Below are 65,951 nucleotides of genomic sequence, written 5' to 3'. Positions count from 1 at the left end.
CGCATTACCCTGCGCATGACGTGGCAGAATCAAATAGAAAGAATAAAAACAAAAGAGCAAAGAAACTAAAGCAGTCGTATGCTCCCGGGCCCAGGCAGGGCAGCCATAATCTCCTGCGTCGTGAATGTTCCCGTCGAATGAAACGCTGCAGCATCTAAACGTAGCTGTGAGGAAAACGCTCGGATGGCCACAATTATTTCAAACCGTCACCCACAAAGCCTCTGTTAATCTTTCATGCGCTTATCTCGGGTCTGCAGCCCCGCTCGTGCCATTAAAGCAGTTTCGTCAAGTACCAATCTTCTGCCGACCTTCCTCCTCTCCACACCTACCTCTACCCCTGAGTAAGCGGCTGATGCTGCAGACAGATCTCACACACAGCTTTAGGGTGTGAGATTGCCCACACCATGGGTCGTGACCAACTTTTATATTTTTCTCTCTCTGGCTATACATTTCGTTTATGTAGAATTCATTCTGTCATAAAACCAAAGTTATCTTGTGTTGCTAATCGCCGACAAAACTTGCTGAAAGAAGTGTAACAATGTCAGCTCTAGTTTTTATAAAGTATTATTTAGTCAGCTTGAATGAGTGTATTTTTGACATCCCATGGTTTCTCTGTTATGAATTAATTACTTCAGTAATGGGTTTACTGACAGCTTTGCATTCATTGTTTTGCTTCTTGAGATTGAATTCAGACATGGTATCTTTGCAATCTTGTTGGTCGTGCGTACATCTTTTCTGTGCAGAATGACCCTTTCCCACAGAGTATACATATCATTGTGGTACTCAATACTTCTTTTTAAGGCGTGACATCTGTGTTATGGTTTTTCATCTAATATCAGTGCCATAACACTCTTGTTTACTTCAGATATACTTCTATGAGATCAATTCTAGATACAATTATTCGAGCCTGAGGCAACATAAAATGTGCCTTCTTGTGCCCTACTAGCTCAACTTCACGCTCGGACTATACAATGACCTTTTTGTCTGTTCTGACTCGAAGCATTTAAAGAACTACGAACATACTGACGTCTGTAGCCTTTATCAGTTTAGAGCCGGCCACGAGCGCCGTTCATCGAATAACCTTCTTGTCCTGCTTATCCTTTGTATTCTATACTCCATCGACATCAGTGAACTGCGTACACCAAGACCTTGCGCACACTTGTCAACGTGTCTTGAAGTTCTCATCGCACGAAAACTAACTTTTCAGACGCAGCCTGATACTTGCGTCTCCGCGCGTGACCGTCTTGCCTTGGTCGGTGTCGAGATTTATCGCAGCATTTAACAGTTTTTTCTAATGCCACTGCCCACAAAGTTTGCATCTTGCGCTCACGAGATCACTCACTTGTTCAGGAGACAATGCATTGTGCTGTGCCATCACTCAACAAAACACACATCGCCATCTCCGGATCTGCGTCCTTACCTCTGAGGTTCCACGCCCTTCCTCCTCTGACCTTCGTTTGTGACTTGCATCACTCATCTGCGCCCCTTGGTTTCCCGGCTTGTGCTTCACGTTTCCCATGGCCAGTGCCACTTCAGTGGCGCTCCGCCTTACAGGAAACCCTCTGTGTGTTTTATCGCGTGTCAGCGTCTGTACGTAGGTACTGCCTCGCGCTCTGGGTAGTCTCCCACATGCCTGTCTCTGTACGAAGGATGAGTGCATTACGTAAATCATCTCCGACCCTGATACGGACCACCCTGAGAAACCCGAATGTGATTGGGATACACAAACTTACAGGGATCTTAGCGACAGGACATTATTTCCCGACGCAAAAAAATATTTTAACATGATTGCACGCTTAGCAGCCACGGGTTACTCCATTGACTTGCATGACAGCGTGTCTGACGTTGTTCATCTACACTACCATACTTTCGCAGATAATGACAAAATCTTTAGTATGGTGTTGGTGGCGCAGTGAGAGCGTGTGTCGTGGGTCGCTATCTCGCTCCGATGTACCTTCTCTCGGGGTAACACCTGTTACAGTGACTTTTCTTCATGCGTACTCCGGTTCCTTTCCATCACTCGCCTGTGGATGTTCGTGCTTTTCCATAATGTCTTAGAACTTTCATGGGCTTCTAAACTCAAGTAACACTTTGAAGCTCTCGACAGAGACCATAGAATTTATCTGAAACCAGCAGAGCTGAAATTATTTCTAGTAAAGGTCTCTAACTAGAACAATAGCTAAAGATAAGTTGAAGTACTTAACACTGCCAACTGGTAATATCTCTGCCATTGCAGTTATCAATGCTGTGACTACGATGATAAGTTTAGAAGATGTTCACTTCACTTTACCGCCTTGAGGGCTAGGCTCCTTTCGTTTTGTTCTTTTTGTTTTTATAACTTTACTGCGTTGGTTTCGTCGTGTTGGTGTCTGCTGAATACTTTTCATTGTGCTTTTAATTGCCTTCTTCCTGTTCTGTGGCTGTTTTTCTGGAATTCCGTGCCCATGCTTTCTTCGTGTCTAACTGTCTCAAAGCCACGTCTTGCGCCATTCGACCCCTCCGGTTTTCATTTGCTGTTAATTGTCCCTTCCCTGAGTGTCAACCCTTTCTGTACAGTCCATTTTTCCCAACATTTTCCCCCTGCTTAGTTCTGGATCGACATGATTCACCAGCGTGGACTTCACCCTTCTGATTATGTCTACATCCTGCTTCCTGTTTATTCCTTTTCTCACTGCCGTTGCTGTTGATTCCACCTCCATGCAGCGTCATTATGTGTGCTCGCAACTCTGGACAACCCAATAATTGTCTGCTGCACAACACACTCTTTCGTTACCACTGATACTACATCAAATACAATCATAGCCATTAAGACAAGACTGTCAAAAGACCAGAACAGTAAAGCTAGGAACGGATAGCCATGTTGTAGTACTGGCTGTGTGATGGCTCCGTGCTGATGGCACTTCATTTTCTGAACTATGATAACCACTCGTAGCACCAATAACTCTTCGATTTATTACTTTTTTCTTCCGTGGTTTAATACTTATTTTATGAATCGCTTTAGTTGCCTTTGACTGGTGGAAAAGCACTATATAAGCTACGTTATTTATTTTGTTTGTTTTATTATTGTTTTACCTATAGAGCAACGTGTTTTATATTTTTTTTTTTTTGGAGATTTGCGTACGACTCTTGAATCTACAACATTCATTCGTAGGTTTAAACATGTACTTTAACCTGTTATTCACAGATCACCCTCTGCTCCATTATGCCTCTGTAAACTGCATAGAATATCCAGCTCTTTGTCGGAAATCGATTCTTTGTCTTTACCTACAAGCTTAAAACCACTGGCTTGTGCCTTGGAAAGACTTTGCGCGCGGTTTTTGTTGTTAAACTTCTCTGCCTTTTAACGCTAGCTATAAGACTATATGATTAACAGCAGTAGGCATGCACATTCTTTAAACAGTCGATTAAGGCTATATTTATTACCCTGGACTTCAATCCGACTGACTTCTTTTATTTTTCCTTCGTATGCCACTTCGTGGCACTCTTCCGACTACTCTTAGACATTAGAATAAGTCCGGTCTCCTCATTACCTTTCTGCTAGTCTGTCACCAGCCATTCTTTTACTTTCTGTCCTTTTCCCCCTCTCCTGTATCCATACGAGATCACAAGACCATTAGATCTGAGTCGGTGTGTGTGCTGTTTCAGCTTATAAAACTTCTTGCTTTCGCACGTTGCCGACTCACACTGACTAATAGTGATTTCTCTGCAGGAGGCGACGGGCACAGCCGCTTTGCTGTCAGGAGACTAGACTTTACAAATCTTTGTCATAGACTGTCATTTCCTGGGTGACATGAAAACCTATGGTTTACCCGTGCCTGGTTCTACGACTACCAGCAGCGTACCGCAGATGCATCCGGTCTGTACCGCAAATATCCAGGCAGAAAGCAGGAGAAGGAACTGGAGGGCGCTGGTCAAATCGTCTCTCAGCTCTGCTGCCCTCGCATGTCCCAGACCCTCCCACAGTCCAAGTTGTTGACCTGCTATCACTATACAACATGCTCCTGCAATCTCTGCGAATCCTCCTGCATGTGCTCCGATGAGCCCCCCAATTTGGATGTCCATCATGTCTATTCTCTTGCTCCAATGTCTGAAGCGCTTCCCACATGGCTTTGCAAGTGGACCATCCCTGACGTGCTCGATCGCTGCATTAAGACTTTGGCTATATATTCAGTCCCTTTTATGAAGTAGAAATATTTGCCTACATTTTTTAACACTAACATCTGCTACTAAGGGTCAAGATGTATACTAACATAGGCCTAAACAGTATCCCAGCTAAGTCCCTCACTTATTTCACAAACCAAGCTAGCTTTTTCTTTTCATCCAGAGTAGACTGGAGACACTCTCAAGAAAAGAACTAAACAAGAAGAGGCAACCATCGATTGCTTTATATCCCTTTTTGTAGCCTCGAAGCATAGCAGATCAAGCTCTGTTGTCACTGTTGTGTGAAGTGGATGCCGAGTGGCAAGAAACCGGAGCCGCCGGATGCGCGGCACTAGCGGTCTCGATACCGTGTGCGCAGCGAACTTCCTTCAGCTGACCGCAGCCTTTTGGGGGTACTTTCCCTTATACTGACTCGGGTTTGATGGTACCTCTACCCTTACACTATCAAACTTCTAAGGCTTCATTAAAGCTTTTTTTTATAAAGAAACTACCTTGCCATTTAAAGTGTTTTAATATTTCTAATTATCACCAAATTTGTGTTTTCTGATAAGGTCAAGACTATAGCGTGTCTCCGTATTTAAATATGTCTCCTTAAAGTCATCGCTACCATGAACTGGAACAACTGATATGGTTAGAATGTTAAGAAAATCAGCACAGGTGCGCACGCGAAGAGCCAGCAAGAAGAGAAGGAAGATCGCACCCTCTCGAGAGCGTGTGCGCGACGAAGTGCATCTCTTAAGAACGTGCGCCATTCGTGACCCCCAGCCACTCGACCGCCCACTGCATTGACGAGGTATTACCTTTCATGTACTGTCTGCTTAGGGCAGATAGGCGTTGTCAGCGCAGTTAACAAATGGCTAGCATGCGACTGGAAACGTCTGAACATCCTAAAAGCTCCGCTTGCTGCGTGTATGACTCCTTGACTTCGTGAGGGATAATATCTCGTAAGCGTGTGTGACTTCATGCGTGTTTAGATCTTGAAGCTACAGAGATAGTAACTGCGTTGTTTGTTAATTGCTCGTGTTCTGTTAGTTTGGAATTTGTGTACGCGCTGCCCAATTGATATTCGACGAAAATATTGTCATATTCTGAGCGCACGCGCGCTGTCTTGTGCCAGGTCATCTTTCTGCTTTTTGTGTGTGTGATGAGAGGGGAGACCATAGAGAGTACAGATGAGGACAGAGGGAGAGACAGATCGCCCACGATTCGACGTAGAACTTGTGAGTAGAGTTCCGAGATATGGACTTAATGATCGATAGCGACCTCCTCTCTCTCGTTGCGAGTTAAAAACAAAGTATTCTTCTCTTCCGAGCTATAATGTTTTGCCTAATCTGGTTTTCTTTATTTTTCGTTCTCGATTCAAACTCCTACAACCTAAACAATTGTAGACTGCCTCTGATTCACTTGTGTCACGCGGACCATGACCCCAGCAAGGTAGCTGTGTCGGCTAGTCAGCTCAGCTGTTTGCTGTTTCCGTTGTGTTCCGGATCATCGCCTATCGAGCCGTCTTGGTATGCTGCTGATGGAGTTGCGACGTCTGATAGTGTGCTTTGTTTATCCCAATTTCTGAGATCAGCTTAGTTGCCTCTCTATGTCCTCTCTATAATCTCCGTATAATCTTATCATGTAATCGCCTCATGTGTCATACAGACCTATTGACGGACTGTGGAACTCCTACACCTGCTCCTTGTCCTGCCTCCCTGCTGATCTACACAGGTCATGCAAGTTTCGCTGATCACTTTCTTCGACGAAACTTGGCTGTCGCATTGCTTCTAGAACTGTAATCGGCAAGGGCCTGCTAGGGTTAAACCATTACTAGAAATAAGTATACTAACATCCCTCAGCCATCTCCTTCTGTACAGTCAGTCACTCACAAATCCTTGCTACTATTCTTTCACGTGTCAGATTCATAGCACTTTAACTTTTAACATTTAACCACGAAGTTATGATAAACAATTACCAAGATATAGGTGAATACAGCGTCCTATACTTTCTGTGTTCTGGTAAGATGTGACTGGCGGAAACTGGTCTATCTTCTATGCATGTGATGCTCGAAGTACGTGTGAATACGAAATATGAACGTGTTAAACGTGGCACTTGTGTGGTCTTAGTGGAATATGTATTGTTAGTAGATTTTATGTCACCGCAAATTAACTAATGTTTATTATTTTCTCAGCCATCACATGAATTAGAGCATTCCGCCGCTTGTCTTTTAGCCGCCTTTATATCGTCTCCTTCACTCAATTCACTGCATAGCGACTGCGCTTACGGAATTGTTTTCGTCGATTCTGACAGTATCTGCTGTGTAGTAATGAGTAACAACGCCAATTCTGAATATTAATCACAATTACATAGTTTTCATAGACTGTTTCGAAACATATTGTATGTAACTGTTAGGATCCATAGTTTATCATAGAGACTTTGTCGTTTAAAAACAGTGCATATCTGCCTTCTTCTGATAGTTTGCGAATTGTTAGATCACTCAGCAGAGAGGTCTTCTGACGTTGTTATTTATAGAGAGTTTGTATGTTCCGATACTTCATCGTCCACAAGACTTCTCCAACACGCTTGTAACATTTCTGCTGACCCATTAATTCTTCTTGCAAGAACTTGTATGTTCATCCAATTTCTTATTGAATATCACCTTCCCAAGTTAGCCTTAAAAGGATTGGACTAATTGGCTCTATTTTGTGTGAATAACCATTTTCATATATATTGTATCTTATGTACATTACCCAAGCCCTTAGTGATGTTCCGAGAACCTGATTCTTGGTGTCTGTTGATTGTATGCGGCTGTAAAACCCAAGGCCATCACGTTATCATTAGTATTAGTGTTTTTCCGCTTTTGATGCTCAGGGCAGTCTCGATTGACTGCGACATATCCGCCTGACAGCCTCACGGCATTTTTCTTCTCTGCATGGACGAGTTACTGGAGGTGTTCGTCCACTACCAGCCAGAAGTCGCAGGTAGTGAATACTCTGTTACTCTAGCTCCGCAACATTTCCATGCCGGATCCTTATCATTCTACAATAGTTCAAGCTGCGTGTGGTATAATTACTCTCATGCTGATTGAGAGATAGTTATTTTCGTGTATGGACACCAACATCCTCACTCGTAGCGGGCAGTCTGGTTGGAGCGTGCGGGGCTGTTCACCAAGAGATTGTGATCATCAAAGACTGTGACGTTTAAACATACCAGAGCAGATACGTCTTGTACCTAGGCCGAAGCAGAGGTGTGTGGTAGTGGTGGCGAATAATCCGATGGTGCAGCTTCATCACTAAGAGCATACACGAGTCCTTTACAGCAGATCCAGATAACCGGTGCTTGTAATCGTGGTACTTGAGATGAGACAAAGTGAGATTGCTAGAGGACGATCAGTAATTCGCCGTTAATAGAGTTGCCTGAAGATTAACTGTTGGAACATGTACCATGGAGACTTTAATCACACCTGCTTCCAATTTCTGTTGGAACCTTGGGTCGTGATCCCACAACATGATCAGTAAACGTCATGGAATAGAAGTCCGCGTTGTCTTTCCAATTGCGTGGCAGTACCATGACTTCCACCTTAGTGTGTTTGATGCTTTCCACAGAGCACGATAGGCAAATGCTATTGTCCTTATGCGGGTGACACACGCCTTGTTGGAAAAGTCTTGTCAGATGTAGAAATTAGTATGACATTGATTAGGTAAAGATTTCCTTAAACTCTTCCTGCAGACATCTGTCAGCTAGGCAAGCTGGTTGCCATTAGCCACACGTTATTCACACACAAACACATAGCAGCCCCCAATCAGCCACTGTCAGCCCACTCAAAACGACGCCCATAGCAGCTCCACTCAATCCATAGCAGCCCCACATCAGCCTACCACTGATGGCCATGGCACGGCTATAGGCTGAGAGCGCAGGTGTGCTCTTAAGGTACAACAAGAAGTAGGTGCCACGTTTTCTGTATTTTCTGGGTTTTTTCTGAAATCAAAATCCAAAGCTATTTAGCGAGAAGACATCGCTCAGTGTTGAGTGCTCCCACTTCACAGATGAGACGGGTAAGTCTAGACTTATAACGCAGTTCAGTTCGCCATTAAAATGACATCTTCACCACAAATAGCAGTTGTTGTTGCCACTAATAAGCGGGCACGTGCTAGGAGCAGGAGACAGCCATAAAGACATGTTGCTAGGGGCGATATTTGCCGCCAAAAGACTTCAACTCTTCACCCTCTCCACTGTTACTCCTTGCCCCCTTCACCTTCGCCCCAGGTCAGTCTGGGTGTTCATCTGACGTCAGAGCCTGACCACGAAAACAGTGCAAGGCTCGCTACTCCATCCGAGACCAGGGCCGCCGAGAGCCAGCCCGGGCCCCGGGACAGACGAACTCTCCGGGCCTCTTGTACTTGTAATCGTAAATTATTTTCCCAGTATATAATGTATGTTTACAATTCGAATCTCAATATGCTACACTTCATTCAGTAACGAAATATAGACTGCAAACATTAGGACAAGTGCACTAGTATCTACATCACTACTGAACTAAAGTTGTTTACATGCGGTGGTTAGTAAAATGAGGACAAATGATGTTAAAGGATCAGACTTGTAGCACCCCGCTCCACAGAACCCCCCCCCCCCTTTTTAGTAAAGACTGTTACGTCAGGCAGCGATATCAAAACCTCGGACAGATTAGAACAACGGGTAGACGGTATCACATCGCCTTTGTGTTCTAATAGTGCTGCGCTTTGTTACTAAGCTCACTGACGTGCAAGGACATGTTCTCTATGTAAGTGATTTATACTTCTACACTGTGTAAAGAGGAAGAACCGAAGAAGTAAATGCCTAAACAAGTCTTCATCGAGTGTCGTAATAACTCATTAAAAAAAGTGTTTGCTGCGACGAACAGCAGAGCACATCAGTTATCATTTTTAATCAACTTACATACAAACACGCAGCACCTATCGAAAGTCCCTTCCTATATTATTCCTTTAGCAAAACCGCACGCGCGCGCGCACACATACACACCACATACACCACAATAACTAAATCTCCACACACGCATGCTGTTACACGTAAACACATATCTGAAACTGAACTGTCGCCTTCAGACTCTTTAAAGGCAGAAATTTTGAATTCATCCACTTTTTACGAAGCATAAACTCGGTCGACTTCAAACCCATCAGTCACTAGCCGTTAAATACCTGCTCAAGTTTTAGAAGCACAAGCAACTGTTTTTAAAGACTAGTTAGCTTAGTAAGTGTTAATACTTTAATATTTAAGAGATTAGAAGGTTTTGTAAAAATCACAGAAAAAATAGAAATGTTTAGGCATATTTTAGCTGAATCGTAATAGTTCCTAGAACAAAGTTATACTGTACTAATATTTGTCATTTTACCTGCTGACTGACTAAAAACTTTATGAGCTTTTCTCACAAACTTCATTGATTGTCAGTCAATTTGGAGACGGCTAGTCACTCTCATTGACACTGATGTTCCTGCCTTGTCAAATGCTATTTGCTAAACTCGATTACTATACTGTATGGTAGTGTGCGACATCGCAGTTAGTGGGGATGGAACATAGCACGCACACAGGGAGGGTGGAGGCTGGCGATGTGGGGGTCGGGTGGTCGCTGGCCGCGGTGACAGCCACGTGACAGAGGGAAGGTGTTGAGGGGGTCGACTAGCGACAGGATGCAGGTGCGCGGATGTGGATGGATACGCCTAATCAACCATCCAAACAAAGTTATGCAGAGGGCAACCCAGAAATCACGAGGTCAGAAGAGTTGGAGGACTTACGGATCATGTATCACCATCTTCAGTTGTACCCTGCGCAGCAAACATTCTGTCTGCGATAGGCGAGCTCCCGTGACCACTTTGTACGTTGACCTCAGCTCTGTTCTGTAAGCCAGCAAATGTTGTTTAATCGAGATACATGCATACGAAAAAATAGAAAGACGAGACAAAAATGGCGTATCATACGACTACTTCTAAGATGTTAATCTTTTCCTATTCCTTTGGCTAAGGAGCATACACATATTTTAGTTACAGAAGTCTTACAAAACAAGTGCGAGCATGACAACTGTGAAATTATAGGTCACGAATCACATTCGCATACACAACGCATACACTCACATTCACACTTACCACCAGACCTTCTATATGCACAGGCCCTCACTCAGACCAGGCCCTCCTTTTCGTATATTGAAGGAACGAGTGTACCCTAAGCTTCTAATGCCAAAGCGAAGAAAGTGATGAATCAATTTTTTTTCTCAAAAGTTCTTGCACCAGGCCCTCCCTGTGCACCAGACTCCATCGACCTGGAACTTTTGTTAAAAAAAGTTCATTGCACCGGGCCCTCCCTTTGCACCACCTCCTCTCTGCACCAGACCCTCCCATCGACCTGGAACTTTTGTTAAAAAAAAGTTTTGCACCAGGCCCTCCCCCGGGCTTGTTTGCTTTTGTTTTGTTTTTTGTTTTGTTTTTTTTGAAAATGGTTAGGGTTAGAGTGTTCTGCAATTCACATTAATTCACTCAACTGGCTACGTTCTTCATCGACGTGCGAGTCGAGTGATCCCACCGCCTAAAGTTGTTTCATTTCTTTTCATCTGCTTTGCAACGATATTTGAAAGGTTTCAACAAATGCGAAATGAATGAAAAATTGTAAAGCTAGGGAACAGCACGCGAGAATTGTGCCTCTCTTTACACTTTCGCCGATGCCACCCTCGAGGCGAGAGTCCGGGGCGTTACTGAGAGCCTGACTCGGCAAAAGCTTTCCCTCCAGTTGATAGACTTTTTCAGACTCTCGACGCGGAGGCCAGCTACCCCTCACTAAACCGTTTCACTCGGTAGTAGTGACGAGGCGGTGTGTAGAAAGGGCACCGTGTAATACTGGGAATTCCTCGTTGATAAGAAGAATTTCAAGCCCCCATCCTATCACGAAGGACGTTCAAGGGGTTCGCACTGTTTTTCAAAGCATGGTCACATCCACCTTGATTCCTTCTAAAGGCAGCCAGACCTGTTATTGCTCAATCTCTTGTGGCTAAACGCCACTTCTCCTCTAAGAAGTTAGCACCGATGCGTGAAGAATCGGTGAACTATTTAACAGGCTAGAGACTCGCCCGTTATCGGAATTAATCAGACAAATCGCTCCTCCACCTATGAATGGCCATGCGCCACCACCCACCGAATCAAGAAAAAGATATCAATCTGTCAATCCTTACAGTGTGCGGATTAGGTGTGTTTTACCGTGTTGAATCAAATTAAGCCGCAGGCTCCACTCCTGGTGGTGACCTTCCGTCAATTCCTTTAAGTTTCAGCTTTGCCTCCCTCTTTTGTGTTTGTGTTTTTGTGACAATCCATAGTTTTGTTTTGTTTTGTTTTTGTAAATTTATGTGTTTTTTGTTTGTTTTTTTTTTTTTTTTTTTTGTTTGTTTTTGTTGTTTTTTTTGTTTGTTTATTTATGTTTTCTCAAGGTGCTAGAACAAATGTACAGTCTTGCTTACTGTTACTTCCTATTGGCAGCACGTCATCAACCATGTGTTTAACTGCTAAAACTGTGTTAAGCCTCAGGTGTCCTTTATCTGTTTTCATTTACATTTTTGGTGCAATTTTTTATCCATTCTGTCTTAATTTCGTGGCTTTACTGCCAACATTTGGCAGTCTCCACACACATTTCTTTAATAGTCTAGTTAGTCTTTCTTTTCACATTCTTTATCTGTCTTGCTTCCCTGTTAAAATATGTAAATACTTGTTTCATTATCAGCCATTTGTATAAATGCGCTTAGCTTGGGAGAAATAAGTTTTTGTGAGAAACAATATGGCTGCAGTTTTTGTGTGTCATTCAAATTTGATTTATGCTGGAACAAACTGCACATTTCTGGAAAGTGTTTTGCAGTCGGTGGTATGCAACCAATGAAGATGGAAGTTCTGTTAAAATATGTAAATACTTGTTTGATTATCAGCCATTTGTTAAATGCCGCTTTTTTTTTTTTTTTTTTTTTTTTTTTTTGTTTGTTTGTTTGTTTGTGAGATTGCATGGGGAAGATTTGCATTTCACTCAGGTTGGAAAATTTTTCCTCGTAGCATCTGTAGTCATAATGTCTGAAGGCAAAGTGTAAAAGACTTCTGCTTTGAGAGAGACTGTACTTTGTGCTGAACCAAATTACTTTGGCCTGTACAGTTTCACAAGTTTAGTATAACTGAACAATTTGCGTGATATTTCATGGTTTAAAAAAAAAAAAATAAATTTGCTGTTTTATATAGAAAAAATATTTTGATTCTTCATTGTTAGCTGATGTGAATAAAATGGTCTTGCTATTAATTGCTCTAAATAACAGTTTGTTGGCTGTTGCCTCGAGATTAAATAAATTTGTGAATTTCTATTATGCAAACATTCCTACATAGTGAGGGTGTAGGTACTGTCGTGCAATGACTAGATCGAACAATTGTTTTCAGCTTTTTTTTCTAAAAGCTTTTGATATACTGTATACATTTGCTGAACTTGTGAACCTTGTGATAGTTTGGGTTTTTTTTTTTTTTTTTTTTTTTTTTTTTTTTTTTGTACAAAGGAGAATAAGTTTTGTGAGAACAATATGGTTGCAGTTTTTTTGTGTCATTCAATTTTGATTTATGCTAGAACAAACTGCACATTTCTGGAAAGTGTTTTTAAATATGTGTGTGTGTGGAGGTATTAGGTCACATGATTGTTGGATGTAATTTCTTGTTACTGTCATGCTTTGCTTCAGGGCTTGAGAGAAGTGCTTAACTTACATTCATATGGGGTTGACAGGAGTGTGCGCATACTGTGTTGCATGACTTGTTTTTTGACTGTGCCTTGTGCGTTTGTGGTTGTTTTTTTTCCTACGATGTTAAATATTGTATATTTATTTGTATCTGTTTGGTGTATTTAAGTATTATGAAATAAAAAAAAAAAAAAAAAAAGATAAAAAAAAAAAAAAAAAAAAAAAAAGAAAAAAAAAAAAAAAAAAAAAAGTTATCAGCTTTGCAACCATACTTCCCCTGGAACCCGACAAGTTGGTTTCAGAGTCGATGAAGCGACACTTGCACAACGCTAGTTGGCATCGTTTATGGTCAGAACAATGACAGTAGTTAATCGTCTTCGAACCTCTGACTAGTTCTTGACTAATGAAAATATGCTTGGCAAATGCTTTTCGCAGTTGTTCGTCTTGCGAAGACGACCCTGCGAAGAGCCGCCACGCTCAGGCTTCGCGCAGTGACCGTCGCGAGACGGACCGCACGGCCATGCCTCAGATGCACTACGAGCTTTTTAAGCGCAACGACTTTAATATACGCTATTGGAGCTGAATTACCACTGCTGCTGGCACCAGACTTGCCTCCAATAGATCCTCGTTAAAGGGTTTAAAGTGTACTCATTCCAATTGCGGAGCTCAAAAGAGTTCCGTATTGCTATTTTTCGTCACTACCTCCCCTAGCCGGGAGTGGGTAAGTTGCGCGCCTGGTGCCTTCCTTGGATGTGTGGTAGCCGTTTCTCATGCTCCGTCTCCGGAATCACACCCTGATTCCCGGTTACCCGTTGTCAACATGGTAGGTCTATCACGTACCATCGACAGTTGATAAGGCAGACATTTTGAAAGATGCCTCGCCGGCTCGGGCCATGCGATCGGCACAAAGTTATCCAGAGTCATTTTAAAAGGGACGGGGCCGAGATTTTGAACTAATAAAAAGCGCTCTTTCCCGGCTTTGACGGGTCGGAGTTGGTTTGCATGTATTAGCTCTAGAATTGCCACAGTTATCCAAGTAGAAATGGATCATCTAAGGAACCTCGACTGATTTCATGAGCCATTCGCGGTTTCACCGTACGAGGCATGGCTTAATCTTTGAGAACAAGCATATGACTACTGGTAGGATCAACCAGAATGCTGTTGGGTGTACACGTAACCGACTCCCACGAAGCAGTCGCCGCTGGAGCGCGGGTCCTGCGTTCGCGGGTGCTTTTCGCTCTTGCAACCGAATCATCGGTTCAAATTTTCAACGTGCGGAGCGTTCACCCGATCGACACGGGCGCGCTCTTTCACTCGAGACACAGTCAAGCGTTATTCGATACGCCGACGCGGCTGGCCGAAAGGAGCACGACGAACCCCTCTCTCTGCTCAACCAGCCCACGCCTGAGCCGTGGGAAACGCGACAGCGAAAGCCGCGCGAATCGCCAGCGAGCCAACCCGTACCACACCTTCTTCGGTCCGCTTCGAAACCGGCTCGCAGCAGGACGGGACGCAGACAACGATCACTTTCGACCGAGGGCGTCGCACGCCGAGCGAGCGCTCAGTTGCCGATGCAAAATCGAAAACTGGGTGAGCACTACATGGCTAATAGTAACCTTTCTCTATTGCCATGTTCACTTTCTCGCGCCTTTCGGCACACCTGCTCCCCATATATATAGCGCCGATTTTGCCCTTCCCTGCCTTGTGCCACGCCTCCCCTTGCACCAGGCCCTCCGCACCAGACCCTCCGCACCAGACCCTCCGCACCAGACCCTCTGTTCGGTAAACTTGAAGAAACGAGGTTCCCCTAAGCTTCCAGTACCAAAATGAAGTTACTAATGACTAGAAGTGTGTTTTCAATGTGTTGCACCAGACCATCCGCTTTGCACCAGACCCTCCGCTCGAACGAACATTGTACAAGTTTGGCACCATGCCCTCCGCACCTGACCCTCCTCTCGAACGTACATTTTCCAAGTTTTGCACCAGACCCTCCTCACCAGACCCTCCCCTCGAACGAACATTTTACAAGTTTGGCACCAGGCCCTCCGCACCAGACCCTCCGCGAGACACAGTCACGCGTTATTCGATGCGCCGACGCGGCTGGCCGAAAGGAGCCACGACGAACCCTCTCTCGCTCAACCATCGCGCGCCTAAGCCGTGAGAAACGCGGCAGCGAAAGCCGCGAATCACCACCAAGCCCCCGTACCAGACCTTCTTCGGTCCGCTTCGAAACCGGCTCGCCAGATGACCGGGACGCAGACAACGATCGCTTTCGACCGAGGGCTTCGCACGCCGAGCGAGCGCTCATTTGCAGATGAAAATACAAAACTGGTGAGCATTTCATATATAGAAACCTTTATAGCCACGGTCCCTTTCGCGCACCTTTCAGGACGCCTGCTTCCCATGTATATAGCGCCGACCCTTAACCATACCTGCCTTGTGCCCGCCTCCCATTGCACCAGGCCCTCCGGGTACCTGACCTCCTTAGCATCAACCCTCCAGGCACCTGACCCTCCCTAGGCACAGACACTCCGGGCACCTGACCCTCCCTAGGCACCAGATCCTCCGGGCACCTGACCCTCGGTAGCACCAGGCCCTCCGGGCACCTGACCCTCCCTAGGCACCAGACACTCCGGGCACCTGACCCTCCTAGGCACCAGATCCTCCGGGCACCTGACCCTCGGTAGGCACCAGGCCATCCGGGCACCTGACCCTCCCTAGGCACCAGACCCTCCGACCCTCGCTAGGCACCACGGCCCAGGCGGGTTTGTTTGCTTTTGTCTTGTTTTGTTTTGTGTTTTGTTTTGAAAATGGTTAGGGTTAGAGTGTTCTGCAATTAACATTGATTCACGCAACTGGCTGCGTTCTTCATCGACCGTGCGAGTCGAGTGTCCCACCGCCTAAAGTTGTTTCATTTCTTTTTCATCTGCTTTGCAAACGATATTTGAAAGGTTTCAACAAAATGCGAAATGAATGAAAAATTGTAAGCTAGGGAACAGCCACGCGAGAATGTGCCTCTCTTTACACTTTCGCCGATGCCACCTCGAGGCGAGAGTCCGGGGCGTTACTGAGAGCCTGATCGGCAAAAGCTTTCCCTCCAGTTGATAGACTTTTTCAGACTCTCGACGCGAGGCCAGCTACCCTCACTAACCGTTCACTCGTAGTAGTGACAGGCCGGGGTGTGTAGAAAGGGCACCGATGTAATTACTGGGGAATTCCTCGTTGATAAGAAGAATTTCAAGCCCCCAATCCCTATCCACGAAGGACGTTCAAGGGTTCGCACTGTTTTCAAAGCATGGTCACATCCACCTTGATTCCTTCTAAAGGCAGCCAGACCTGTTATTGGCTCAATCTCTTGTGGCTAAACGCCACTTCTTCCCTCTAAGAAGTTAGCACCGATGCGTGAAGAATCGGTGAACTATTTAACAGGCTAGAGACTCGCCCGTTATCGGAATTAATCAGACAAATCGCTCCTCCACCTATGAATGGCCATGCGCCACCACCCACCGAATCAAGAAAAAGATATCAATCTGTCAATCCTTACAGTGTGCGGATTAGGTGTGTTTTACCGTGTTGAATCAAATTAAGCCGCAGGCTCCACTCCTGGTGGTGACCTTCCGTCAATTCCTTTAAGTTTCAGCTTTGCAACCATACTTCCCCTGGAACCCGACAAGTTTGGTTTCAGAGTCGATGAAGCGACACTTGCACAACGCTAGTTGGCATCGTTTATGGTCAGAACAATGACAGTAGTTAATCGTCTTCGAACCTCTGACTAGTTCTTGACTAATGAAAATATGCTTGGCAAATGCTTTCGCAGTTGTTCGTCTTGCGAAGACGACCCTGCGAAGAGCCGCGCACGCTCAGGCTTCGCGCAGTGACCGTCGCGAGACGGACCGCACGGCCATGCCTCAGATGCAACTACGAGCTTTTTAAGCGCAACGACTTTAATATACGCTATTGGAGCTGAAATTACCACTGCTGCTGGCACCAGACTTGCCCTCCAATAGATCCTCGTTAAAGGGTTTAAAGTGTACTCATTCCAATTGCGGAGCCTCAAAAGAGTTCCGTATTGCTATTTTCGTCACTACCTCCCGAGCCGGGAGTGGTAAGTTGCGCGCCTGGTGCCTTCCTTGGATGTGGTATCCGTTTCTCATGCTCCATCTCCGGAATCACACCCTGATTCCCCGTTACCCGTTGTCAACATGGTAGGTCTATCACGTACCATCGACAGTTGATAAGGCAGACATTTGAAGATGCCTCGCCGGCTCGAGGCCATGCGATCGGCACAAAGTTATCCAGAGTCATTAAAAGGGACGGGGCCGAGACCCCGACTGATTTTGAACTAATAAAAGCGCTCTTTCCCGGCTTTGACGGGTCGGAGTTGGTTTGCATGTATTAGCTCTAGAATTGCCACAGTTATCCAAGTAGAAATGGATCATCTAAGGAAACCTCGACTGATTTCATGAGCCATTCGCGGTTTCACCGTACGAGGCATGGCTTAATCTTTGAGAACAAGCAATGACTATGGTAGGATCAACCAGAATGCTGTGGGTGTACACGTAACCGACTCCCACGAAGCAGTCACCGCTGGAGCGCGGGTGCTTTTCGCTCTTGCAACCGAATCAAATCGGTTCAAATTTTCAACGTGCGGAGCGTTCACCCGATCGACACGGGCGCGCGCTCTTTCACTCGAGACACAGTCAAGCGTTATTCGATACGCCGACGCGGCTGGCCGAAAGGAGCACGACGAACCCCTCTCTCTGCTCAACCAGCCCACGCCTGAGCCGTGGGAAACGCGACAGCGAAAGCCGCGCGAATCGCCAGCGAGCCAACCCGTACCACACCCTTCTTCGGTCCGCTTCGAAACCGGCTCGCAGCAGGACGGGACGCAGACAACGATCACTTTCGACCGAGGGCGTCGCACGCCGAGCGAGCGCTCAGTTGCCGATGCAAAACCGAAACTGGGTGAGAACTACATGGCTAATAGTAACCTTTCTCTATTGCCATGTTCACTTTCTCGCGCCTTTCGGCACACCTGCTCCCATATATATAGCGCCCGATTTTGCCCTTCCCTGCCTTGTGCCACGCCTCCCCTTGCACCAGGCCCTCGCACCAGACCCTCCGCCAACCCTCCGCACCAGACCCTCCGCACCAGACCCTCCTGTTCGGTAAACTTGAAGGAAACGAGGTTCCCCTAAGCTTCAGTACCAAAATGAAGTTACTAATGACTAGAAGTGTGTTTTCAATGTGTTGCACCAGACCATCCGCTTTGCACCGACCCTCCGCTCGAACGAACATTGTACAGTTTTGGCACCATGCCCTCCGCACCAGACCCCTCCCCTCGAAACGAACATTTTACAAGTTTGGCACCAGGCCCTCCGCACCAGACCCTCCGCGAGACACAGTCACGCGTTATTCGATGCGCCGACGCGGCTGGCCGAAAGGAGCACGACGAACCCCTCTCTCTGCTCAACCTCGCGCGCCTGAGCCGTGCGAAACGCGGCAGCGAAAGCCGCGAATCACCACCAAGCCAACCCGTACAGACCTTCTTCGGTCCGCTTTCGAAACCGGCTCGCCAGATGACGGGACGCAGACAACGATCGCTTTCGACCGAGGGCTTCGCACGCCGAGCGAGCGCTCATTTGCAGATGAAAAATACAAAACTGGGTGAGCATTTCATATATAGAAACCTTTATAGCCACGGTCCCTTTCGCGCACCTTTCAGGACGCCTGCTTCCCATGTATATAGCGCCGACCTTAACCATACCTGCCTTGTGCCACGCCTCCCATTGCACCAGGCCCTCCGGGCACCTGACCCTCCCTTAGGCACCAGGCCCTCCGGGTACCTGACCCTCCTTAGGCATTCAACCCTCCAGGCACTGACCCTCCCTAGGCACCAGGACCCTCCGGGCACCTGACTCTCCCTAGACACCAGTCCCGGCACCAGGCCTCCGGGCACCGACCCTCCTAGGCACCAGGCCCTCCGGCACCTGACCCTCCCTAGGCACCAGACCCTCCAGGCACCTGACCCTCCCTAGGCACCAGGCCCCTCCGGGCACCTGACCCTAACTCTACGCGGCACCAGAACCCTCCTATTGAACTGAAACTTCCAAGATGATGGGTGAATCTCATTTGGTACGGTTATCGGGCTGGTATTGTTGTGATCGGTTTTTGTCGGTGTACAGAGACACAACGTTGTTCGGAAGGAGAAAGCGTTGCTGCTATGGACAACATTTGTTCAATTTTTCCCCTATTATTTCCTTTTTTTTAAACCAGGCCCTCACGCACCAGACCCTCCTCTTCGCACCAGACCCTCTCTCTGTGCACCAGACCCTCCTGTATGCACCAGACCTCCCATAGCACCAGCCCTCCATTTTAGTATACTTGAAGGAATCGAAAGGTACCCCTAAATTTCTAATACCAAAGCGAAGTTAATGACGAGTAAAGTTTTTTCAAGTCCTTGACTAGACCCTTCTATCTGCACCAGACCTCCCATCGAACTGGAATATTTTCAAAAGTTTTGCACCAGGCCCTCCCCTGGGTTTTTTTGAAGAAAAAAAAAGAAAAATAGCGAAGTAGTAAAAGAGAGAAAAAGTGGTGTGCTGCTTTACCGGTGCACCCGGTAGCTGCCATCACCACCTTTCCCCTTTGTACTGAGGAGGGGGACTGAGCCATCGTCGGAGATGCGTCCGTCTGCGAATGCGACAATCTCCTGGTCCAAGGCTCAATCTCAATAGATCGCAGTGAGGTGGCTGCTCTACTAAGTACGACACCCCGACCGAGAACTAGGTCGTCTACGAATGATTTGGCATCTCCACGTCGCATGGGGTGAAAAATCGTCCTGCGTCCCGCCGCGCACTGCTCGGCGCGAGCGGCTGATGACCCCTTCCTGTGGCTTCACCACCGCCGCGGCTGTGACAGGCGGCGTGTATCGCAGCGGCACTGAAAGTATCGTTACATATTCGGGCGGGGGATTCTGACTTAGAGGCGTTCAGTCATAATCCCTTCAGATTGGTAGCCTCGCACCATTGACTTATCAGCCAAGCACATAAACCTTTCGGGACGCCTGCTCCCCATGTATATAGCGCCAACCCTAACCATCCCTGCCTTGTGCCACGCCCCCTCCAAATTTCTAACGGGCGCGAGCCGTTTAGGCCCTCCCTAGGCACCAGACCCTCCCGAATCCCTTCAGCCGTTGCCGGTGTACAGCGCTGCCGAGAGACCGTTGTGAGTCTTTTTCCGATTTTTGCCCATCGTTTGAGAAAAGACACTAGGCCTACAGCAAGCGATGCTCGTTAACAACGATTCCATTTGAATTCCCTGGGGAAATTATTATCCATTTTATTTCTATTGATTTTTTGGTCAAAACAAGACTTGCATGACCATGAGAAATTAGAGAGAGGATAAAATATGTTACTTTTGTTTCAATTTTTTTTCTACACTTGTATTGCTTTATTTTGCTTCAGTGCTGAAAGAAAGTGCACATCAAGATAGTGAACATGGTGGCTTAGAAGATTTATTTTCCAATGATCAGCGAAACCAAACCCATTTGACTGGACTAAACAGAGATGGAAAAATGCCCAAGACTGGGATAGCAGACTTCTCGATTCAATTTCAAAACTGAACCATTTGCTCTATTGATGACAGACAGGTGTATGTTGAAGATGACGTGTTTAATTAAAGATGAGGCTGAACCTTACACAGTACTTGTCTCATACATTTCATACATCGCAGTCTGTTACATGCCACACACCATAATTCTTACACAGGAACGCGTTATGTTACAGCCCACACGTCAAACAAGTCACATGCGTTATGTACAGGCCCACGGCACATGTCACATGCGTTATGTTACAGGTCCACACGGCACATGTCACATGCGTTATGTTACAGGACCACACGTCACATGTCACACGCGTTATGTTACAGGTCCCACACGTCACATGTCACACGCGTTATGGTACAGAGACCCACACGTCACCCAGGCCACACGTCATCATACTCACACGTGCTTGTTGTTTTGCTCACCTGCATCTCCTACATCGCGGAGGAAAATGCCAACACCACGTGTTAGTGGCAGACTTCGTGCGCGTGTCTGAGTCAGAACAGTTTTGTACATCAGGGTACCTGTGAGAGTTTATGAAAAACAGTTACACACAAATACTTAGACACAACTTCACGTGCCTGTGTGCGCCAGGTATTCGGTGGGAGTTTAAAGAAGCCGTTTACACAGACAACAGACTGGGACATTAATCTAAAAAAATGTTATTTCCCACGAAGGCACATTTCACAAAATACCATTTGCTTTATTATATTACAGTTTGACTAATCATGCACTCGACTAAACCTTTAGGCTACTGGGCAACGGCCGTGGAGAATATGTATGTGTAAACCTTGACATAAACTGTGGTATTAAAATATCAAGAAAAATATTTTTTCAGAAGCGAGTAGAATGAAAGGAGGCAAGAAATCTGATTTTTTTTTAAAATATCAAATTTATCAACGAAATTTGACAAGAGCTTTCATTAGGCCACGTGCGTTTTGAACTGCTGACAATAAAACACATCTGGATACTTACGACTCCTGTACCAGTGCACTCAGTAACCAGTCCATCTGCCTGAGGTCACACCTTGCACCACGTGGACAATAAGAAAACAGACCAGAAATCCCAATGGAGCAGGACACTTCAGCTTCGTGTTCATTTTTCTGACCCTGCAATAATACTGTACTTTTATTTCGTCTTCTTTGTAACAGTAATATTCCCTGGATGAATAGATTATCCCTATATTATCTACCTTGATGGGTGTTAGTTCCTTTGTGCCTATTCTACAGTAGCTGCATGGAAGAAAAGAGACTGCTCATGTAAAATGACACTGGACGACGATGTTACACTAGATTTTACTTCCAAGAAGTACAGTATTCCATGGAGAGCCAACTGTCAGCCTGTTATTTTAGACTGTAGCAGGGCCGCCGAGAGCCAACCCGGGCCCCGGACAGACCTCTCCGGGCCCCTTGTACTTGTAATCCGTAAATTATTTTCCCAGTATATAATGTATGTTTACAATTCGAACTTCAATATTATCACTCAAATCAATTCTGCATGGGTAATGCTTGGTGTTCTGTCCCTTAGACCTTTCTTAAAAGAAAAAGAAAGGAGAAGAAGAAGAAAAAAAAAAAAATCCACTGACCAACGGCCGGGCCCCTTGACAGCCGCGGGCCGGGTACACCAGACCCCCCTGTCCCCCCCTCTCGTCAGCCTGTCCGAGACTCATTTCCTTGAAAGGTGGGATGGAGTTTCTAACATGGAAATGACGAGCAGAGAGCCGCCTGTGTCTAACCCTAAGACATATTTGGACAGGCAGCTTGGCAGGTTGAACTCTAGCCTCTCATCACCTTCGTCAGCCTTTCGTCACAGACCCTCAGCCACTCGACACCTCTACGTCATAGCCTGCCACATCCTTCCACGCTGGACCTTTTTCGCGAACACGTGACCCATGTTACTTTATTCACAAAATCCTTTGTAATATCTGAAATTAATCACTGTTATGTCTTCAATATTAATGCACAAAACTATTTTTTTAATTATTCACTACGTCTTCTATCATGAGGGAACAATAACCGACTTTGAACAGCAGGTCATGAGGTCTAGAAAGATTCCATACAAAAGTTGCTTATTAAAAAAAAAAAAAAACGACACAGAGCCTTAGAAGTTCAGTCTGATGACATTAAATAGAGCTGACTTACAAGGTTAAATTGTCGCTCGCAGGGTATGTCAAAGGTAAGTAGGATTCTCAAGTCTGGAGCGAAGCACACGATGTTAATATTGTCTTTGTAATTTATGTGGCTTCCTTCTTTTCTTGTCTGTGAATGGCAGCATATGTGTGGACACTAATGATACTCCTCGCCTTTGTTGTCATCACAACTTCTTTTTTCTCCTTCTTTTGTTACTGTATTCTGATTATTTATTGTTCTTTTTTTCATTCTTTATAATTTATGGCTTTTGTTCATTCATATATTTTCTTTTTTGGAAATGTCTGTTTTTGTTCATGTCTTATTGTGAACATGTAGAAGACAGGTTAAGTTAAATGTACGTCTGTAACAATTGACACTGCCTGACATTGATGCAAGACCCAAGCCAAGGGTTGTGGACAGGTTTGACAAAAACAGGACCTACAGAAATCCACACGCACGGAAGAAATCGCAAACACACATAAAGACATAAACCCTGGTTGATGTTTACTGTGTGGGAAGTTGAACAATGAGGCTGATGTTCAACAACCACTCGATGCCGCAGACTTTATGGTGGGAACGGAACAATGTGAATGTTTTGTAGTGTCCATGATACGGAGACAGTGAGTTAGAGAACAAAGTCAGAAGACTTTCCGCAGCCACTCACTTGAGAATATCAAACTACGTATATCTAACCGCCAAAGAAATAACAAACAAGAAATAACACGGAATATCCAAGTCTTCACGATGTAATTTTTAATTGAGTGCATTTTCACATTAGAATATAAAAAACACAGTATGCACAAAAAAGGTAAAAGGTCAATTCTTTGTACATATGTCACCAAATATCACAGGCATTGCATTCGTGTTTTTATCAATTGTAAACTTTGTACGGAGGGTAGTGATTGGATCTGTCATTTTTCTCCAAACCTTCCCGTCCTGTCACTTCCTTGCCAGTCATAAACAGGCCACTTCTATTTGTGGAGATTGGTAGCATTATGTTACATGAACGTTAAACAATAGCAAGCCATTTTCACAAAACAAGAGAGATAAAAATGGAACTGACTGTAGTCTACAGTGAACACTCCAGTAGAACACTCACACTTGAACATAACAGACCATTGCAGCCTCTTAAATGCGAGCCGCCTCTTGATGTGGCTCTATACCCGCCTTCTGCTGCTCCCCCTGCTTCCCTTCGCTCTCTCCCCACTCCTACCTCCCAACCCACCCCAGCCATGACTCCGACTGACCACTTTTCTTGATGTCGCACTGTCAGGGGAAGGCAAATAACAACCCTCACACAAAAGTGTAATACTGTCAGAAAAGCACATCCATTCATCTATCGTTTATTTCAGAACTCCTTGATTACAGCTATCGAAAAGAGTGAAGGCGGTAAAATTTCAGAAATGTCTATGATGTGTGAAAATGTATCCAAATCTTTGTTAGGGGGGATATGAGTGACAATTTCAGAGCTGGGTCTTTTAGACCATATTCATTATTTTGTCAAAACAATAAAATTATCGGTTCACGTAGCCTATTTGTAGAGTGTTCAGCTGTTAACTACTTACTAATAACTTTTAAATGGAACTTTAACCTTTAACCTATAAACGAATGGCGACTTTAAAGCTTTGCTTCTACTTGGCACTGATACGGTAAACACTCCCCTCGTGTACACCGAACAGAAAAAGATGAAGGTGTGTGAGTGCGAGGGCGCCTGTTTTCCACATGTGCACTTCCTTCAGTTAATCACTCCTTTTGAAGTGGATAAAATATAGTAGATACTACATTTCGCTTTCTCTCTCTCACACACACACACGCGCGCGCGCGGGAAGTTTTTTTTACCCCTTGTTTACCACGCTTTTGGCAGGTTGTCTCCACGAATGAACTAAGAGGCAGGCATGGCAGGGAAGCTAAATATAATCATTCTAACTGCGTTCACATGTAAGATCGCTGCCGACTGGCAGTCCGGAAATCAGCGATTGAGATCAGCAGCTATGCACCATTCGTTTCCTTCTTTCGAAGCAAATTGCCCCTGGGGGCTTAAGTAAACAATGTTATAGTAAATGTTAGGTTATAGTAACCATCTTCAAAAGGTTCAACAGCGTGCATGCTGACAACACGTGAGAATTGTGGCAATGGTGAGCACAGAAAATAAACTTTCCGTTGTTCATGCGGCATCTCGTGATAAACATTCTCTTGATAAACCAACTGTTCTTAACAAAAAATCAACTTCCCATGCCGATTCCAAAGCTTTCTCTTCATCAGTAGTTTGACAAACGTCTGCAAATCTTCTCATTTGCAAGTCAAATTTCATCTAGTCATCCGTCGCAGGATGTAGAGGAAACTGAGATGAGAAGCAGTGTGCAAGCACCCAGACAGCTACTTCATGAAGTCACGGACTATCTCTCCTGCATGCTGAGATGTCTAGAGACTTCATTCCTGTTCGTCGATTTCAGGGAGAGGGGGTAACACAGGGGATCGGGGGATGACGGGAGACAGAGATGGCGAAACACCTGCCAGGGTCGGTGATGAGGGTGGGGTAAAGCTTTGGAAAGCATCTACCCATTCCTCAATGCTATCATGCCCTCGTACATCAAAGGTGATGACCGTGCCCTCAAAGTTGTTCTGCACCACTCGAAACTGGGACAGGCAGTCCCCCGGCACGATGCTGCTGGATGCCGACCGCAAGTTGACATAGGTGGCGTTAGTGGTCACTGCCTGGTCTTTGCTCACCACCGCAAAGTGCTCAAAGCAGCTGCGGTACACCCGGACGTACACAGGTACCCAGTACGACTTCTCTCCCATCCGGTGGAGAAGGCACAGCTGGCCGGACTTGATCTCATACTTCTCTCTGTCTAACAATTCACGGCCAGGACTGGCGGTGTCGCCAGTGTTCGGCATTGGTATCGATGGAGGTAAAGTAATAGCAGGAGGGCACACAGAGTGTCGCATGTTGCACGTGTCTGTCGTGTACCTGGACGTGGCGTTTAGGTGGCCTCAGCAACGGGCAAAATGCGAGTCAGCAAAAGTTCTCGATGTCTGCGGCGATAGGTCTGGTACCCACAGCAACGCTTTGAACTGATGCAACAAAGCACAAAGGTCAGGTTAAAAGAAAAATAATCTCGAAATAAAAGTTACTTCACAATCGAAAAATAATACCATTCACAGCAAGCAGAGGTAAATCCACCCACCCAAAAAAACCACGTGTAATACCGATGACAGCCAATGTCTTATATTGTCCAAGAATTCGTACTGAAGCTAAGCACAAGTCAACTTTCAGGCGTGTGCGTCACCGGCTATTAAATTAACTTTTTTTTTTGATAAATTAACTCCGGTCTTTGCATAAAGTGGCCATCTTGAATTAATTATGCGCTTGATTAAACGGATGCCCATAACATACGTAATCGAAGGATGCAGGATGTGGAAGCAGTGAGTGACAAAGGGAAGGCAGGTCACAATGAAGCCCTTAACACCTTATGGCAGGTTTGCCTGGTACTACAGTAAGTGTTCCACTCACCAACAACATATTTTGTACTTTCCAAATAAATTGGTAAACAATTCAGTCTATACTATTTGGACGTGTCCAAAGTATGAGTATGTGAATCTGGAGGTAGAAAAGACACTTACCCAATTTGGAATCAGCGTCGTGTATTTTTCCCTTCCGAGCCTGAGGCCATACGCTGCCACAGATGACACAGACTGAAGAAATTTCCTGATTCAGACAGTATTTTACTATTACGTTCTACTGCAATTCAAGTAGCAGACGAAATGTGGAATACAAAAACAAATACGAATTATTTCAGCAGCAGTCACGAATTCTGGGTTCTCGTCTGTCTGGCTTAAGCTGTCTCGCGCCAGATATACAGCAGGCACAGCAGACGACACTCACCGAGGCCTGGCTAACGAGCTACCTGATTGGCTGAGAAAGACGTGCGGTTGTGATCTTAGCTTTCATTTGTCAGGAGCTCGCTAGAACTGTGCCGCAGTCTCCACGCAGTGCAACGAGACTTCTGTGTGCATGCGTGCGTGCAAGCGTCTGCAAGAACGCGCGAGAGAGAAAAGAGTTTATCCAGTACAGATGAATCAGGTCACGAAAGGAACTCTCCTCGTTTTAGCTTGTTTATGCACTACAACGGAGTTCAGAGAGGTCGAGAGATGAAAGCAAGTCCTCACTACCGTCTGCATACATAACTGGAACGTGCAGCTAGAGGCCACGTGCACAACCAATCTCTCAAATTTAAAAACGATCTTATGAAGCGCATTTAGAAAGTTTTTTTTTTTTTTTAATCGCTTCTCTGCCATTTGAATGCGTTGCGACAGATTGTGTTAGCTGGAGCGAATGACTCGCGTTACCATTTTGATCTTAAACAATATTAGTTTTTTTTAAGTTCTTAATTTGTGTTATGCACAATCATTAAACTGATTATCTAATTAAATTTAAGGCGTAAAGAGTTAAAAATTAGAAATATGTTGAGCAACTGGCCCCAGGCAATTTTTGAATGTAATTTTTTTGATAACTGAGATATGTTTTTCAAGAAAAAATCTTAACCATGGTCAACTCTAACCAGATGGGTGGAACATATAAGTGACAATCAATCAAACAAGCAAGCAAAAAATCATACTAACATTCCTCTTTTTCTGTACGAAACTCTTTACTGACAGTCATGTTATGTTAATTTGGTGGTTACATATCGTTCTTTATCATTCTGCTGCTTATGAAATGCTGCACAAACAATTCTTAACAAGTTTCAGTGTGACTATGAAAGGTACAGTTGGAACTACGGTCTGTGAAGGTAACAATCTATCACTCTACACTTCTGCTTAGATATTTATTGTCCCCTTATTGAAAAGACAATAGAATACAATCCTCCTGTTGAGTTTTAAAAGTCTTATATGTACTGTGCTGCTTTGATGGAGCAAAATGTTCTTTATTAATTATAAAGCCATCAACATTCAGCCTTGTAGAAGCTCTCGAAGGACACTGGTCAGGATTTGAGATCTCTAATTTCACACACCGTGCAAGGCAGTACCCTTACACACACGCACAAAAATGATTTTTAATGTGCTTAAAATAAACCAAAATACAGCGGTAACCTGTTCGCCCATTTATTATGAAAATAATGTACAGTTGCTTGTTTTTTTTCGGATGCAGGTGTTCCGGTATTTAAATAATCTCTAAATTCTTGACGCCTTGGATTAAACAAGTGGAAAACACGCTCGCGACTCCTCCAGTCGGTGTCATGCTTGCAGTAGTGCCAGCCAGCACGTGCAGCGAAATATCGTATTTCCAAGATTGTTTAGATGCCGAGGTTTGCCCTACTCAGGTGTGCTTGCGTCACCAGCATTTCTTGTACACCTGAGCCTACTTCCCTCACCGACTTACACTTGACAGCGCGAGACTTTTTACAGCGCGTGAGGTCTGACGCGCTTTGTCTTACGACAGCGAATGTGGGACACACGATCGATAGCTGCCAGACTAGCCAGCACTAGCCGGAACTAGCCGGACTAGCCAGCACCCAGGACGACAGGCCAAATGGCACGCGGCCGCCGCAGCCAGCGACATCTTTAAAAGACACTCGCACTCTAGCAGCGACAAACAGCAGGAAACTGGGGCGGGCAGGGTGAAGGATGACAGTCTGAACATGATGGGTGACCACTGACTCCAGAGCTTGTCAAAACATGGCTGCAGAGAAAGGATGAGTTCTCATCGGTCACAGCACATTTTCATCTTCTTCTCTCGACTAGACTGGTGGTAGTGTACACACTGACTATTGCTGTGGTGTACAGTGACTATTAGTAGTAGTGGTGGTGGTGGTGGTGGTACTATGAAATCATGGTTAAGGGTCGTCACATGTATCAAAGACAATGTAGTTTTAATACTGGAGTCGTTTTGTAAAATGCAGAAGACAAGTTGGCTGATGTCTCAGTCAGCATCCATTGTTTTATTTTCTACTCCTGTACTTCATCTTTATGTTGTTCAGTGTCTCTATACGTACCTCACTGTCCGCTGGCATTTATCTTTCATTTATTGTCTGCTCAGAGAGTGCCCTTTGTCTGTCGTGATGCTGCGCGTTGTAATTATTATTATTTCTTCTACAGAACACTATAGTGCACATAATATTGACTGTATACCACGTGGTGTGAGCGGCCAAGCTATGATTACCTCTTTGTCTGATGTATTGATTATTTGCTGCTGTCGTCATCCTGCAGCCTGTTTACTTACATAGTCTGGACCAGTAAGTAGGTATGGACTGGCGGCAACACAGGTATTAGATTGAAAGAGATGAGGGAATTCGTCAATTCATCCAATACAGTTTTTGTCATTTCATGACAACCGACGTGACTTTGAGACCTGATTTCAAATACTAAAAAAAACAGTAAAACTATTTCGAATGGGTTTCCTCTAATTTGTCACATGTCTGCGATCTAAACATCTCGTTTTGGAAAATTTAGGTTATTTCAGTCTTATTTAATATTTAATATATTCTTTAATTGTTTCGTTGCTGTAAAGCTTTCATAATTTTTTTTTATCACACTTAGCTTATTTCCTTTACTTCTTTTTAATATCACTATTTCTACTTTCGGTAAAAAAATTGTAAATTCCTTATTCCGTAAGAAAGTAAAGAACAAGTTGTTTATTGTTAGTGAACAGTACTTGTAATGACAAAAGCCTTGAAACAAACAGCCTCTTATCAATCCTCCAAAGCAACTCTAATTGTCTGTAAAAAAAGAAAAGAAATTTGAATTGAAGTTAAGCTGATTATCTGATTATTTACTCATTGAATCATTCCTTGGCCTCTGTCGAATAACCAGTTGTGTTGGTCTGCCTATACTGGTTACTGGGAGGGGCAATGGCTGACAAGGGTCGCCACGTGAGACTTTCCAAGCGGCGGTATTTTTTCACGTTTGACAGCCAGTTGTTTTCTTTGTCCAGACCATTTTGCATCTCCTCGCCATTGCCCAATGTTCCAAAAGGGTGGTGACTGCTCCCGCGTATTCACTGGTCTTTTGCTCCATGTTGGAGATTCGGAGCAGTTTGCTTGGTCTCGACTCTTGAATGTCTGAATTCTTCTTTCCATATCGGAAAACAAAGTCCGCCTCCTGACATCCGCAGAACAGGATGGGAACTATGACCAACATACAGCAACTTCCTGTTGTCATTGCTGCACCAGATGCTGCTCACCTTGGCCACAGCAGCTGTTGCTGTTGCAATCCCGATGCGAATCTCCGCCGTTCAATTGCTATCTTTGGAAAGGATGGTTCCCAAGTATTTGAAGCTGTTCACCTCTTTGACCTGTATTGCGTTCGTGGACATCTCCGCTGTGCAGTCGACTTTGATGAAATTGTCGTGTCACAACCTGTAAGACCGTCAAACGCCTTTAAGTCGATGAAGCTGAGGATTTTGTACATGTAGGTGTCTTTCTATCACGATGTGACAGTTGAAAGTCTGTTCAGTTGTGCTCCTTCTAACAGTTGTTCAACGATTGAAATTATTTTTTTTCATTACTTTGAGCATCACTTTGCTGTAAACGCCAGGTGACTTCCCCCAACTACCTCTACCACTTAGAATGTCACGTAGGACTTGTAGTCTGTAGGCTCGCTGATTCTTGTCTGGCTGCTCTAGAGGATGCTGGAGTCAGCCCTCAGCTGGAACTTTTACACGTCTCTGCAGTATACAGTCCATTTTTAGTGCAGCAGTTCATTCATTAATTAAACCCTTGACCGATACTAGCTGACAACTGTTAAAACTGGTCCACCAATGCAAGTGTGGAGGGGAGACCTGGGTAAGAGCAGTACGCAGGCCTTTCATGAGCGGCGGTGAGCAAGTCCTGAACCAGACTACCAGTCAACTCCTTTACATTCGTCAGCCAGTCCCTTCTCTGTCCCACCATCCCCCAGGGAGCTCTAAAAGACAAAGTGTCGTGCTGGGTTACAGGTCTAAACCAGACCAGCTCGCCATTTTACTGTCGTCATAATGGCTTTCTGGTGAGACGAGGGTAGCGGTCGAATTGTTTGTTTCTTAGGCATTTGCTCTCTCATGTCTGGATTCTTTTTTCCCCACAGGATGTGATGATTTAACAGTAACACGCAGCTGATATGCCGGTATACTACTGTAATAAAATAGACATTAAACTACATACAAATAATGTAAAGCTATTCCAGATCTTTTTCGCGTGTTGTATGTCTACATTATATGTAAACGTGACATAAACATTATTCACTTATGAAAAGTGTGAAGTCATTGCATCTCTCACCATTTATCTTAAGTCTCGCAAATGTTGTCAAATGTCAATGAATAAAGGGCAGACGAGATGATAGATAACAGTAAATGTTAATTCCTAATTTCAGTTGTGTATGATGAAAACGTTTGGGTGTGTGTGCACATCAACTCAATATTAAGCGCTCCTGAGGTCGGGTTGAGAACACCTGTTGAGCTCGAATGTTGTAGTTTTGACTGAAAATAAATGGTGCTTTTGGTGCAGCCGTTTGTAGTTACTTGATCGACAGTACACATTAACTGTGGCGATGATAGAGGTTGTGGCGGTGGTGGCAGTAGTAGCGATCTTTTCTGGAACTTCACGCGCTGTGCTGAGGTGTTTTGTTTATTATTGTGGCATGCGGTTACAAGGGTAAGTCCTAGCAATGAGTTGCAGATGCTACTGTCTTGGTGGCCACAGAAACAACTTGACACTGCCAAGTTGTGGAATAACTTTTAATGCTGCGATATTTCACCTGAATCTGCTCAGCTGTCTTCGTGCCTTTTTGCGTTGTGTGCACAGTCTTGTGCTTGGCTCTGTCACTGTGTGCGTGAGAGTGTGTGTGACTGTGTGTGTATTTGTGAGAGAGAGGTTTCGCAGCACACAAACAAGCTTTTCCGGAGCGACGGCTGTTTGCCAGAGATAACGAACGGGTGCCTTCAGCGCGAGAGTAGCGTGCAACGCGCGTGAACTGGACGAACAGCAATGAGGTCATCAGGCACTTCCGACTACACCAGTCCATCAGCAACTTTGCTCCGATCATGAATTGCATTGCAGTAACAGCAGCAGTAGCAACACCAGTGTTATGTACAGCAATGTTTTGTTTCTTACATAACACATACTGCTCTAGAACTCTGGACAATACTATCATTAGACAAACACATGTATCTAGCGACCCGCTATAGGACGTCTCCAGTATTACAGATATGAGCATCATGTCACTGTCCTAAGTGCGTCGTCTCAGAGTTTGAGACAGAATTCCTTCCAGAAACTTCAACCTCATTTCATTTCTAGGGAAGGGTAAAATCACGGGAAATAAAACTCACCGATGATATTCAAGATTGCAGTTGGTCTGCGCAGTAATGGCAGGTGCATTGTATATTGCTTATACTTCTTGTAAACTGTCTGTTTTTACAATTGTATTTATTTGTAGATATTGTGTACATGCTGTATATATAATATATAAGCTATCAAAGATGGTTGAAGTTGAGACAACTGCAGGTGAGTGTTAGACACTCGCGTACACGTAGACGCCTGGACATTTGTCTGATCCTCTTGAAGTTAAATTTGGTGTTCCTCAAGGTTCAATATTAGGACCTCTTATTTTCCCCATATACAATAAACGATCTTCCTCTCCACATATCCCAATCATGTGAAATGTTTGCAGACGACACCACAATACACGCACACCACCAACTGATTGAGCCACTTGGTTCCCTCCTACAGTTGAGCGCCGACGAGCTTCAGGCTTGGACTGTTCAAACCACATGTCCCTCAACCTCCAGAAAACTGAAGTCAGCCTCTCCATTTCCAATAATGGAACTACAGTTCCACAAACTCATGGATGTTACCATCGACAATATAACTTGTCGTGGTCCCAACACATCTCTGCCACAGGCAAAAACATCTCCAAGAAAGTCTAGCAGCGTTCAAGAATTAAACATTTCCTAGACCCTCACGCAAGAACACTCTTCTATACTACCCACATCCAGTCAATCATTAACTACGCCTCCACTCTCTGGGACTCCGCTAGTGGAGCTTCCATAAAACCTTTAGCAAGTGTTCAGAGGCGAGCAATCAAAGCCGTTTTGCTAAAATGACCAAATGACTTCACCTCTCTAGGCGTCTTCCTCTGAAAGACAGACTTAAATTTGATTAATGCATTTTCATGTACAAAATACTCACGGCTAAACTATCGCCAAGACTCTCTCTACTATTTTCCTCCAATAACACTAGAACTTCCCCAAAACTGAATATTCATATTCCTGGAATAGACTTTTTAAATCAAGTCTGAAATACTCAGGAAGCGTGCTGTTGAACTCCCTGAACTCCTTTCGACGCCATCTATACCTAAATACATTCAATGCAATTAGATGAGGCCTCTAGCAATACCTCCCAACTCCAGGAAACCTTGTAAATATATGTTTTTCTCATCACTTTTGTACATATATATATTCACCTTCCGTTCTCCTTTTGATACCTTACCTTATGTTTACTACTAATTATTCTTATAGTGAACTTAATTATCAATTACATAGTTTATTCTTTCTCTGTAAAAGGAGAGAGGCTAAATGGAAAAAAAGCATGCATTTTCTTGCTTATTTTACCTCTCGTTAATAAAGAATTGTCATTGTCATTGTCATTGTTACAGTATTGTCATTGTCATGTTCAGACAGCCGCTTTCGTTACTCCTGTATGTGTTAAAATGAGGTTTCTCATCTCGTTTAAAATAATCTAAAAAGGTGATTTAAATAAGAACGCCATTACCCGCGAATACCGTAAACACAACGGTCTTTGCTTTACCTTGAACCGACAGGTGCTTTTCGACAAAATCCCGATTTATCTTTTTAAATTTTAGTACGTGAATCAACGTTGCCACTAGCGAACTTTTGGCTTAACCGAAGTGAAAATTGTCGATTAAAAGTAAATGTCTCTTGTAAACCGCTTTAAGAACTAGACTGGTCGTGGAATCGCAGATGTTTGAGCTTGTACATCTCCGAGTGACTGCTATGGTGGCAAAGCGACGGTTGACTCCACTACGTGTCCTCAAAGTTTTCGCACTGTTGACGTTAACGGTCGTAACTTTCTTTGTTCTCCACAGGATCCATGTCGACAAGTATGCTTTAGATAGTGTTATACGAATACCAAATATCTTGCCTTTAAGAAACATTAATCTGCAAAATCAGGAAAACTTGAAAAAATCGCGATGCACGTTGCGTCGTCTGCTACGAGAAACGAAAAGTTCGGAATTAGCAGCTTGCAGACGAGTTCAACCAGTCCCCGGCTCGTGTGATGAAGCAGAACAATTATTTCACTCCAAATCACCAGCAACCTGTCATCACCAGAGGAAACTGGAGTTGTGCAAAATAAATGTATGTTTTATTGTATTGTGATAATATGTGCGTACACTGACATGGACCAAAGTCAAAGTCTGTGTGACTGCTGATGATCTTATGTTTTCTGTTCATTGTAACCAATTGCCATTCATTCCTCATTGGTGTAAAAGTCTGTTGTTTCCTGTTTAAAGCATTTAAGTTTGTCGTGCCCACTACATCTTAGAAATGCTATAGTATCGCTATTAATGGTTTTAACAGAAAGGTGAGAAAAATGAGTGGATGAATCCCATGCAGCAATAAGGTGAACATTACTAATTAAGTGATTAAATAGATAAACAGATTAATATTACATGTTAAGTTAATGGAGAGAATAAAATACGGCATCCAAAATTGAACAGTATTAATAGTGAATAAAATAAACAAAATGAAAAGATGGTTGATATAGTACGTATTGAAGAAGGTAAGTTACATGTTATGCTTAGAGCTCTGCAGTCTGTCTTGTGATTGTTTCTTTATAAATATACATGCTTTTTCTATGGCTGAGCCAGTGAGTACTTTACTATAGCCGCTCTTCCTTTCTATTCAACATCTTTAGATTGCAAAACAAGAGTGCTAGTCTAGTAGATTTACTGCTACTTGGTTTATTTAAGCTATGATATATCCAAAAATTAACAGTACCAGTCTTGTGCATTATACTTAAAACATAAAACATAAACATAAAATGCAATATTAATTCTTACTTCAAACTTTTATTGAAAATCATCCTGATACATATAAAGAATTTTTATAAGACCTTTGTTTCTGAAAGAAAATGTCTGGCTATCTTCTGTGCATGCATTATATTTTCATTTCTCCATTTTTGTTTGACATGTCTTCTTCTTTGTATTATGCTTGGAATATCTGTTGTGAAGTAGAATGATTAAGCACTGCACCAAGATCTTGTTTGTGCCATGGGAATTGTGACAAAATCGTGTGTTTCAAATTATTATTGTTATTTACAGCAATCTGCAGGAGGCTATGTGCAGTGTCAGGCTGACATTTGCTTGTCCTTGATTTCTGTGGGGACAGTCCGCACAGACAATGGCAGAGTGAAGTGGCAGAAATTCAATTCCACATCCAGTGCAGAGAAATATATCTCCAGCCTGCTGCACCCATCCACTCACAAACTCCACTTTGGATTTTGTTATATAGCATGTGAAACTGTGTCCGATGAATTCAGGATTAATAATTTTATCAATCAATTTTGGTATGATGATGATTTTCATGAACTTGAAGAAGTACAAATACTACTCTTGCCTCCCAGTCATGCAGAATTACCTGTTCATTCAAGCAGAGATGGCACCAGCAGAGTTAACAAAAATGTCAACATCAACATGATTTTCACAGATTCCGTCTCACATCAGCATTTTCTTCGGTCATTGCCGCAAACCGTAAAGCTGCTGCAAACTTTGCATCAAAATATGTCACACAAAGTAAGTGTGATGGAATTTGACTTGGTGCAGGGTGTTCGATCTCGGACATTTGAAACTTTACAGTTGCTCTTTTCTGGAAGAATTGATCCATCAGCTAGACCATTTTCAACTCTTGAGCTGCCTCCTGAACCCCTGAAAACAGAAGTCCTCTTGCAGCGACTAAAACAAGAAGGCTATACCACTTTGTGGCTTGAAGATATGTGCTATAGATGGGAATGGGGGCTGTCCAAAGACCTCAGAGTTTTCAACAAGTCTTTATCAAGGGAGGAGTCATGGGACAGACTTCAGAAAGCTTTAGTAAAAGCAGGGATTGATTCTATGGAAGTGACTTTAGCAATGTGTAAGATACTGAATGACAATGGTGTGCCAGACATCTTCCATGGTCCAGATGCAGTATGTTACAATGGAAAGCATCAGCATGAGTATCTTTTTGACTACCTTCTGTTGTACCAGAAAGAAATGCTTGATTTGAAACAATCATTTTTCACTTTTTTGGAAACAAATATTGGACATGAAGACACTGGGCTCCGTGTGCAGTCCCTTGATAGCACATTATCAAGTTACTTACAGCAAGCAGCACAGCAAGAAAATACATTGACGGTATTGTTTTCGGACCATGGTAATGCTTATGGCATGTTTGTAGAAAAGTCAATGGAAGGACACATCGAAATGTTCCATCCATATATTTTTTTAATTATCCCTGAGAATGTTGCATCCCATCTAGGTTCAGCATCAATGTCAGCACTGCTTATCAACCAGCATCGCCTTATTAGTCATCTAGACCTCTACTACACCTTAAAGGCCCTTGTCACTAATTTCACTTTAGAGGTGGATAAAGCTCATGAACATTATGAAGTAAAGAGATGGGGACTGTTAGAAATTGTTTCTCCAAATCGTACATGTGATCACATTCCACGAATAATGCCTAACCTTTGCATTTGCACCAATTTTGATATGGAGGTGAGGAAAGATTCCTATCATGCCTTGTTTGCTCATCTAGCATTGGGATTGTTGAATAATGAAATTCAGCACCAGTTTCATCAAGGTTGGTCAGATCATGGCTTGTGGAGGGGCTTTGGGCACTGTCAGCAGATTTATCTGGTGGACTTTACAAACATCAGGAAGACATTCCATGGGGTATGCTTTCCAAAGTTGAATAAATGTTATAGTCTTTATGATGATGGTACATTTGCTATAAGTTTTAGAAGTAATTAAGTTGGTTGACTACTTTTTAAAAGATGCTGATAGTTGTATAGTTTTGTAACTGAGCAGATAAATGTCATATTTCTTTCCTTTGAATAACTTTGTCTAGAAATACTGCTGCTCAATATCTAGGGTTAATTGTATATAAAAGAATAACCGCAGTTGGCTAGTAAGTTTTAGTGGATACTGGGATATAAGAGTTAAAATAATATGCCAGTTTTTGCCATGGCAATCAAACAAATCTTTAGCATGAAACACAGTTTACAGCTTGCATTGTTTCCAGTTTTATGGTGACGTTGCAAAAGTAAACATGGGCATAAGCTAAATGTAGTTTTCAAAAGCCTGATATTCCACTGATTTTTTCTGCATTCTGTTGTTTGCCAGTAGTTATATGTTAGGTGAAATTCCTAACTTTTTCTGATGTGTTTGTAAATTCGGTTTAATAAAGACAGTCTGCCATCCACTGTACTGGAAAAAGACTGTTAAAGTATTATAAATTTTTTCTTTTTGTGAAGGCATGGCACATTAGTTTTTATTTTGCTTTAAGTCTGTTGTTACAGTGGGCAAGTTGGCCACAGTTATGATGCTGTGTTGTGCATATTCATTGTTACCATAGAGTTTTTCTGTCAGTTTTGTGTTGTCACATGTATACTTCTCAAAACAATGGAAAGGCCAGTTGTGTAGTCAATCACTGTTTCGTACCAATAAAAAACATTTTTTATTCATTAAATGAAACATTATCAGCCCATTTCATCGAAACTAATCATTTTAACGACAAGAATTTTAGCTTGGACTGACATAAACCCATGTTTTCAAAATTCACAAAAGTGATATCTGAAAAAAGGAAGTCATTATTTTGTGTGTCTGCCATTAGCCTGAATGCAGGCAAGACACCATTGTCTTGTGGACTGAACCTATATTTTCGGAGTCCTTTGAGGAATTGCTTGCATCTCTTGCTAAAGAAACTGCTACAGTTGATAGGTCAATGTTGCGAGAGGTGACTGGCTGTAAGTTGCTGCCCCAGGACAACTCACAGATTTTCAGTGGGATTCAGATCTCAGGAACAAGCTGGCCAGTCCATGGAGTTGACTTGGTGCTGCAGGAAGTAATTGATGTCCCTGGCCTTGAGCAATTTGGCATTGTCGTTCTGAAGTATGGCGCCTGGTCCAATGGCCTGCAGTGCTGGGAGTACCAGAGGTTGTAAATTGTCATCTCTGTATTCCATGCCTGTTAGGTTGTCTTGCACCAGGACGAGGGGAATTCTGTAGGCTGTATCCATCCCACCCAACACCATGATGGATCTACCACCATAGCAATCACATTCCACCACAGTGGTAACGCTCTCCTGTCATCCCCAGATGCAGATTTGGCCATCGTGTAAGGACCTGGCAAAGCAAGATTCATCAATGAAGAAGACTGCAAGCCACTGTTGCCTTGTCCATATCAGATGGCATTGTGCCCATGCAAGACATGCAGCATGGTGTGCAGGTGTCAGGACAGGGCGGACAGTGGGTCATCTTGACTGAATTGCTCTTCCTGAGACAGTTGCAGACTGTCTGGTCACATAGTTACGTTGGCGAATGCTTGCAGTTGTCCACTTCATGTGCTCACCATTCATAAAAATGTAGAAAATATTAAGGTGGCCTGTCCATTGTTTTGAGCAGTATATTATATATGAACTTTGTGTTGTTTGTTGTGCCATTGTTACTGTGGAGTTGTATATCTTGTTGCACTGACTTCTTTTTTAGTGACACATTTACCCAGTACTTGAAAATAGATATAATGTAATTTTTGTTGTTGAATATGAGTGAACATTTGAATTTTCTTTCTTTTTTTTCATAGAACAACACTATTACACTGAAGATGGATATTTTGGCATTGCCCAAGGAACTTGCAGGTGTGTATAGGACCAATTCTTCTAGTGTCAAACCTGAAGTCTTTTTTATCTCCATTTTGGCACGACTGGATGACAATCAGATATTCCTGGAAAAAGTTGATCGGCTCACACCATATAGCCAAGTTGCTAAATGTGCTGATAAATCTGTTGACCTAAAATTATGTGTTTGTGACTCCAAAGTGAACAACAGTCTGCTGGAAACAGAACTCAAAAAAACAAAGGATTTCTCCATGAATGAGAATCTAGAAAAGAATGATATATACTTGCACACTCACATTTATTCCTATCCATCCACAAATGAGTGTCTGTTACTGATAGAAAGGAAAAATCAACATGGTGGGTTGTTTTTTGTGGCTAATGTTTGTCCAACAAAAATATTTCATGTACAGTTTTCACTGCAAACTGTAAGAATGCATGTGTCAACACAAAACAGTCCTATACAAGGAACAGTTTACCCAGGCCAAGAAATACTGTTATGCATGGCAGTCCAAAAATCTCCAAAACCTGATTGGAGCTGGTCATTTAGTTCACAGTATTCTGAAGAAATCATTTAAATATTTGAACTGCAAGTGCATTGTAAAGAACCATTGTTGTGGATTGTCAATTGGTGATCACCAAGAGTGCCTTGTATTCTCTAATAGCATGTTGTTTTCTCTTCAGTTTCAATTTGGGTCTAAACAATTAATGCAGGCCAGCAAGCAGTAAATGGTCAGGGTGCAACGGTGTACTTGTCATCTACCATCTTTTCCAGCAGATATTTTCTAGATAGTGGTTTGACAATACTTCTTGTTTAGAATGATGAAGTTTTATGGGAAAAAAATAAATCAGAGCTTGACACAAAATTAAATTCTTTTAAAAATTCATTATAAAAATGTTTCCATGCTTTATTAATTAAAATGATGTAGTGATAAAATATGTTCCACATTACCTCAAAAACATTTTTGTCTTTTTTTGAGATACAATTATGGATAGAGACATGCACATTTTTAATTGTATTTTTTATCAACTTTCAAACAACTGAAACAAAAAAATGATTTTAACCTGTAAGACATAAAGAAATGGAAGATCAAACATGACTTTTCTCAGGTGAGGAAATGTTTGCTATGCCACCCATTTGAATTTTGACCAATTAATGTTTATTGTATTGCACTTTTGCAATATGTTTAATATTTTTGATACTGTTTTTATTTAATTCATTTTCTCTGCTGTATCTCTATGGTTATCCCATGTATTCTTGCATACATGTGATGCTATCAAACTTATATTTTTCTTATTACATGCAGTTGGGCTTACATTTACACCTGCTACAGTTCTGGCACATTTTGGAAATGCATTGTTCCTTTTTGAAAGAAATATTTAGGATTTGCAGATTGAAATGGTGTGTACTCTTTGTGTTTCAGCCCTGGTGACAATTAAGGACCACATACAATACAATTTTCTGTGAATATCTTTCATGCATCTAATTACAGAAAGGTGTACATCAGCTAGTTTTGGGTGGATAATATAAAATTATGTGTACTTAAATTATGTTGAACATTAAAGAGCACAGAAGCTGTTTCAGTATAAGAAAGTGGATTCATTTCTTGGTGTGTTACTGCTGGATGAATAAAATGCAAGATTATTATATTTGTGCTCTTTTGGGGCATTCTGGAAGTATTATGTTATTGTTATGAGCAGTCACACATAATTTATGTTGTATTGAAAAGACTTTGCAGAAAGTGAGTTATAGAAAGTATTGGTATTGGGCACAATCCAATAGAATACAGCATGGAAGTACATCTTGCTTCGAGGGATGGAGTGGAGCTGAGTTAGCTGAAGAGAGACCTGTGGGATGTGTGTACCAGTAACAAACCTGAAAAAACCTCAGCTTTTGAGTGCCACATTGATTGAATGGAATGTCAACTGCTGTATCGCCTAAGCCAGATTTGTTCCTGAAAACCTGCCATTTGGTATCTTATCATGCGGGTATTCTTTAGCACTTGCATAAGAGAGACAGCTTTTCTTCTATGCCCCTTAAATATCCATGCCTTATCGTTGGAATGACAGCCACACATATTAGGTTATGTTCCTTCCCACACTGCACCCTCACATTATACTTCCACGAAAAGCAACAATACACTGCACTTTAAGGTGATCACGTTCACACTATAGATTTTAAGAGACATGCAGTTTTGTAGACAGAACCTCATACAACACCAATAGTCAATATGAATCACCACTGTCAACAGGACCTTTAACTCCATCCATTCATCCCAACACCAAACATGAGTAACACCAACAAAATTCATTGCATGTGTCTTTACTTGATATAACCATGCTTCATAAAGTGCACATAAGACTTTCTGTTAGCACTTAAAAACTTTCAGACATAATGATAATAATGAGTTCTGTGACAGTATAAAGCTATATTGTTTGGTAGTTCAAGCTCTGACTTTTGACCTGAAACATAGGTTCTGAGCAAAGACGAATTTAGGAACTCTGAAAATCCTGTATACTTGTTTGGAAACAGATACCCACATGTTTACACCCAAAATCATGGATTTATAAACCTGGAAATGGAGCAGCCAAATAATTCTGAAGTTTGAAGAAGAAACCAACCAGATGAAATATCTTTATGAAAACAAATCCATGCACTAGCAAAGACTAGATTTTAAATGCATCCATTACAATATTCTGCAATTGGCTGTATTGTTGCAACCCTGAGAAAACACAAACCATGGAGCCTCATGTACTTATGACCATACTCATATATCAATACCAACAGTTCCAGTTTGTGGGCTGCTGCTCTCATGTTTGTCTTCAAATCTTGATGGCATGTTGAGGAATTGGGCTTATCTTCACCACCAGAATCTAGATTTTAAGTCTCTGAATGGCTAGCAGGGCAGAAAATATGTTTCTTATAAAACGATAAAGCTCAGTGCATGAGAGTATTTCCCCAGATCTGGATGAATATTCCCTTCAATTCTCAAGATACATGCCTACAAACTTCACCATGCAGAGTCAACACCACAGACTAGGGCAATGCCTGGGTGCATTTACATTGTAAAGGTCTCTGTGGGAGAACTGGGAACAGTGTTAAAACAGTTGAAATTTTGACTTCCTACTGCACATGGTGATGTTTAGAGGTTATATCACAAGAAGGGAAATGAGTACTTTTTAATTTACCTATTATTAGAAACAAAATTTGAAGCCCACCAATCTTTTAATAAGAAGTGTGTGTTCTTATCGATAGAACTCTCCCTGATGCTCAATCAGATACCTGCAGACAAACATGTCACAGTTGTTAGATGAGTAATAATGATGCCAAGCCTAAAGTCTATACAAAGAAAAATATACTGATTTACCTGTGCAAGTATCAAGTATTTGACTCACTGCACCTAGATGCATGTGCCCACACACACATACCATGAAGTAACACAACTTACCTTTCCTGAAAATGCAGATCTACATGAATACACACTACTTGGGGAAAACAAAATTTGTTGAGAATTATTGTAGTGTGATGACATGTTCAGCAGATAGATAACTTATGAAACTTACTGGAGACAGTGATGACACAATTTCACTAGTACTTGCAGCTTGTTGGGGTCAAAGGGCATGTGATTCAGCAACTCTGGCAACTTAACTGTAACAAGAGTAGCAAAGTCTGTTTTTCAATCTGGTCTACAAATATATTTACTTATTACACACACACATATATATATGTATAAAAATTAAACTACACACCAATATGAGGTACAAGGCAAACTTACAGCATGGTGTATTATAACACAGATTTCCAATACCAGTCGTTGGAGCTATAAACATTAACAAGAACCTACATGTTAAAACCTACATTGCTAACTCTCCCTAGCAATAGCTAAACAGTATATATGCTACAAATAGACCAGTGGCTGTTACAATGATTTGGCATGTCCATCTTAACTATCACATCAGCTCCAAATTTTTATCCTGGCTTGGACAGCAATGGTGAAATGGATTCCTCTTTTAATTACTGTATTTTGAAAGCTGCATTTCTGAATTCAGCAGCTGCTGGTTCTCCCTGATCATTAACTAACCCTAACCCTTAAAATAATCCCACAGACATTCAGTCAACAAATTTTAATGTTAAAAAAGTGTTTATTACCAAATAAGCGAAGCAAGTGCTGTATGCCATACACCTGTGATGGAGTCACTGGGGACTTCTTGCGTATCTCTGGGGGTAAAATCTGCCAGGCTAGAATGCTGTCTGCTAAATCTTCTTTTTTGTGCACTGTGCCTGTTTGAGATGGTGACTCTGTAAGAGGTTTGCCTGCTTCACAAAGCTGGCTGAGAGAGGCAGTGAGTGCACTAGCATCATTGCTATGTCCCACACCAGATGATGCTGAAGCAGGGGGAGAAAATTCTGCTTCACTATCACTCTGATCCTCCACTTTAACAGTGAGAATTCCTTCATGGTTTCGTCTGCGACGTATACGAGGTGACATTTTGGGACTTTGTCCACCATCTTGGGACAACTGAAAAATTTAATGCATGAGCAAATGTCAGATGAGTCAATGGTTGAAAAGTGCATAAAATAACTGCATAATGTGGATTAAAATAAGCTCCACAATTTCAGAAGTACTAGAGATACAAGCACTGACACTGGGAACTTAACCAATGTCTGAAAAAAATTCATTCCAGAATTATCTCTTGCTATTGGCTACATATCAGTAACTTCATGATCTGTTGCTTGAATTGACTGTACTGTTTTTCCTTCTAACTCAAGCTCATTTTTAATATTGTTGACACCTATTTCACATCTATTATTTTCATATTGTTGTTTACTGTGTTCAGCACATATTGTGAGAGAACTACAATAAATCAGAAAGCAAAACTTTACTTCTTGTTCCACTTATTATTATTAAATTTTAAAAACATGTACCTGTTTCTTTTGCCGTTTGAGATTTTTTGTGCCTGATGGTTCTTCAGGAGACCGCTGTGCATCTAGTGTATATCGTCGTGTCACCCTTCGTGGAACATCATCACTATTATGAACTGCATCACAATCATCCTCTTGTTCAATTTTCACTTGTCTGTGGCCAGACAAGTGGCGTTGCCGTGTGCTATGAGTTACATCTATCTCCTCGTCTTCCAACTCACTTTTTCCTTGTCGATGATAGTGTTTGCTGCCACTCTCATGCATCCCCTTGTCACTGTGAAGACTGATGGGATAGGTAAGCAATAGTAACTTTAAGGGATTCCAGTGTCATAAAAGATAGAAAACTATCTTTATAACCCACCTCCAGCCTCTCATGTATGCTTATACAAACTGTTATTCACTCTTAAGTTGATTGGTTTATTTAGTAGGAAAGTGCTTCCACCTTGAGGTGATTTCGCACTATGGGGAGAGGGAGAGGGGAGGAAACTGGAGTACCTGGAGAAAATCCCTGACACCCAGCCCTGCAGAGAGTGTCTCAAGATGAGATCTGAACCCTGAGACGCTCACTCCAGCGGTGACACAAGCGTTTTAACCACCACACTACTAGGCACCCTATTCACTCTTACAAAAACTTAGTCTTTTATTTTGTGCATAGTTAAATCCTTCTTGGTTTTTTATTCTCAAGATGGACATGCTTTTAAAGTGCAAATAGCAGTTTGACAAGTGACTGATGAAAGTCATATCAATATATTTATGATAAATAAATGGTTTGCATAAGGGGAACTAGAAAAGTTTTGGTAAACTATTTTGCCAACAAGATTTACCTCCCTTTGATCGTGGCTTGAACAACTTGGAAAATGCACTACCAGATGCCAAAACAATCAGGACTTTATGTTAAGAACCAGGATTATATTTTACATGGTGTAGCTATTTTGTTCTTTTATGAGGTGTACTATTGTCTTATCTATATGATTTTGATCTTTTGGTGGAATGAATGATTAAAGTATCAAAATTTAGTGAATATTTAGGGTACATGATAAATGTTAAATCCTTTGTAATTTTTCCTTGAGTGATATTTTATGGAAATAAGCAAATTGCAAAATTTTATGCATTTTGGGGGTAAATCCAAATTTATGCAATGTATTATTATGTTTACCTGTCCTGAAAATGAAGGTCTGCAGCAATGGTGTGCTTCATAATGTCTTCATACTGTTCTTGTTCTGTGGCATACAGGAGAATTATGGGAAGGGTGAAATCAAATAAGATGCGAAGCCCTTCTACCACTTCTTTACATAATGAAACCCTGCACAACATAAATTGCATTGGCTCAATTGCATTTGTGAAGAAAACTATTATCAATTAATTTGAGTCTGATCTATATTTATTGGCAACCTAAATTTTGACTGTTTACCAGCAATCCCCTTGAAATATAGGTGGTGACAGGGTAGAAATGAATCAATAAGAAGCATAAAAAATCTTAAGACGTGAATGAGGCCAGCTGATGGTTGATTCCTTTAGACTTTATTCCAAGTTGCAAAGTTTTTTGTTGTGCCAGCGATTTAACAACATAAGAAATCAAAGAGATAAATCTCACAGTAACTAGTGACAAATCTTACTTATCCATCAGTAACTATTTCCAAGATATCACAAGAAACAACAAAATGAATCATAGCTTCAAGAATGCAGACTTCCAATCACCACAGTATATAATGATTTATTTTCACTGTATAAAAAACTGCCACGTAGAAACATATGATAATCAGCTGTGATTAACTATTTATGATTATCTGTCTGATTTTGCAAAGTAAGAATAATTACAACAAATAATTTCATGCATTTTTTAAACTTGCAAGCAAACTGTAAGAGTTGGCAAGCACAGGTGTGTTGTATCTCGAGATGTTCCAGCCACAGAGTTCTTCACAGTGATTCCACTGCATTTCAAAGATGAAAAACACTAATGAAAAATTCTACTCACAGGTGCTCAGGTGGTATTTTGATGTTCTTTTCAACACGACTTTTGTCGCGGTCTTTTTGCTCAAAGGATTCACACAGATAATTGATGCAAAATGTTTTCATGAATCCTTCCAGAATATCCAGGACACAAGGTTTTGCAGGCAGCAAGCACAGCTGTAGCCATAATAAATAAAAATAACAGTAATCTAAACAGAAAGATTATGAAGAAATACAGTGATACCTCGGTTCTCGAACATAATTCGTTCCGGGAGGACGGTCGAGAACCAAATTGTTCGAGAACCGAAGCAATGAAACCCATAGGAAATAATGGAAACTGGATTAATTCGTTCCAAGCCCCAGAAAATGCCTATTTACTGGCCTAATTTGTATATAATATGTAGAAAAACATGAGTCTCAACAAGAAATAAGAAATAAAAGTGTATTTATTAAAACAAACAAAAAAATAAAATGTACTGTACAGTACAGTAAATTGTGTTTCATTTACTGTACCTGTACCAAACTTTATGGCAGGAGGGAATGAATGTGGAGGAGGGAAGGGGGATGGTTATTGTTTTGAAGGGGAGTCTCTTCAATAAAAACAGAGGGTAACTGCTCTTCGGGTGTTTCTGTTCTCTGTATCTTTTGCTGAGGAGAATCGGAATCTTGCTCTGCAGTTGCTTGTCTGATTTCTTTACGGAAGAATTTGTCAATTGTTTGCTGTTTTTTTTCTCCTTTGCAAAATTTTGCGGAAAGTGGACATAACATTGTCATTAAAAATGTTAACTGCTCTATTTGCTACCACTTTATCAGGGTGATGTTGTTCAACAAAATTTGCGATTTCTGCCCATTTTGCACACATTTCATGACTCTCTCCACAAAAACGTGACTCTCTCTCTCTCTGCACTCACACTGATGACGCAAGCAAGGCGCGCTGGGCCGAATGAACGCCATTCGGCTCATCTCGGCTCATCTCGGACGTTCGGATGTTCGAGTTCCAAATATTTGTTCGGATTCCAAGACAAAATTTTCTCGAATTTCCTGGTCGAATACCGATTTGGTCGAAAGTCAAGGCGTTCGAGAACCGAGGTATCACTGTATATTGATTCACTGTAAATGCCAACTAAATAACTAGTCTAATGCTTCCTAATTACTGCTGTCTATACGTTTGCTCATTTGAAACATTCAAATGTAGACAAGCTAATTTATGCTGGAGATGTGTCAGTTTAGATCATACTTAAAACCAGAAAACAAGATGTTTGTGGAGAATATCATATTTGAAACAAGCATAAGTGACAGAGTGTCCGATCCTCCCCAAGCCTAAAAAAAAAAAATATATTTGTTAATAACTGACCTTGCTTTTGACACTGACAGCTATGTAATCCTCTTCTAGGTGTGCCTTAAGAATCTCTGGAATTTCCATGGAAACAGGAGCTCCCATCTGCTGCTTCTGAGGCTTGACAGAAAAGACAAACAAAATTTAATATAAAAAAAAATCTTGAGAGTAGCTGCACTTATTAATTTAATGGCGAACTTCACAGCAGCTTAGTCTGCAAACAAATATTTTTTCCTGGTAAAAAGACAAGCAAACTGCAACAAGATTCTGGAACATGACATGCTCAATGAAAATGTACCAACTGCACCTCAGCTCTCCTGTCAAGACTACTTCATCATTGCCTCAGTGTTCACATGACACTCAAGATCAAGCATGTGATTGCAGATATACTGTGGTATGAATGTATGTACAAACACATCTCACAATGCATCGCACACAAAATAATCATTATAATTTCAAGCAAAAACAATGTGTTTATTGTTCAAATTTAATGGTAATAGAATTTGCTGCCTATGTAGTATGAAAAATATTTTGTTAATCAAATAAGTTAGAAATATTTGATTTTAAATGTCTTTCTATTATTTTTTTTTTTCCTAAACAAGCAGAACTCACCATTTTTCTCCTAGTTCTGCTCTTCTTGCCATTCTCTGGAGAATTCTGTTTAAAAATTCACTGTTAAACTTGGCACATATAGGACTGAATTTAGAAGATCATGCAATTTCTTCTTACAAATAAATCCATATGCACACGCACGTGTGATTGCACACACGTTTATGCATACGCATACTTGCGCACAAACACACACACACATACCCACACACACTTGCAATCTTTTGAGGAAAACCTGGAAACTCATGAAAGAAAAACACACACAAAAAAAAAACAAACCCTGTCATCCAAACGCAATCTTGTTTTCACAACAAAGGTAATTTAAAATCTCAGATAGCAGCTTTGTCACTTGGAGAATATCACCAGTTGATAGTTGGAGCATATTTTGTAATTAGTGTTTCAATAACAATAACTCTTGATCTTTCCCATAAACGCAGGTCATGTTATTTGACAACAAGGATTGCACCATTCACTCAAAATCATTTTGCAAGAAATTAGCCATTGAAAGGGAAAATGCTGGTAGGCCAGGACGGACTATTCTTTTATGTCGTCCATTTGACTACGCTCAGGCACTGTAAGAGCTTTTTGGTGGAGGCAAAACAGAATTTTGCTATATTCCTCCATTTTAGTAGTTTTAATATGTGTATTTTCTTACAGTTTTATCAATAAACAGGAGAAACAACTGAAATAAAATCATGTGTACACACACTATATACATATCAGTGTTCAAAGTATTAACATAATACTCTGTTAAAACAGTTGTAAAAACTATTAAATAATTTTCTTAAAGTTTTCCCACATGCAATAAAAAAAAAATTCCTTTCTTTGCCTTCTTCCCCTACAAAACCTCCCCTTTACACTCTTAGAATGCTTAAAATTTGTTTTTCAAGAAAATTTCTGATAATTAGTGTGTCATGTTTGTCTCAGCCACAGTTTTGTTTTAATACAATAATACACATGATTACAACAAAGACACAACTTTCTAATTAATAGCAGTGATTTAAGAGGAAATAATAGTAATAAAATAAGAATGACATAACTTTCATCCAGGATAGTGTACTGCTACAAATTTCTTCCATACATGCACAAGCTTTTTGAGTGCTGGCTGATCCCAAATCCTTGGGAAAAACATTCATGTGATTTTGAGTTTTAAATGTTTGGTTATCATGTTATTTCCACTATTGGCAGTTTCAAAACCACACCTGAAATAGTGTGCAAACATTTATCACAAAGAATATATCCAATACCTAAGTAGCTAATTCTCTGTCTTCATGTGAACATAAAAATAAAAAGTCAAAAGTCCTGTGCAAAAAGTTTCACAGTTGCCAACTGATATGAATAGAACCAAAATTAATTCTCTTGTCCAACTTTTTTTCAGTTTTTTTGGGTGCAAAATAAAACAATAAACAGGCTGCAGAACTGTGTTGGTGATATTGTTTTGAGAACTGAAAGGTGGGCAATAAATCACAAAAATGTGAGTGGTGGTGTTGTCAAGAAATAGATTAACATGAACAAGTTTGAATGATGGGTGGGCAAAGGAGGGACAGTGGTAAACATCAGGCAGCTAGCTAAAGGTGTCTGAAAGATGACTGCTAAACCTCCACTGAAACCCTGACCACGAAGATAAGACTTCAGAGAATGTCCATCTGGGATCAGATCAAAGCAAATACTGTCATCAACAGATGAGACTTGAGAGAATGGCCAACTAGGGTTGGATCAACACAAAAACTGTCATCACCAGATGTACCAAGTCAGATCTTTTAATGAAAATATCCATGTTGTTGTCATGAAGTGTATTCTCCTTATCTTGTTTTCTGCCTATAGCCAAGAAACCACATTCAGCATTAAAGATAGCAGCATAAAGTGCAGGGGTCATTTGTGGATAACAGCATGAGGAAGAAAGAGACCCAACAGTAGTAGGAAAATGACACAAGGTCAGTACAGATAGCTGAGTCTTTGTAAGCTGCAGCTTGCACTGCTTTGTACAATCTTTGGAGCTATCAACTGAAATAAAATTGGATTTGTTTGATTCAGCAAGTCGGAAGCTTGTCAAGTTGCAGGAAAAATTTTATATAATTAAGATCAACACAAACAAACTGAAGGATGAAGAACATAAAACAAAATTAAATGCAAGCATTCACTTCATACACAATTCAAAGTGAAAAAAGACACAAAACACATTTGAAAAGGAATACAAATGGTGACAAGCATTCACATTTTTTAAGAAAGAACAATTACAAGAACAAAGCTTATTAGCCAGTGAGCTTGTTTACCATACACCATGGGTGCCCAACTTGCATCCCGCAAAGGTAACTCATCCTGTCTGCTCATTTTAACCAGACACAACACATAATTTCAGTTTTAAAGTAATGATTCTGGCAAAAACTGCCATGTTCTGGCCCCTGAGATTTTATATCATGTCCAGTGCGACCCTTGGGTGAGAAAAGGTTGGGCACCACTGCCATACACCATCACTGAAGAGTTAGCACAAATATGTGTTAAGTGCAGGGAGTGTTAAAGTGAGGGCACATAGTCAACCTACCCTTAACGATATATATATCCCAAACTTTCTTCATGACTATTTTACTATTTTGCATCGATTAAAATTAGGTCCAGCCTTTGTAAAGTCATGTGACTGAATCTGTATAGCTCCACTCACCACTGGTAGCACATTGGTTGAAGGGAGCATCAACATCTGATACTTGTTGCACAGACATAGTGAACCTAGCAAAGCTAGCTAATCATGCTGAAAGTGGTTGCACAGCAGCTGCTATGAGTTAGTGAAGCAAGCTGCTAGCCTAGCAAAGCTAGCAGCCCTCAGAGGCCTTACACTTTGAAATCAAGATGGTGGAAGTAGTCCCAGGTGTTAAAATTAAGGATTGTTTTTTCTCAATGTATTTGCTAATCAAGAGTTTTGAGATCATGTACACTTGGGTTGGGAAATATCATATAAGGTATATAAGGTCCTTGAAATTATTTTGCTCTGGCCCAGCCAAGGCAACCACAGGTGGAACTTGAAATTCAATAAATCCAGCAGCTTTTATGATAGCAACATAAATTTACATTAACTGAATAGTGTATATTTTGAGGGACAAGAATATCCCATTACAGGATAGGCAGGACATATGCAACTACAATTTGTCGATGCAATTTATGTATCAAACTAGCAACTTTTATTAAGTCTTTAGTCTTAAAAAAGAAACAAATACCATGAGGCATTCAAATTGTAGTCCAACCATTAAAATAATTTCATCACTCCAATAAAAGAAAATTATAACAGGTATTTTAAGAAGTTTATTAACAAAATAAAAATATCCCTTTTATTAAAAATAGGACTTTTTCTGCAAACACTTGTGTCATCCCAGTTTTTAAAATGTTTACATGAACTTCCACTATGATTCTTCAATTCAGTTCTAGACACTATTTACATTCGAAGCCTCATTTATCTACTATACCTGCAACAAGAAATTTGTGGCTGCCATTATCATCACTCACACAAGTAATTCTTCATTATTATTATATTCCCCTAAAACTGTCATGCTTTGCATGATTTGTTTTTCATGTGGTTCGCATCTCCAACCATCTTGAAGCCTCTGTCTTCAAGCTATGGTGCAATGCACAGGGTCTGCTAGCTTTGCTCATCACTGCATTTCTTACTGCCGGCTTTGCTAGGTCCAGTGCAAAATACATCTATGGCTCCTGAGAGTCAATTTCAAAATGGTACAGCACCATGTGGCTGCTGATAATGACAACACACCTTAAAGAGAGGTAGAGCTTCTGTAAGTGATAAGAATCACCCAAAGCAGTTTTTGTTATGATTAGTAGCTTGTTTTTTCCCAAGGATATAGAGTCTCTAATTGTTAGACTCTCTAGAATCAGGAGTGGTGAATATAGTTCATCCACATTTCACATGCCATGTTACTAACTAGGACCATCAACTATACGAGTGAAAGTGCCATCATAACCTATTAGCCTATGGGCTTAATCAAGTACATATGTGGATACACTTTTATGTATAAAAAATAAATTATGCATGAAAAAGGGGACAAATAACGTCACACCTTTTTGATTCTCATACATTAAGCCTATATATATATTTGCATAACTTTATCTGTACAACTACATAAACACACTAGTTTAAAATGCTACCTGTTCTGGCTCATCCTCCCCCTCTGTCTCTGACTGATCATCTTGGCTGCTACTCCCTTCACTCCAGCTGTCACTGTCAAATGAGGAGGGTGTTCGTATTCCAGAAGCTTTCAGTATTTGCTCAATTTTACGACGTCGGCGGCTATTTTTGTGACTGTGAATGTGCAAGGAGAAATTTAGATTACACTGTATGTCCTTAGCCACCACAGAAAAATAAAACAAACAAATCAAAGTTTGCTCCAAGGAATGTGTAACAAGTAATTTGTGTCTTATTATTTAGAAAGTCAAAAGCAAGTTTTGTTTAGATTGTAACACAACTGAGACATACATAATATACAAATATAAGTTTTATAAATCTAAATGCATAGCATACAGCGTTATATAAGGTGTTATATTGGTGTTTACAAGTCTCCTCTCTGTGTTACTGATTGGTAGTGTAAAACTTCAAACCCTCCCCATGCATGCCAATAACAAAAAAACCCAATAAACCATACTATTTTTTAGCAGTCTCCGAAAGTCTCTTCATTAATGCCTTGTTTTCTTCTGTTGCTTTCAGTATGAATGACTCCAAAACCAAACGATCCCAGCTTCATGAAAAAGATAAGAAGAGATTTCTTTAGATGATGAGAAGGATATATCAAGCACATAATATAAGTAACAGCAGATACAGTGGGTGACCCAGGCCACCTCAGGCTAGTACAAGATCACAGTCAGTAGAGTTGATCAAGTAAATGATATGAGGAATGAATGAGTTGTGGAAAATAAAAAACAATCTTTGTTAAACTTTGAGGTTTTATTCTTTGAATTGAAATATATCAATATCTGTAAAATCCTAAAAAAATTAATTTTAATTTACAGCTCCTTTAACAACTGATGCTTTTTAAATTTCAATGGACACAGTAGGGACAAATTTCAGTCACCATCTGTCTGACACTGAAATGGCCACAAACAACTGGCTAAAAGGTGTCAAAAGTAGCACATTCATAAGTACTATTTCTGCCAGCATGTATAATCAAAACCAAGAAAAATTAAACAAGATGCCAGTTAGGTAGCACAAAAAGTAGTACTTCTCAAAGATGCATGGAGCAAACCTATCATTAGTATCAACAAACATGACCATTTAAAAAAAAGCTAAAACAAAATAAAAGTGAATGATATAATCTATTACAAGTGTTACTGTATCTTCAGTCATTACATACCTGTTATTCCAACCCTGGAAATGCACTAAGTATGCTGCACATTTTCGCCCCTGTTTGTCTTTTGAAACTTGGCAATCCAAAATCTATTGACAAAATACACAAGAAAAACTGGTAAACAATTATTATTTTGAGATGCATATAACTACACAAATCTGTGTTTTTTGGAAGATTTCTTGGTTTCTTACATTTAAAATTAAAATGAGCCACAGTAGCACATGCCTAAGGTATAAAACCCATGCCTGTGTTCTGCATAACAGTGTCATAATGACAAAGGCTCTGTGGACCAGATCTTCATGGACATAAGCAGCCAGTGGCTCTTCCAAATTAGACTTTGGTGGTGACCAAAGAAAGTGCTAAATTTGAAAAGGCAGTTGTTAGCATCCCTGTATATTGCACTGCTATTTAAGATGATACTGCTGAAGTAACTTTTAAAAAAGTGATCCACAGCATTATGTTGGTGCCTGGTGATGTGCACTTCAGTTAACTGTTCAATTAGCTCAAGTGGCAGAGACCTGGGCCTTACCATAAGCCAGAAGAAAACAGAAATAATGTACCAAAAGCCTTCACAAGCCAAGGACAAAGCACCACAGATCTCAAATGAACTCATCTAACTGAAAAGTACCATGAGAGATTTTTCATAAAACTATACTTTAAAATACAATGTAGCCTTCATCATTTTTTTTTTGTGTGTGAGGAAAGTTCATTCATATTATAAAGATGGCCAATAGCACCTTAAAGGACCAGAGGGATGCACACTTTTTTTCATAATGATTGAGTAAAGCCTGGTAAAAAATACTATTTAACCAAATAAAGGTGAATACCACTCTTCCATTCTCAAGATGTACACCTACAAACATCACCATGATGGAGGCAATCTTTATATCCCTACTATGACAGCATTCAGTTGTACCAGTCCACTGCCTCATCAGATGTTACTCGTCTTGTGACACACATTAGAGGGTTCGGGAAGGTAAAGCAGTGAGGGAGAGGAGACTGGTACCAGCCTCACAAGAGCTGGCCCTGAGATAAGTGAGGGCTCCAATACTTAACTCCCCTATGACTGTAAGGACTACCTCTTAGAATGTCACTGACAAACACAAAAATTCTATGTGGATATGCAAGTGATGTAGCATTTAAAAACAACAAACATACAGACCAAGAGATAACCAACAGATTCTGCTATTACTTCAGAGACTACAGCTTGGGAGAAAATTCATAAACTTCTAAAGGGACTGACAGGAGAAGCATAGAAAACTGGTTCGATGAAGCGTGTGATATTTCTTGATTGAGTGAATTACAATCTAACCTAGATATAATAAAGTTATAGAATATCCTGTACAGTTCCACAAATGTGGAAAATCCACGAATAACTCTGGGTTTCCCACACCCCAAAACCTTAACTCTTAATGCTGTTGACCATATTTTACACAGGAAAAAAGTAAAACAATACATCATGGATCACAAAATATATTCATAATACATGCATTTATAACTTTATTTAAACTATATAGTCATTTTCTCCCGTCAAAGATGTAGTACATGAAATTTGCTGTAGTAAATCAGGAGAAAATGAATTCACTGCATGCTGTTACCTCCTGAAGAATTTATTCTTGACGAAAGTACGTCATTCTATTCTTGTCATTATGAAGCATCCTGAGGTATTTTTTTAAGTTCCTTCATGACTGCTCATTAGTAACGAGCATGATTTGTAGGGTACTGAAATTTTTTTCACAAAAGTTGAATAACAGAAATTATGTGCTTGAACAACAGTATCAGGCAAAATTGTGAACAAACTGAGAAATATAGAGGTCAGCTGTTTAAACAGAAAGGAGTAGGATGTGGAGTTGGGTATTAACAAAATGCCTTTAGAACAACTTATTTCAGGAGGGCCCAATATGCACCATAAAACCGGAAACAAGTCTTAGCTCTAACACCAAACCCAACCCAAATCCTAACTCAACACCTTTTCCTAGTTTGTAACAAATGTCAAATATCCTGTCTTGAATGAACTGGGCGGTTGGAATATTTTAGTTTTTGCAGGAGTTAAAATTAGGCCAGGGTCATAGGAAAAGTCACGTCACTATACTGGAAGCCAAACATTAGTGTTAAGCACTGGTTAAATGAAGCGTCGACTGCTAGCCCCATCCAGTCAAATTTTTTCAAAGGTGCTAATTTTCAAGCTATTTTTTTAAAACTTAATCGACGGCAAAGTAATAATGTACTTTAGCAATAGCAGCAACAATGAAAACAAAAGCGGAAAACTAACGAGCCTCGCACAGCACAAGTAGTATTTAAAAAGTGCATAAGATTATTCTATCGTAAAGCAAAAATCAAAGCATGTCAGATGTACCTTTGCATCATATAAGACTCTGGCCTTTGTGGGATCGGGCTCAAAGCAGAGGACCAATTCTCCAACAGCGTACTCGTATTTCATTCCTCGTTTTGCCATATCTCTCAAAGTTCGGCCTAGTCTCTACCAAGTGGATGCGCGCGAAAACACAAGGCTGAGGTGCAAGTTATTCGGCCGATGGCAGACTTATTTTATTTTACATCATTACAATGATTAAAAAAAATTGTCTCAACGTTTTATTACGTAACAATTGAGCTCTACGTTAAAAGTTTTGACTGGAAAAGAAAACGGCACATTTTGTTTCATCTAAGGGGAATAATTCCCCATATGCAGATTGGTCCAGGAAGAAAGAGTAGCGTCCCTTAGTCTGAGCCGCTATATCACGTTTTGCCAAAACTCGCTGATCACCCGGTAGTAGGGGTTAATTAAAACACTGGCTTGTCACCACTGCAGAAAGAAGCAAGGATTCAGAACTCGTCTCGGACATTCTGTGTATGATACCCGGCCGGGTATTCTGGTTCTCTGTCCCCTTACTCACCCGATAATGCTGTCTGTCATGTTAACCATCAAGTACGGCGCCAACTGTTTACAGTATCCCTCATGCCTTCATCCATTGCATTACGTTCTGTGCCTGTACGTATCTCACCGTCCACTATCTGCTCATTTATCTTTGCTGGTCTGCGCAACGATCTGTCTTTGTCGTGGTGCTGCTCATTATAAATATATACCCATTATTATTATTAAGTGCGAAATCACCCCTGGGGGAAATACTATCCCACCAAAGCAACCAACTTAAAACACTCGCTTGTCACCGCTGCCGTGAGAGTCTCTGGATTTGGATCACGTCTCGGGACACTGCATATAACACCTATTCCAAAGTTTTCTCCGAGTACTTCGATTTCCCCCCTTCTCTCTTCATAGTCAGAAATCACCGCTAGATGGAAGCACTTTCCCATCAAACAAACCATTCTAGCTCAGAGCTTTACCCCCATAATGCGAAATCACCTCAAGGTTGGGAGCATTTTCATGCCAAACCAGCTGACGAGATTATAAGAGCAAAAAGATTCGTCGAGAGCGGTATTGAGAAATTGTAGTTTTGTTTTAATGAATGTGTTGCCTAATGATGATTACTCAAAATAATAATTTACGTACTCAGTGATCGAATCACCTGGTGTGTAGCCGAATCGACCAAAATTTCTATGTCTCTTGCGACCATAGACAATAAAGATGTCTTGTATCTTGTATCTTGTACTTCTACACTTGGTAAGATATTTTGTGGAGATTCAAATACAGCTTTTTCAGAGCTGTATTGTTAAGCATGTGGGTCGTAGCTCTAAAGACTTCGAAGAGAAGCATAATTGCCTTATGCGGCCATGAATGGCTGTGTGCCCTAATCACCAGGATAACAATCCTCAAAGAATTAAAACAAAATAGAGTCATAAATACGATAAACCATACAGTTTGGGGCAAACATAATTCTCATGATTATTGAATCAGCCTCACTATGCGTGTGCACTTCAATTTTAACATCTGGAAATAACTTTTTAAAAGTAGTTTTAACAATACAGAGGGAATGTACTAATTTAATGAAGCATGTACCAGCTCCACCTCACCAAACCTCTCGAAAAACTACGTGGTAGAAGTGTCAATGTTATTCCTTTCAAAGAAAATTATTCAAAGATGCAAAATAAAAGAATGCCTACATTTCTCGAGTTAATCTGCATCACTGCACATCATGCTGGCGGAGTGCTTGTGTTGGTGAAACAGGCTCCACAGATTATATTGTTTGAGGCTGTTCGCTTGTCTGCTAGAAGACCTTAATGTGTTGCCATTCTTAGGTCTGTTGTCTGACGTTCTTCGGGAATAGTTTTGTTCCGCAAAGATGTCAGCCTTATGAATTTGAAGTCATTTGGAGCCGTCCAGATCGAGGGCGTTGTTCAGTGATGCCCGTCATCTGAAAGTATTCCAACAGTCACTGAAAAACAAAATGGCTCATCCCTTCTCCCACCTCACAGCCGTCGAATATGTTTACTAGAAGTGTAGGGAGAAAGTCTGGTTCTCTAAGCCTAGTTACATTTATTTCACTGTGGTTTCTGTTATTTTTAAAAATGTTTTTAAAGTATTGTGCGATACTGTCAGACAAACGCATCATGAATTATCACTATGAATAAAATGATAATACTATTACATTTTAGAAGCGCATGATTCAAGTGAAGCACATACAGTAAAAGAAAAGCAAATATGGATTATTAATGTACAGCCGCACTCCACACGTTTCCATTATTGTTTTACTATAGGCGTTAATTTATAGTCGAAACATATATGCGAGCAATGTATTTTGTGTATCGCGTTGCTTAGCACCCACCTATGACAAGTGAAGCAAGATTTTGGCAAGTAAGTTTTGAGGAAACTCGAAGGAAATAAATATGGGTGTCATAGATTGTTTTTTTTCAAACCTGATTCTGAAACCGTTTTTTAAAGTTTAAAGTACTCTAGTGTCTTGTAATGTTGATTGCATGTCTTCGATTATTTATTTTTTTATTGCATGGAGCGGCGCACGGCGATATTAGCTGATATTTTTCGGTTTACAACAAATTAATTGAAATTTGCTGAGTTATATCTTAATGCATGCGTCTGAATATTCAAAAAATAGCAATGCACCGATGCAGAAACAGTTCGACTTCGACATTCCATCTAGGCAACGGGTGAAACTCTAACAAATCCAAGCATAATTATGTCGTCGAGATGATGATGATGATGACGATGATGACGATGATGACAACACGAATATAATAAGATAATTCTTTCTTTCTTCACTTTAGACATTTTTCTGTTTGTTTTTCTTCTTCTTGCGGTTGTTAAGATCCCAGTTTGGACTTGTGGACACCCGCTGAGACGAGAGGCGGTTGTGAGTGCCTGCAGTCAATAAGAAGTGAGCAGTGTGATTCCCGTGTGGCACAACAAGTGGCAACCAAAACCTATCGATAACTCCACAACAGTGCCCAGATCAAAGAAAACACAGGTAAGCACCAGATGGAGGAGAGAACGGAAGGGAGGAAGGAGGGGAGGGGGTCTCGAGAAAGGGGAAGTAGTGTACAGTGCTGTTTAGAGTGAGATGGGAGTAAGTACCTTTAGTAGTAGATGATCACAAGACAGAGCGACTTTGAGACTGACAGACAATTTGATGAGAAGAAAGGCGCGGGTGATAACAGACTGCAGTCTACGCTGAGCTAATGATCCGGCTAACGAGAAGAACGACGTGGTCCCTCGAGCGTCGCCCTTGACAACCAGACCCCTGCCTGGAGTTCTTCACTTCAAGCAGGATCCACGCTAGCGTCGAGGGCAATCCAGCCACCAGCGATCGGTTCGGCTTAATTTCCTCTCCCTTTATGTCTCATTTTGCAAATTCGTGTGGAGCCAGTCTGCCTGTTCTTGAATATCTTATTCGTGAGGTTATACGAGTTAAATCAGACCATACAACTAATGCAAACATCAATTTACAGCATTAGGAGTATTGAAATAGCTGCAGGCACACGACAGGGAGGAAAGGATATTGTAATCTGTAGTTGTGGCTGTGCTGGTGATGCTAAAGAAATATGTAATCACTGTTTTCTTTCGTTAGGTTATAATCAGACAGCGATATTATCAAGACAGAAGGCCTGTTTTTTCACCCACGTATTTTCGAGGCTCAAACGCATTATTACTGAAAAATCCCTAGAATACATGAAGGGAAATTAACCGAAACTAGAACAAAATGCTTCAACTACCAGACCATCTTCGACAGCATTTGCGTCCTTCACTATGATGATCTTAGAAGACGTTGCAAAAGAAATACAAAGTACGAAGAGATAAACATGGCTTAAATGCTCCTCTCTCCGCTGTTTCAGTGTCTACAGTTTACTGCTGTTCGACCAAATATTGTGAAATGAAATAAACAGTTCACAAGTTTCCAAAACACGTGCCAAAGGAAAACATAAAAGATTAGCAGCCCACACGTGACACGACATCCAGCAGCCCACACGTTACACAACATCCAGCAGGAATTGATCAAGAAATCGCTTTTTCTCCCTAAATTCAAATATGGTCATTTGCAGCAACAGTGTTGTGGCACAGGACAAACACACACACATACACGTCCAATGACACACGCGAACCAAGATGGCTAGAGACTGATCGAGGCTTGTTGGGTCCCTGCGGGGACTTATCTGGATGTCTGGATGTCTGGATGGTCTGCAGTTAGCAGCTCTGCCAGTTGGCCCCTATTGCGCATACGACATGACGACAAAGTTCGTTTTATCTGCTCTTGTCTGGATGACTAGAATTAAAAGCTTTGAGGTACGCTGAAGTCTTTTTGAACTTTGCTACAGGAGAACCATTACTTCCTCGTAATCATTGCTCTCGCCATCATCACTATCGTCAGGACCCAAGTGAGTTGTTAGCGAAGAAAAAGGCAGCATCTCCATCATGATGTAAGCAAAGGCGACCCGTGAATCCTCCTCTCCCACATCCCCCCACCCCCACTACCGCTCCCCTCGTCGGTCTTTCCTTTACTTTTCCCTCTATAGTACTTTTTTCTTTCTCATTCATATATCTGTCCCAACCACACAGGCAAACAATATTCTTACATAAATGAACAGAAAAAAGTGAACTCTAGTTTTTTTCTCGGTCTTCCCCTTCCACTGATATACAAAAATTTGTATTTTTCAGAAGAGACGAAAATGCAAAAGACTAATTTCTGACTACAGAACAGATCTTTATCATGAAATATAAAATAATAATTGAGTTTGTAAAGTACATTTTCCAGTGTGGGTATGAGCTGAATGTGCTGCACACGACAGACTACAAATGAACTCTCAGTCAACCAAGCACCAAACATCAGCATCAGCAAAAGGAGACACCACGATAAAACATCAACTAAGTGCATGGAGGAAGAACTGGTGAGTGACAGTACTCAAGTTATGCAAGATATTTCTCTCTCTCAAACAAACAAACAAACAAACAAACAAACAAACAAACAAACAAACACACACACACACACACACACACACACACACACACACACACACACACACACACACACACACACACACACACACACACACACACACACACACACAAGATGTTGCAAGTATCAAACTGTTTTACTTCAACTTCTCCAGAAACTTTTCTCTGCTCAGAATAAATAACAGGTATGTCAAGATATATATCAAACATATAAAGGTAAAGGGACCTAGAAATGTAAATAAAATGACAGCAATGGCCCCAGTCTCTGTAAACACCCGTCGTCTGTGTACTCACAGCTCACTGGTATAGTCTCACTGTCGGCATCATCTCTTTCTGACAATCCACAAGGGTACACGTCATCAAATGTTTTATTTGTTGCAATACCTTTCGCACCTCTCTCCTGAAATCGGAAGAAAGGTTCTTTACCCTTGTTCATTCTGTTAAAGCATAGTACACAAACAGGAATATGGGCCTCAAGAGGGGAATTTTATAATTTTCTGTCTCACTATACTATTTATGTTATAATTCTAGGATTTATTCTTAACTATATATATATAATTATAAAATTAAATTGTATTGTCAGCCCATACAGAAACAATGTCGCTATTTTATCATATATGTTTCTACTTGATTGCGCCACCTGTTTTATTATAAACTTTTTTTTAAACAGAAGAACTTTGAAGAGGACACAGCTAACGGCACGATTGCACTATCAATTAATACTACAGTAGTATTAAAGCATTAAGTGACAAATAACAAGGCACAGACACTTGTATTTAAAATAAATATAGTTTTCTTGAAAAAAATTCAAATTAATTAAGTTTTATCAATTCACAACCACGAACCTGCTCTCTCATCAGGGATGTGTACAGAGATGACTCAACTAGGGATGTGCATTTGCAGTTCCTAACTCATGATTCACATTTTTGGTTTAGTGCATTTATTAGGACTAACTGTAAAGCTGTTATGTTAATTTACTTTAGTTTTATTTTTTTGGTTTGTAAATGTGCATGTACATGTATATAACTTGTATACAGTCTGATACTTGTTATTATTGACAGAATATTTGCAATAGGCTTTCGCGTGTTCAGACAAAGATTCTGTGGACAATTCCAGACGACTGTAACTACCATGTTTGTTCAGATGTCTGTATCGTTCATTGTCGTGTTATCTTGATGTCGCAAGTCACGAATTTCCCAGGTGGGGTGGGGAGGAGTGGGGAGGAGTGGGAGGCGGGTCAGAGGTGGGTAGGGGTGCGATAACAGTACCAGGGTGGTCAGGGCTATCTGGACGCGCTTTGTGCGGGGATGCTATATAGCAGGGTCTGGATACAAACGATTTACGATGCTGGCCATCTTAGTGTCTCTAAGAATGATCATCACAGCAACCTATCATGCAGAATGGGATTGCTCGGGAGTCGGCGACTAGGGTGGCCTATAGACTAGAACTCGGAATAGCTGAACTTTCACACAGACAAGAAAAAACCTCCAAAGTTCAGAGGAAAGTTCTTCAAGTTTTTTTAATTATTATTATTATTCATATTGATCAACGCGTGATCACTCCAGAAAGCCGCTTATACAAGTGTCTGAATTCCGTTATTCATAAATTTAAGCTAGACCTGGTGTCTGTTAAAGTGTGTCCGTACATGCTTGAGTGCGCGCGATAATATTTATTTTATGAAGAAAATATTTTTTCGATTTCTGTCGCAGGTTTGCCTCATTTACTAATTTATTTAATGAAAGGGATGATTGATATATTTTGTAGCTCATTATAGTTAACAATTATGATGTTCTTATGTTGCTGGTACAGATGTACACCCTCTGCTACCTATTTATGTACAAATAATAATTTATGATGTGAAGGACATACATCTATTTTATTGAAGAAGAATTTTTAAAATGTATCTATGCCTTAAAAAATAACAGTGATGACTGTTGAGGTTGTATTTACTAACATATACCCATCGGTGAAAGGCTTTCCATGCCTAGAAGGAATTCTCTTAGGTGTTACTAATGACGATAAGTTGTCATCGTTATCTCTACTACAAGCAAACATATTTTTCGAAGAAAACTGACCAGCTGTCAAAAATCAAACATTTCTTAGATCCTCACTCCTTAAAACTCTTCTATACAGCACGCATGCACGCATGCACACACACACACACACAGATTGCCCATGTTCTGTCGACCCTTGACTACAACTCTACTCTCTGGAACTCTGGAAGTGGAGCAGCAGCTTCCATGAGTCCTTTCGCAAGTATTCAAAAAAGAGCAATTAAAGCTAAAACAAAAATACAGTCTAATGATTTTGCCTCTATTCGAGTCTTTCCATTGACAGACAGGCTATAATACAACAAAGCATATTTGTTTATAAAATACTTTTAACATAAAAATTATATTTGATATTATTTTTAAAATAAAAAATGTGAAAAATAGCAGAAAGTCTAGATTAATTTTTCCGTCGTCTGCTATTTTCCACAAAAAAATCAATGCAATTCCCTATTTCAAGAATTGGATTAAACCTGAAATTCTAGAAGAGAATACAATGAAATTGCCTCCATCCTCGTCTCCAGCAGATGAACTCTAAAGAGCTTCCGACAAGAGTAACTCAAATTCCTACACCACAGCCTACGAGCCGATGCTGAGGCTTCTTGTCCATCACCAGTGGGTGTCGCACCCGGATGTACACTGAGCTTGCATAAACATTCAAACCATTAACTCTGCATTTCAAGATACTTCCCGACTCCAAGATCCAGTAGATGTCAGTTAACAACCATCACTTTTTAAAATATTTCCTTTCCACGCTCTTTTGATGTCATACCTAATTATTATTAATTAATAAACGCGAGATTTGTATAGCGCATACTCACACTTGTAAGGGGTATGTTCCTAGCGCTTTAGAACAAGAACGAAACATGGACAACATACGAGGGATAGAAGAAGAAATAAACAACACATGAACTACGGAAGGATAAAGAAGTACCGATGATGAATAAAGACAAATGCAGAAAACGCAAAAGGAAACCAAATAACAAGGACTGAGACTATCGAGATTTTGCAGAAGGAAGACGAGTAGGGAAGTTGCAATAAACAAAAAAGGGGTCAAAGGTGTGAGAAAGGACTAAAATTGTGTGGACTGTTGTCAGGAGTAATGCTTTAGGAAGGGGTTCACTTTTAGTGCACGTTTAAAGGTTCAGTTGAGGTAGGTGGCGGATATGGAAGGGGAGAGAGTTCCATTGTTTGCTGCACAATAACTAAAATCCTTTGACCTTATGTTGCTCTGATAACAGGAATAGTTAGAAGACATTAGTATACTTAGTTTAAAAATAATTCTTCCACTATGTATGGTGATGGTTAGATGAAAAAAAAGCATTATTTGCTTTTCTTATACTCCCACCCTCGTTAACAAAGAATTGTCATTCTCTCTTCTGAGCAGCTCACAAACCAAGTCGGACGCTTGTGTGTGCACTCTCAACCAAAATGTCTATTTTGTTGTAATTACGACGACCACACAACAATTTTGAGAACCAGCTAGTCCCAACCCTCCTTCGCTCGCTTTCTCTGTGAGACCTCCACCCCTCGCTCTGCCAGCAAGGTGCTCTTTAGAAGGGTGGGGGTGAGAGGATATAATCAATGCTTATAAGTGACCGCGGTCGTGGCTCCCACAAAACGACGGGGAACTCGCAGACCACTGGCGCCACAAGGATCGGCAGCTAACGGCGATAAAGTTGAATTATTCCCCATCAGCATGGCGCTCTTTTCTGCAAAAGAAACGTTTGGCCTAACCTTCCGACTCGACTTGTGTTCTGCTCGGGCCATGTGGCTTGTTGTCGTGGGTTGCGCCCCTGATTCTGGCTGCTTATAGAATGTCAGATCCGTAGTGTGTGTGTGAGAGAGAGAGAGAGAGAAATATGGTGAAAGGGAAGAAAAGAAAAAATACTTTATATTACATATTGCTTCTGTGTACAATAGTGTGCTTCGACATTGTAACATTACTTTGACCATTAATCGTTAACATATTTTTTTTCTGGAAATTATTTTGATAATTGAACAGTTAAGATTAAACAGATTTTTCTTTTTCAAAGTTAAAGGTGTATTTCTGATTATAAGATCTGATGAAAAAACGTTTTATGCTTACAGGAAAAGTAGCTGTTTGGGGAAAGAAAACGGACAAGGCATATACGACCAGTAGTTGGAAATATATGTAAAGGAGGATGAATTTGCAGCTTGTATTTTTGACTTGACTGCACCTAATGATGCTGTGAAACATCTGCTGAACGCAAGTACCTTACACAAAGAAAAAAGAGAGGAGGACTTTCAGTTCGGGCAGACGCACGTGCATAAAGTAAAATAAAATAAAAATCGGGGCTGATTCGCGGTCTTCAAACTCCCTCGTTGGCGGTAAACGCAATGCCAGGCTACTGGTTAAGGTGCATCACAATGGCTTAACGGTCACATCAAAGATTGCCGTTAGGCTACCGTCGGCATGTTCGTCTGCATTGCTTCCAGGACATCCTCCAAACCTTTCAGGAAAGACAGGCAGCCTCTCTCGCTTTTTCTCGCGGCCTCCCTCTTCCCCCTTCGTGGCACCTCTCCCCCCGCACTACTAATTCATCCAAACAAGGGACGCCACCCACTTCCTCTTTTGTGCGGGCTTACAAGCCCTGTGTTCATTGATTTCAACTTGCAAAACAGCGATTTCATTAGATTAGAGCTAATCTGCAAGCGAGATCGCCCACACCACGCGCCCGCCGGCGTATCGCGTTGAGAGAATGACCCCGGCAGCGCACGCGCACATTGCTGCCCTCTTGTGGAGGGGTCGCACGTGCCAAGGGTCACGTGGTGATGACCAGGACAGATAACGCCATGGCGGCGTCCTTGAAGTGAGAGTGGTGGTTAATCTGGCTAATCTACGGGCGACGAGGAGTTAAAGATCTGGGCAGGTCAAGCGCCTGTTTAAGCACCGATACCTAGCAAGACAAATTTCTCTCTACGTGCAGTCCGCTTGTCATCTCTTTCTCTCACTCTCACATCTCTTTCTCTCACGGACTGGGCTGGTCATGTGGAAAGTCTTCGGCGCACTTCTCGTATCTTAAATTTTAGTGCAAAGACTGGTGTTCACTGTTCTTTACTGGTCATTAATATGAGGCAAATGCTGGACTAACTTTACAGTCAGATACTCAGATGTAAGATGGAAATGTGATAAGTTGTAAACATTAATTTTCAAGATCACGAGGTAGACTGTTGGGTGTTTCAAACAACTTGCAGCTTCTGTGCCAACCTTTTTGGAGATAAGGATGATGTCATTGAAGGCGAAGACATTAGAAGACAACGATAACAGTCACGTGCACGTGTGCGCAAGCACACTCAGCCCCACCCGAGACGAAATCCACCCCATCTATCTCGTGCCAAAAGGCGAATCGATTACCGATAATAGAAGTTGCTATTCGCATCATCTATTGCCAACAGAGCAACGCATTCTGCAAACGCTGTACACGTGACAAAACAATTACTTGTGATACGAATTTGTCACACGATTACAGAAGCGTGGTTATTATTTTACTGATTCCAGAAGAATCTAGAAAATACTGATGTCATTGTGACATATTAAGATGGGCTTAATTTCCGTTTCAGTGAATAGCTTTTTTTTTTCGTTACTTCACTGTGCATACAAATAGTTGTTATTATTATTATCTTTTGTAATATTTCACAAAAAAAGAATAAATAAAACACAAAAAAATGTTATTAATGAGAAAATCGTTTTTACGCGGGATTTTGCGAGTTCTTATCTCGAGCTGGCGGTCCTCTATGGGCCTTTCTGATTCTCTACGATTGTGGCCGAGCTCCACTTAATGATGTAACAAACTCGTGAATAGTTGTTTCTGTCATCGATGATAGATTTTTCCTTTAGCATGGGTAGGTTTGTCTTTCGGCACTAGGTCGATCTGGTCTTGCATGGG

The 65,951-nt window shown here is 41.3% G+C and overlaps 2 protein-coding genes and 1 long non-coding RNA gene across 7 annotated transcripts; 1 reads left to right on the top strand and 2 right to left on the bottom strand.

Annotated features, from left to right (window-relative positions):
* Positions 1–23,342: 23,342 nt before the first annotated feature.
* Positions 23,343–26,463, bottom strand: LOC112560277. Its single transcript, XR_003098505.1, has 2 exons — positions 26,237–26,463; positions 23,343–25,687 (listed from the first exon to the last, which is right to left on the bottom strand). It is a non-coding gene; the product is annotated as an uncharacterized LOC112560277 (long non-coding RNA).
* A 6,939-nt stretch (positions 26,464–33,402) lies between these two features.
* Positions 33,403–40,065, top strand: LOC112560195. The gene is made up of 3 exons (XM_025231842.1): positions 33,403–33,959; positions 34,925–36,532; positions 38,441–40,065. Exons 1-3 carry the CDS (start codon positions 33,564–33,566, stop codon positions 39,047–39,049), a joined length of 2,613 nt encoding a protein of 870 aa, XP_025087627.1. The 5' UTR covers positions 33,403–33,563; the 3' UTR covers positions 39,050–40,065.
* Positions 40,066–40,778: 713 nt separating this feature from the next.
* LOC112559877 (male-specific lethal 3 homolog) lies at positions 40,779–55,262 on the bottom strand. 5 transcript variants are annotated; one of them, XM_025231343.1, is made up of 13 exons: positions 54,602–54,797; positions 54,231–54,354; positions 52,639–52,721; positions 51,934–52,026; positions 51,440–51,593; positions 47,294–47,338; positions 46,700–46,801; positions 45,371–45,522; positions 44,552–44,698; positions 43,399–43,678; positions 42,622–42,991; positions 42,036–42,120; positions 40,779–41,754 (listed from the first exon to the last, which is right to left on the bottom strand). In XM_025231343.1, the coding sequence occupies exons 4-13, from the start codon at positions 51,963–51,965 to the stop codon at positions 41,718–41,720; spliced, it is 1,404 nt and encodes a 467-aa protein (XP_025087128.1). In that variant the 5' UTR covers positions 51,966–52,026; positions 52,639–52,721; positions 54,231–54,354; positions 54,602–54,797; the 3' UTR covers positions 40,779–41,717. The 5 variants fall into 5 exon arrangements, with proteins under 5 accessions (XP_025087128.1, XP_025087125.1, XP_025087129.1 ...); XM_025231340.1 differs by lacking the exons at positions 54,231–54,354; positions 54,602–54,797 and adding an exon at positions 54,989–55,262; XM_025231344.1 differs by lacking the exon at positions 54,231–54,354.
* Between the last annotated feature and the right edge of the window lie 10,689 nt (positions 55,263–65,951).

The sequence above is a fragment of the Pomacea canaliculata genome, linkage group LG3 (assembly GCF_003073045.1).
Source record: "Pomacea canaliculata isolate SZHN2017 linkage group LG3, ASM307304v1, whole genome shotgun sequence".
Classification (NCBI taxonomy): domain Eukaryota; kingdom Metazoa; phylum Mollusca; class Gastropoda; order Architaenioglossa; family Ampullariidae; genus Pomacea; species Pomacea canaliculata.
Note: the sequence above shows the minus strand (reverse complement) of the source record. Positions and strands in the feature narration are given on the sequence as shown.

What these genes read in the sequence shown, in the direction of transcription:
- LOC112559877 (XM_025231340.1), bottom strand. Translation starts at nt 55,087, where the DNA reads ATGGCAAAACGAGGAATGAAATACGAGTACGCTGTTGGAGAATTGGTC. An exon ending in GGGAGGATGAGCCAGAACAG is followed by an intron (nt 47,339 to 51,439) that starts GTAGCATTTTAA and finishes ATTTTTAAACAG; the next exon opens with AATTCTCCAGAGAATGGCAA. An exon ending in GCACTTGCTTCGCTTATTTG is followed by an intron (nt 42,121 to 42,621) that starts GTAATAAACACT and finishes CTCTTGTTACAG; the next exon opens with TTAAGTTGCCAGAGTTGCTG.
- LOC112560195 (XM_025231842.1), top strand. Translation starts at nt 33,564, where the DNA reads ATGTTTGAGCTTGTACATCTCCGAGTGACTGCTATGGTGGCAAAGCGA. An exon ending in TGGAGTTGTGCAAAATAAAT is followed by an intron (nt 33,960 to 34,924) that starts GTATGTTTTATT and finishes TGTTATTTACAG; the next exon opens with CAATCTGCAGGAGGCTATGT. An exon ending in TCAGGAAGACATTCCATGGG is followed by an intron (nt 36,533 to 38,440) that starts GTATGCTTTCCA and finishes TTTTTTTCATAG; the next exon opens with AACAACACTATTACACTGAA.